The sequence below is a fragment of the Humulus lupulus genome, chromosome 5 (genome assembly GCF_963169125.1).
Source record: "Humulus lupulus chromosome 5, drHumLupu1.1, whole genome shotgun sequence".
Classification (NCBI taxonomy): domain Eukaryota; kingdom Viridiplantae; phylum Streptophyta; class Magnoliopsida; order Rosales; family Cannabaceae; genus Humulus; species Humulus lupulus.
In genome coordinates this window covers 18,610,714-18,682,802 of record NC_084797.1, presented here as the reverse complement: position 1 = coordinate 18,682,802, position 72,089 = coordinate 18,610,714, and positions in this window count along the sequence as shown.

Sequence of the window (72,089 nt, the reverse complement as noted above, 5' to 3'; positions counted from 1 at the left end):
GGAACTCACTTTAGGTGAATTACCTGTCTATGAATCTTGTCTAGAATGCAAAATGACCAAGCGTCCATTCTCTGCAAAAGGTGAGAGGGCCAAAGAACCACTTGGACTTGTGCATTCAGATGTTTGTGGACCTTTGAATGTACAAGCCAGGGGTGGTTTGAGTATTTCATCACTTTCATTGACAATTACTCTAGATGTTCATGTCTTTACCGAATGCATAGGAAATCAGAAATATTTTCAAAGTTTTAGGAATTCTTAGCAATGGCTCAAAACCAATTAGGTAAAACGTTAAAGATCTTCCAATCTGATAGGGGTGGAGAATATTTGGATATGCAGTTCCAAGATCATTTAGCTGAACTTGGGATTTTATCACAACTTAATGCCCCAAATACTACGCAACAAAATGGTGTAGCGGAACGCTGGAACAGAACTTTATTGTAAATGGTTAGATGCATGCATAGTGACTCAACTCTTTCATTCTAGGGACATGAAATTGAAACCGTGAATGACATTCTCAATGTCATGCCATCTAAATCAATCCCTAAAACACCTTTAGAATGCTGGAATAGACGTGGACCTAGTTTACACCATTATAGAATCTGGGGGTGTCCCGCCCATGTCATGAGGAAAAAGGAAGGAAAGCTAGAACCGCGAACTGAAGTTTGCATATTTGTTGCCTATCGTAAAGGTACTCGGGGTGTACTTTTCTATAGTCATCCAGAAAAGAAAGTGTTTACTTATACGAATGCTACTTTTCTGGAAAATGACTATGTCCAAAATTTCAAACCATGCTGCAAAGTAGTTTTAGAGGAGATGGTTAAACAATTGACTCCAACCAATGTTCCATCATCGTCAACGCAAGTTGATGATGAAATTCCCACTCTTCATGTCCAACTGACGCAAGTCGATTTAAATGAAGATAGTACCACTGTTCTTGAGCAAACATTCATGGAGCCTCGTCGTAGTGGGAGAGTTTCAAGGAACCCAATTTGCTATGGTTTGGATAGTGAAACCAATATGGTTCTTGGTGACACTAGTGATGATGATCTGTTGTCTTTCAAACAGGCAAAGGCTAGCCCTGAAAAGGAACTATGGCTCGAAGCCATGAAACAGGGAATGGAGTCCATGTACTCAAATTCCATCTGGGAACTTGTGAAAGCACCTAGTCACTTTAGGGCCATTGGGTGCAAGTGGATCTACAAGAAGAAATGAGGTGTTGTAATGCCCCGAATTTCCTAATAAGGGTTAGGACCTTGATTAGGAGGCCGGGAGGGCCATAATTGAGTTATGATGCTATTCAATGATCATATGCATGTTTATGTGAATTATGTTATTATATGGTGGTAAATGCGTGCATATGGGTGTATTTATATAAGGGTATTTTGGTAATGTGGCCGTTGTGGGCGTAATTGTTTATTTTGGGTGCATGGTTGTGATTAATTATTATAGCCACATCATAAGGTGGATTGGTTTGAGTTATTCGGCATGAGACGATCATGAAATGTAAGTGTTCGGTCTAGTCATAACGGGTTTAAGTTCGGGGCTCGGGGTGAGTCTCGGGGTCATTTTGATGATTAGAACATTACCGAGAATTAAAGGGTAATGGGATATGATTTATTGGAATTTGAGAATATTGAGAATAGCGGGAATTGGAGAGCGTTAATTATAATTAACGAGATAAGCGGGAAAGGACGATTTTACCCTTGGGAGTGTTTAGAAGCCTTTTTGACCTAGGGGAAAAATAGTCTTTTCACCCCTAAGATATATATCAGCCCTTTGAGTTTAGAAGGCTGTAGAATCGTTAAAAAATAGAGCATCATCATCCTCATCCTTCTCCCTCACCCGTGCACCATTTTCCTTCTTTCTCCCTTTGGAATTTTGAAGCCAACTTGAGGAAACAAGCTAGGAGATCAAAGGTGGGCGCTTAGGAACTTGATTCAGCTATTGAAGGGGATTCAAAATCAAATTTGAGGTAAGTTCCAGCCATTAGTTTTATGGTATACTCTGTTTTGGCTTTAAACTTTCAGCTTGTGATTTCTTGGGAAATAGTTGGAATTAATGGAAGTTTGGTTGATGTTTAACTTGGGTTTTGATGAGGGTGAGTTGTAGATGATGTTTAGTGGTTAAATTAGGTGTTAGGTTGAGGTTTGGGACTAGTTTGAAGGTTTGGTTTCGAGGAAAACGCAGGGGTGAAAAATCTGGTTCTTGCTGTTTTGCTTAATGTGCCGCGGCCTGGCTATGGTGAGCCGCGGCCTGCGTGGTTTTCTGAGGGAGATGAGCCAATGTCTGAGGGTGAGCCACGGCATGGCTGTGGTAAGCCGCGGCCCATAGAGGCAGTTTTGGCCAGGAATGGGTTTTTGACTTGGGGATGCTAGCCTTAGGCAATCTTACTACTTGGTTTAGTTTGGATTGTTGTCCTGGAGGCTAGATATTGGTTTGGAAACCTATGCTGATCATTTTTATTGATGGTATCCTGTATTTGGTTATGACTAGGTGACCGCTAAAGGACTAAAAGTTGATCGTTCTCAAGGGTCGTTCTTTTAATCATCCTAGCTCAAATCTGAGGTAAGAAAACTGCACCATGTGTATGTGTGACATGCATGGCTATTCTTGATGCATGTTGGTTGACTATTAAACGTGACATGCATGGCTATTATTGGTGCATGTTGGATTGTTAAATATAATGCATGTGATGCATGAGAAACATGTGATTAGGACATGCTTTGCATACTGAGTATGACATCGTTCAGAGCTTGAGCCTCTGTGTTTGTGCATGGTTCTAATTGTTCTAGTACCTGTTAAGTAAGCATGTTGAGTACATTGTTTATGGATATTGGACATGTGATATATGTTTGGTGGCATGGCTTACTTGTGCATGGCACTGACTTATTAGTCAGAATCGGCAATGGTGTCAGATCTGTCTGTGAGGCTGTGACTTATTAGTTAAATTCACAACGGATTGAGCACTGGTCGTGTTTCACTGACCTGAGGGTCAGAAATGGCATAAGCGTCGAGGACGCAGGGCCGAATGAAGATTAGATTTAATCGATATCAGCATTGAATGGCTCTATGGCATTAATGCTGGACCGACCCTAAAGTCGATGAACTTATAAGCGCTTGGTTAGTCTGAGACTAGTTACTGAGAGCCAGGGCATAGGGCCCCGATGACTGTTGTCACATGGCTGGGGAACGCTGTTCCATAGTTACGACTCTAGAGTCAGAAGGTTATGTTGGTGACCAATCACCATGCACCTATCCTGTTGAATCTAGTAAGATGCTCACTCACTTGCTAAGCCCTGGTGATCCTATCTTCACATGGCTAAAGGGTGATGTTCCCATATTAGTGACTTTTGATATTAGTTAAGCCCTGGTGATCCTATCATCACATGGCTAAAGGGTGCTGTCCCCATATTTGTGACTTTTGTGATATTCACCTATTTGTTTGGACTATTGGTCCTGAATAATTAATACAATCACTGTTGATATTATATCATGTTATGTTGTGTTTTCTTGCTGGGCTTCGGCTCACGGGTGCTATGTGGTGCAGGTAAAGGCAAAAGAAAGTTGGACCATCCTTGAGTTGGAGAGCTTAGGTGATGAGGTGTACATATGCAGCTACTCGTCCACCACGGTCGAGGTTGAGAAGGAACTAGGGTTAAACCCTGTTTTGCCGCATAGAACGGCCTGTTGTAAATATTTCTTTGTAGTAGACTCTGAAAATATAATTTTGGGATCCCAACATATATATTAAACGTTCTAATGAAACGTTATATCTTATCCAAAGTTTTTAATCCCTAAACCGCTAATCATACTTAGTTACACGATTTTGGCCAAATGACTCAATTAGCGAGTTTAGCACTGTTTACAAGGCACACCGTAACGGTCCTTGGAGTTGGGGCGTTACAGGTGTTGATGGAAATATCGAGACTTATAAAGCTCGATTAGTGGCAAAGGGTTATACCCAAAGAGAAGGCATGGACTATGAGGAAACTTTTAGTCTGGTAGCCATGCTCAAGTCCATACACATCCTCCTATCAATAGTAGTCGCTCTCCACTATGAGATCTGGAAAATGGACGTCAAAATAGCTTTTCTTAATGGGAATCTTGATGAATTCATTTATATGGATCACCAGAAGGTTTTAAAGTAGCTGGACAAGAAGGAAAAGTTTGCAAGTTGAATAGGTCCATTTATGGACTTAAGCAAACTTCTCGTTCCTGGAATCTTATGTTTGATGAAATAATCAAAACCTATGGCTTTGAACAAAATAACGATAAGACTTGTGTTTACCAACTAAAGGAAAATCAAATAGTGGTACTCCTAGTTCTTTATGTAGATGATATCTTACTAATTGGAAAACATGTTAAGAAATTATCAGATGTGAAGAATTGGTTGAGCACTCAATTCCAGATGAAGGATTTGGGTGAAGCAAGTTATGTTCTAGGTATCCAGATCATCAGGGATAGGAAGAATAGACTCTTAGCTCTATCTCATGTAGCTTACATAGATAAAGTGCTTGAACGTTTCTTAATGACAAATTCCAAGAAAGGACGTTTACAGTCCTGCCATGGAATTCATCTTTCAAAGAAGTAGTCTCCCCAGACTCTCGAAGAGGAAGATGCAATGAGAAAAGTTCCTTACGGATCTGCAGTTGGAAGTCTGATGTATGCCATGTTGTGTACTAGACCAAATATCTGCTATGCAGTGGGAGTAGTGAGCAGGTGTCAGTCAAACCCAGAATTAGAACATTGGATAGCAGTTAAGCATATCCTGAAGTATTTAAGGCAGACTATGGATAATATGTTAGTCTACAAGGGTGGTGTTCTAAACCCTGTAGGCTACACTGATTCAGATTTTCAGATTGATGTCGATGACAAGAAGTCTACTTCTAGAATGATGTTTACTCTTGGGGGTGGAGCTGTGATATGGAGAAGCGTAAATCAGTTTGCAATCTCAGATTCCACCATGGAGGTTGAGTACATAGCTGCATCAGAAGCAACTAAGGAAATAGTCTGGCTAAAGAAGTTCTATTCAAATCTTGGTGTTATTCCAAAAATGGGTAAACCACTTTTGTTGTTTTGTGACAATACAGGAACGATAGCTTACTCGAAATGAAGTATCACATTATTCGAGAATATGTGGCCAGGGGAGATGTGAAGGTTATGACGATGGCATCTGAAGACAATCTTGCAAATCCATTTACAAAGACACTACCAGAAGCTACATTTGATAAGCATATCAAGGAAATGAGATTAGTAGAATTAAGACATTAGTTTCAATTAGTGAAAGTGGGAGTTTGTTAGGGTTTTATGCCGTATCGAAACCCAATTTCTTTGTAATCTCATTTATTATCAATAAAATAATAGAAATAATTTTTTGACATGGTCAATCACTTTGCTCACATGTTTTATTTTCATGATTATTTGTTTAATATAAAATTCTATTAAATCCCGAGCATATAGATAATCGTATTTATAGTGACGTAATCACAGTGGAATATAAATATGATTATATGTTCAAAATAAGTTAGTCCTAAGATTAGTCAGTGCACAGGATTTACACTGACTTGCCAATCTACAATATGATCTACTTACACATTGTAGTGTTATGTTCTTTCCAGAACATTAGCAAAGTAGATAAGATCAGATGTATTTGTTACATTGGACAAGTCCGATATTGACAGTTGATAGGATAAGTAAACATACCGTTATTATCTATTCTAGTCATATCATATAGTTGACCATAGGTCAATTCAATCTCAATTATGAGTGGTTAGTATTCTTACTGATTGTATTATTTGAGTTCTTTGACTTGTTTGTTACCAGCTTACCCTACGGACTAGCCCATACTTACATCTTAGGAACTCAGTAGTATAATTGAGTAGGAGTGTTAATCATAGATATGAACATCTATAGCTTCTGATGAAGAAATGAAACGATGGTTTCCTTTTAGTTTGGTTCAAGGTGTTAAATGATAGAGATCTCATTTCATTAATTAATATTAGTTTACTGAAATATCATTTACAAGGAACTAAGTATTTTAAGGATAAAATACAATGAGGGGTAAAACGATATTTTAGTATCATCTCATTGTAGACCGTCTATAGAGGATTGAGTGACAATTATGGTTGTAACAATGGATAATTAATAGAATATCTATATTTGTTAAAGTGCATTGTATGAATTCAAGAGTGCAATTCCAAGTGTTTAGGGGATCGCGAGGTATTAATAAGTTAGTAAATTTATTTGTTAGATTTGTGATAACGTATTGGAGCTCTATTTCATAGGCCCATGATCCCCATTGTACCTTAGATTAAATCATCTAGATAGTCTCAATTAATTGATTTAATTATGAATTAGAATTATCAAAGTTGACCAGATCAATTTTGGATATTTTCACAGAGTTATGTAATTTAGAAAAGAAAAGAGAAATTAGGGTAGATTTATTAATTAAGATAAATTGGTATTTAAATTAATAAATAAGTTTAAATTATAAATAATTAATTTGATAAAGGATTTTAATTCTAATGGGCTTATAATCAAATGGGAAATTTCACGGGCCTAAAGCCCATGATAATTTCGACCTAGGGCTGTTAATTGGCTATTATTTTATTGATTTTTTAATTAAAAAATGACCTAAATTATAAAAGGAATTTTAAGTGAGTGTTGAAATTTGACGACAGAACTGGTTTTTTGATAAATTTTAGATTCTCTCTAAACACAAGTCCTTTTCTAAGCCTTATTGTTCTTTTATCTTCTTCTCTCTGTATTTATCTCATGTGCTGAAAATTGTCCACTCTAGTCTAGGTGATGCTAAGGATACTTTGGAAGGCTATGAAGAAAATTGAAGATTGGTTCAGTTTCTTTGTAATACTTTGTGACAGAAAGTATACAAGGGTTAGGGAAATTGAAGGAATGACTTATTCATTCTGTTGCGTATAATGTAAGTATTCTTATCATTATTTCTCTTTGAATTCAATTTAGAAACATGTTCAAGGTCATCTCATATTAATTTGTTTAATATTACATCTACATGAAAATAAATAAAGATCTTGTATAAATTTCCTAACAATACACTTCAAGAAATTGGACCTTCAGTGTTGACGAATGTCACCGCTCTAAATCGTAGCTATTGTTGCCCTTTACCAGTGGCACCAACCATCACCATTTAATGAAACTATAGCAGCGACGGTGCCAGTCCTAGTAGTTGGCACCATCATCTCAAATGAGGCAACATGTTCAAATATGTCTTTGCCAAAAGTGTAATTTGTCGCCACAAAAAGTTTCATGTGTCAAGACAATAAAAGGTCAATTGCTGCAAAAAAATTTAAATTGTCACTGCAAATATTGTTTTTTAATAGAAAATAAAATTGAAATGAAAATTATAGTATTTAATATATTAAATATCCAAATTATATCATTAGGATTAATTTGTTAAATATTCTACTTAGTTATTTATTATTTGATTCATTAATGTAGCAAACTTAGTTAACTAAACTAATTATAAATCCTAATCTACTAAGTGAGTAATGTCGTTCACATCATCGTCGACATCCTCATCTAAGAACTTAATCATAGAGGATCGAGGAACTTAATGATCAATTCCAAACATGTTGTCTTGGGGAGGTTAAGACAACCCAGCTCCAAACATTCCAAGAACGTTCTGGTAAGCAATGTTCATCCTCTCAAAGTTTGGTGGGGAATTGGCTTTAGGTGGAAGTCTTTCCGACATGTAGGCAAAATCAGTTTCATAACTCCTTAACAGACTAGCCACCCCTCGCATCATTTTGAAAGTACATTTGGAAATACATTCTGTGAGTTCAAGAGTTCAATTTCGAATCTATAGTGGAGTCATGGGAAATTAATACATTGCGAGATAATTTATTTAATTAATAAACTCATGGAAATTTATTGAAGCTTGTATTCATGGATCCATGGTCCCCATGTCGTCTATTATCAAATAAAGTTTAATAGTCTCAAATAATTGATTTAATTATCAATTTGAAATATCGAATTGGCCCGATTAATTTAGTGATATTTACATGTAATAAGAATTTGAGAATAAAAGAGAGTCTGTGGGCAAATTTATTAATATTGATAAATTTGTGTCAATATAAATAAATAATATTAAGTCAAGTTTCAAATTATAATTATATACTTTGAATAAGGATTTAATTGATTAATTAAAAAGATAAATAAATAAAAATGCTTTGAATTTAGGCCAAATTAGGATTTAAATTCAAGACATAGAGATTGGTCCCAAGTCAAAGTGTGGGAGCCCAAGGCTTTTGCTTTTGTTTATTATTTTCATTAATTTAATTAAAATAAAACCCATTAAGTTGCATATATAAGGAATGTAATGTCTAGAGTTTTCATAAGATAGTCTCATTTGATTCATTTGGGTAAGTGAAAACCTAGACAATCTAATCCCTTCTTGGTTGCTCATTCTCTTGTTCTTTCCTCTCTAATTCTATCTCATGTGTTGAGAACTTTCCCTCTCTTTATTAGGAATGTCGTTTTCGCATCCATTTGTTTAACATAAAAGGTTATATATTTGTTATAAGGAAAATAAAACTCTTGTTTTGGTTGTCCTAGCAACCGGTGAATAAGTGTCAAAATAATTAAATTCCTCTTTTTGTTTAAACTATTTAGATACGCATCTAGCTTTGAAGGTTTGTATGTGCCATCAGTGTGATATTTCCTTCGAAATACCTACTAGCACCCAATTGGTTTTAAACCTTGTGGAAGGTCTACCAATTCCCATGTGTGGTATTTCATAATTGAATCCATTTGTTGTTTATTTCCTCCTTCCAAAAAGTGGAGTCTCTCGAAGACTTTGCTTCTTTGAATGTTTTGGGATCATCCTCAACTTGAAGAACCATGGGAAATTTCCATGTGACTTCTTCAAGGTTGTCCTCTACTAGGTAGAGTATTTCTACTTGAGAATATTTCTCAATTAACCCCAACTCTTTGGCTTCTCCGAGGAAATATTGGTTGCTCATCAACATTTGGATCTTTCTTTTTACAAGATTCTCCAACACTTGTGGGTTCTTGAGAATTTCTATCGCAATATAGCATATTCTCAAAGAACTCCACTTCTCTTCATTCATTTATCACATTAAACTCAAAGTCTAATAGCCTATAGGCCTTGATATTTGAGGCATAGCCAACAAATGCACACTTTATGACCCTTGGACACAACTTGGTCATTTTAGGATCCATGCTCTTGCAATAAGCAAGTCACCCCTACACTTTAAGACAGCCTAGGTGTAACGTCCCAAATTCCCTAATATGGCTTAGTGCTTGGATTAGGGGGCTAGGGGGGAAATAATTGGTTTAAAGTATTATTATATGATTATATGCATGATTATGTGGGTTGTATTATTATATGGTTGTATTTGCATGTACATAGGTTGTTTTTTATAAGAAGGGAATTTTTGTAATTTTGGCCCGTTGATGGCATATTTGTATATTTATGTGCATGTATGTGATATATGGGCGAGACCACATTATTATGTGGATATATTTGAGCTATTCGGCATGAGACGATCCTAGGAAGCAAGTTAGCGGTTTAGTCATAACGGGGCCAATTACTGGGCTCGGGGTGAGCATATGGGTAATTTGGTACGTAGTACATTACCGGGAATGAGCGGGTAATGGGAAATGATTTGATATTTATTTGAGGATATTGGGAGTGACGAGAATTGTGAGACGTTAATTATGATTAACGGGGTAGGTGGCAAATGACCAAACTGCCCTTGGGTGGCTGTGAGAGGAAAGGTTGGCCATAGGGTCATTTTAGTCATTTAGGTATACATTAGATAAACTTGGCCAAGGGGGGAAAGTTGTAGAATGAACCAAAGGAAGCAGTAGGAAAAACATGGCTCTCTCTTTCTGTAGAGTCCCAGAAATTACTTAGCTAGTTAGATAGTAGTAGTAGTAGTAGTAGCAGTAGTAGTTATAGTATGTTCATTACTGTGGATTTTGGTTCAAGCCAGGACTTAGTTGGAAACTCATAGCAACAATTATGGATTTTATAAGTATAACCTATAGTTTAAGAATATAATTATAACATAAGGTTTTATTAATATAACCGATTATAAATATATTATTTATTATACTATAAGGTTTAGATAGAATTAATAAGATCATGACACTTGTCGTGTGCATGTTTATTTAAGGATTTAATTATAGTTTAAATAAAAGAAAGTTCAAAAAAGCTCTAGAATCTTCCAAGACCATTAGGAGCATGACATTTGTCACAATCTTATTTATTTATGGATTAGGTTGTTATCTAGATAATTAAATAGGTTTATCCGTAACTTTAGGGTACTGTAACTTCTGACCTATTTTTAACCCAGTTATATTATGAATTTCGAAAAATAGTATTTCTAGAAAGTTGTAGATAATTGAATTATATTTCTAACAGTATAAATATGGTCTAAATTGGAGTCCTACAGCTCCAATTATGTTGATTTTACTACAGGTGATTTTAGAGTTACGAGATATAGGAAGTTAGAAGTTAGGATTCTATTTTTTTTTATTTTTAATTTTTGAAACAAGCTTTGACTCCTTAGACCTAACTCTGAACAATTTGACCGAGTCCTAAGCCTTTGACTGAAGAATATTCAAATATTTTCAATTAAATTCATTATTTTTATTCAAAGCCAAAAAGAATATTTTTATTCCTAAAACTCTATAAATAGGACTTAGAACCCAGCCTTTCTCCTCACTTTTAAGCTGTGATCAGACTCCAAGGTGCTAGTACTACCATAGAGTGATAAACACTTGGGTTGGGAAAAATCTTTGCAATTCTTAATCTTTATCAAACACTTGGCAAGTGAGGATTAGAGTATTTCGGTATTGGAGTTAGACCAATCCATAAGGTTAACTACCCTTATTCTTAAGTTCAATTCTATTTGATTCCTTATTTTCTTTAGTTTTCATTCAGGTTCTAGCTTTTGTTATGGTTTTGTGGTTAGGTTTTTAAGTTCTTTAAACTTAAGGTGTCTTTTCGGTAAGTTTCCTCTTGGTGGTTTAGTTCTATTCCTTTCATCTCTTTTCTTTAGAAATACTCACCATTTTTATTGTTGGTTTTAGGAGTGTTCCAAGTCCCACATTTGTTCTCATATCCCAGTTTTGGTAAGGAAAATAGGATAGTTTCTATATGCTTATGTGTATGTTTATGTATAATATGTTTATGCTATAGTACACTATGTTATGTTTATCTGGGGCTCATAGTTGCTTAGTGCCCTAGTGTTTATCATTTTTATGTTCATAGTTATGATTTACCCTACCTCAGATATTAGACAGGGGACCTAGATTGGTTACCATATACTATCATGTGATCTACCATACCTCAGATATTAGACAGGGGACCTTGATGGATTATCATATACTATCATGTGATCTAACCTACCTCAGATATTAGACAAAGGACGTAGATGGTTTATCACATGTCTTAATGGCCATTAATAGTGTAGTCCTATATGGTATACGTCTTTATAGTCATATGTTCATATGTAAATGTTTATGATATATATTTTTATAGTCATATGTTTTTAGTGTATGCTTATGATTTATTATGTATGTTTTAGATAGTATTATGTTTTATAGTATATGATGTAGTTTTATGCTCATGTATGTGATGTATGTTTTTAGTAGGTTTTCCTTGCTGGGCATTAGGCTCATTACTTTATTTTTAGTGTGATGCAAGAAATTAAATATGGAGGGCGGAAGGATTCTCGGAAGCTTGGCATGTGTGTTGAGGATGAACGGACTTAGTGGACTACGTGTTGATCGAGGATGACGTTTATTTTAGTCTTTTAAATTATGTTTTGATGTAATTCCACAATTAGTATTTGAATTTTATGTTTTATGTTTTATCAAACAATGTTTTTATGTTTTAAATAATGGGTACCCATACCATATTTTACATTCTATTTTGTAATATTTACTTTGTAATTTTAATAAAGTTATTATTATTTCTTATGTATGTTTTCTTCAAAGTTGTACTAAGTCTAATAGTTTTAATGGTCCAAGGTCTTAGAAATAGTTGGGTCATTACAGTTGGTATGAGAGCAACTGTCCATTTACATGAAGCTCTCCTTGATACACACGCTCAAGCTCCGAATCTAACCGCCAATGTAAGTGTTTATGTTATAGTTGTTATGATTATGTGTATTAGCCCTTATGTTTTCATTAAGAATATTTATAAATTAGTTTTTTTTTTTCCATTATTTATTTTATTTATTATCTTTGCATTTATGATTGTATATAGTGAAAACATTTTTCCAAATAAATATCATTGTTATTTTTTAATAACATGTATGAGTTTGATTTTCTTTACAATCATAATAAATAATGACCAAGTTCGGTGAGGGTGGATACAAATCAATGAACCGAGTTCTATATTGAGAGTTAGGGGGCCATAGTAGTGGGAACGATATTACTGATCCCAACCCTCCCTCAGTATGGTGAACTTTGAAACAACGATGAGTTTTGAGCCTGAGAATTAAGTCATATAGGATAATTAGAAAGACACTTAGAAAATAATAAAGATGGCTTATTTTTTTAAAGTTTAGAAACACACCCTAATTATAAAGAAGGCTCACATATTTTTTTTCATAAGAAGTCATAATTAATAGGTCCGAGTTATGTTTGCTTAGATTAAGTTTTGCCTTAGAGCCTATTAGGGTAAGTTCTAACATGTTCTCGACTGTTAGAACTTTTGGTGAAGATGTCGCTTAGAAGATCTGCTCGCAACAACGCCAAGGCCTCAAGCGTCGCTCCTGAAACTTATGAAGCCCTTCCAGTTCACAGAAAAGAAGCATGCGCTACCACTACTGCTGCTAATGAAAGAGCGCAGCCGCCGGCGGATGACAACACTGCAAAAATTGCAAGACTACGACAGCAAGTGGGGGAATTACTACAGCAGCAGCGACAATAGACTCAGCCTCCACCTCAGCCGCAACCACAACCTTAGCAGATGGCTCAAGTACCCCATAAAGTAGGTCCTTATGGGGGATGGCCAATGGCAAAATATGGACCATACCTAGCTCAGCACATGGAGGCAATCTACGAGCGGTTTCGTAAGCAACACGCTCCAAACTTTGAAGGGACAACAGACCCCTTTGAAGCAGAAGAATGGCTCAGAATTGTATAGCCGATCCTAGCGCATATGAATCTCGGCAACGCGGACCGCATATCCTACATTTCGTCTCTCCTTAAGAAGGATGCTAGAATATGGTGGGACTTAGTTCAACAGACTAACGATGTCGCTACCATGACATGGACAAGATTTGTGGAGCTATTCCACAAGAAGTATTACAACTCGGTAGTCATCGCTACAAGGGTCGAGGAGTTTGCTAGTTTGAAACAGGGAAACTTAAACAGTAGTAGAATATGCTCAGCAGTTCAATAGACTAGCCAAGTTTGCACCAGAGTTGGTTCCAACTGACTTTATGAGGGTGACCAAGTTTGTTAGAGGACTTAGACCAAAGATTGAATTAGGGGTTAAGCTAGCAAACTCGGGAAATACTACCTATATCGATGTTCTAGAAACGACAATAGAAGTAGAAAGGCTTCAGGCGAATGTTAGTAAGGAGAAGGCTAGTAAGCCTGAGCCTAAACAGTAGGGTCAACCTCAGAATGGTCGAAACAACCACAACAACATCCATCAGCATAGCAATAGTAATAGTAATGGTCAGAAGAGAAGGCATCCAGATGATAAGCAGGCCAATGGTGATAAAAGGGCACGGACAAACAATGGAGGCAATAAGTCGGGTTGTGAAGAATACCTGTAATGCTATAAGTGCCAAAAGAAACATCTTGGGGAATGTCATGCAAACATCAAGGGATGCTTCAACTGTGGTTAGGAAGGTCACCGAAGGAGGCAGTGCCCCCAGCTCAAGCAAGAGGAGAAAATGGACAATACAATGGTTCCTGCCAGGGTATTTACTTTAACCCAAGGAGAAGCTGATGCTAGCAATAAATTGGTTACATGTTAGATTTCTATCCTCAATAATGTATGTTATGTATTATTTGATTCAAGAGCAATATACTCGTATATCTCGTTAGGAATGATAGAGAAATTAGACAAACCTTGTAGAACTAAGTTTGTGATATAGTTGCCTTGGGGTAAAATAGTCCTATCATTACAGATAGTACGAGGCGTACCAATCAAAATCAAGGATGTAGAACTAGAAGGAGACCTGATTGAGCTGGAAATCAAAGACTTCGACATGATATTAGGCATGGACGGGCTAGCAAGGCATGGTGCAACCATCGATAGCAGACATAAGCAAGTGATGTTCGAGACTCCTGACGGACAGAAATGATGCTATATGGGAAAAGTTTTAGGACTACATACACCGCTTATGTCATCTCTCAAAGCTCAGAGGCTGATAGAAAAAGGATGTCACACATTCTTAGCCAACGTTACAAATGTGGTAAAGGAAACACCACTAAAAGTTGGAGACTTCCACATTGTAAAGGAATTCCAAGAGGTATTTCCTGGCAACTAGTAGGATTGCCGCCGACATGAGAGACAGACTTCACAATCGAACTAGTACAAGTCACCGAGCCATTCGCTATGGGGAGCACCGGTTCTATTTGTGAAGAAGAAGGACGAAAGTATGCATATGTGTATAGATTATCACGAGCTAAATAAGGTGACAATTAACAATAAGCACCCGTTACCCCGACTTGACGACTTGTTTGGTCAACTCTGAGGGGCAACCGTGTTGTCAAAGATTGATCTACGGACCGGGTATCACAGCTCAAAGTACGGGAAGAGGATAATCCCAATACGACTTATAGAACTCGTTATGGACATTACGAGTTTCTGGTTATGTCTTTTGGTCTTACCAATCCTCCAGTCGCGTTTATGGATTAATGAATAGGGTCTTTTGGACAAATTCGCCGTAGTATTCGTCGACAATATCTTGGTGTACTTAAAGGACGAAGGTGATCACGAGGAACATTTAAGGATGACCTTGTTACTTTACGCCAAGTTTACAAAGTGCGAATTTTGGCTGTCGCAAGTAGCGTTCCTCGGGCAAATAGTATCCAAAGAAGGAGTTGCTGTAGACCCATCTAAGATAGAGGCTGTGAAGGATTGGCCAAGACCAAAGAACGCGTTAGAGGTAAGAAGTTTTCTGGGACTAGCAGGTTATTATTGGAGGTTCATAGAGGGATTTTCTAAGATAGCCACTCTGTTTACCAACCTGACCCAGAAACAGCAAAGGTTCAACTGACACGGATAAGTGTGAAGAGAGCTACCAGTTGCTTAAGGATAAGCTATGCTCAGCACCAGTACTTTATTTACCGACACCCAATGATAAGTTTGTAGTCTATTGCGATGTGTCGAAGCAAGGACTGGGTTGTGTGCTGATGCAGAATGATAAGGTGATAGCCTACACCTCAAGGCAAACGTAGTTGCTGATGCGCTAAGTAGGAAGAATTATGGAAGTCTAGCATCATTAGCTGGAATAGAAAAGCCGCTACAGCAAGAGCTGATCAATGCTGGAATAGAAGTAGTGATTGGTAACCTGACTAACTTGTCCTTCTAGTCAAGCCTATTAGAAGATATGTGGATTGGGCAAGAACATGATGACACATTAGTAGCACATACTGATGCAGTTAGAGAAAGGAAGGCCATAAATTTCCCAATATCTAGTTAGGGGTTATTAAGATACAAGGATCGGATATGCGTGCTAAATGATCAAGGGATTAAAATGAAGACTTTAGAAGAAGCGCACAATACCCCATACTTAGTTCACCCAAGGTCGACCAAGATGATTCACGACCTTAAAGTGTTATATTGGTGGCTAGGAATGAAGAAAGATATAGCGGAGTATGTGTCTAAATGCTTGGTATATGCCAGCAAGTGAAAGCAAAACATCAGTGGCCTGCAGGCTTATTGCAACCACTTAGCATTCCAAAATGGAAATGGGATGATATAGCCATAGATTTCTTGATAGGTTTGGCACGAACAAGTAAGCAGCATGATTCAACTTGGATAGTAATAGATAGATTAACCAAGTCAGTTCATTTCCTGTCTGTTAAGACTTTGTACACAGCAGATCAATACACAGACATTTAAGTCTAAGAAATAGTATGACTGCATAGAATCTATAAGACAATAGTATTCGATAAAGGATTGGTGTTTACATCGAGATCTTGGAGTAAGTATTTGCCGCTGATAGAATTCTCCTACAATAATAGCTACTAGTCAACAATCGGGATGGCACCCTACAAGCTACTTTATGGAAGAAGGGTCGATCGCCGTTGCATTAGGACGAGGTAGGAGAAAGGCAACTGCTTGGACTTGAAGCTGTTAGAGAAGCTCCGGATGTAGTAGTGCTGATTAGAAAGCGCATGCTCACTGCTCAAAGCCATTAGAAAAGTTATGTGGAATGCTAAGCGGCGTGATGTGAAATTCAAAGTAAGAGATCAAGTCTTCTTAAGGATATCTCCTATGAAAGGTGTGAAGCGGTTTGGGAAGAAAGGCAAGCTTAGTCCCAGGTTTATAGGTCCTTTTGAGATAGTGGACAAAGTGGGAGTAGTTGCATATACATTAGCCCTACCACCAGCTCTAGCAGATAGTCACAATGTGGTCCACATCTCGATGCTGCGTAGATATGTGTCGTACCCATCTCACGTCCTCAAATATGATATGATAGCACTCCAGAAAGACTTGAGTTACAAGGAACGACCGGCTAGCATCCTAGATAGAAGGATGAAAGAATTACGGTCTAAGAGTTTTCAAATAGTCAAGGACCTATGGAGTAATAGTTCTGAATGAGAGGCAACGTGGGAGTTGGAGGAAGACATGTTAACCCGATATCCGAAATTGTTTGATAAGTAAATTTCGGGGACGAAATTCTTTGTAGTAAGGGAGAATTTTAGAGTCCCATAATTTACTTAGCTAGTTAGATACTAGTAGTAGTAGTAGTAATAGCTAGTAGTAGTTATAGTATGCTCATTACTGTAGATTTTGGTTCAAGCCAGGACTTAGTTGGAAACTCATAGCAACAATTATGGATTTTATAAGTTTAACCTATAGTCTAAGAATATTAATTATAACATAAGGTTTGATTAATATAGCTGATTATAAATATATTATTTATTATACTATAAGGTTTAGATAGAATTAATAAGATCATGACACTTGTCGTGTGCATGTTTATTTAAAGATTTAATTATAGTTTAAATAAAAGAAAGTTCAAGAAAGCTCTAGAATCTTCCAAGACCATTAGGAGCTTGACATTTGTCACAATCTTTTTTATTTATGGATTAGGTTGTTATTTAGATAATTAAATAGATTTTTCCAAAACTTTAGGGTATTGTAACTTCCGACCTATTTTTGACCCAGTTATATTATGAATTTCGAACAATAGTATTTCCAGAAAGTTGTAGATAATTGAATTAGCTTTCTAATAGTATAAAGATGGTCTAAATCAGAGTTCTACAGCTCCATTTATGTTGATTTTACTACAGGTGATTTTAGAGTTACGAGATTTAGGAAGTTAGAAGTTAGGATTCTATTTTTTAATTTTTAATTTTTAAAACAAGCTTTGACTCCTTAGACCTACCTCAGGACGATTTGACCGAGTCCTAAGCCTTTGACTGACGAATATTCAAATATTTTCAATTAAATTCATTATTTTTATTCAAAGCCAAAAAGAAGATTTTTACTTCTAGAGTTCTATAAATAGGACTTAGAACCCAACCCTTCTTCTCACTTTTAAGCTGTGATCAGACTCCAAGGTGCTAGTACTACCATAGAGTGATAAACACTTGGGTTGGGAAAAAGATTTGCAATTCTTAATCTTTATCAAACACTTGGGAAGTGAGGACTAGAGTATTTCGGTATTGGAGTTAGACCAATCCATAAGGTTAACTATCCTTATTCTTAAGTTCAATTCTGTTTGATTCCTTAGTTTCTTTAGTTTTCATTAGGGCTCTAACTTTTGTTATGGTTTTGTGGTTAGGTTTTTAAGTTCTTTAAACTTAAGGTGTCATTTCGGTAAGTTTCCTCTTGGTAGTTTAGTTCTATTCCTTTCATCTCTTTCCTTTAGAAATACTCACCATTTTTATTGTTGGTTTTAGGAGTGTTCCAAGTCCCGCATTTGTTCTCATATCACAGTTTTGGTAAGGAAAATAGGATAGTTTCTATATGCTTATGTGTATGTTTATGTATAATATGTTTATGCTATAGTACACTATGTTATGTTTATCTGGGGCTCATAGTTGCTTAGTGCCCTAGTGTTTATCGTTTTTATGTTTATAGTTATGATTTACCCTACCTCAGATATTAGCAGGGGACCTAGATGGGTTATCATATACTATCTTGTGATCTACCTTACCTTAGATATTAGATAGGGGACCTAGATGGGTTATCATATATTATCATGTGATCTAACATAACTCAGATATTAGACAGGGGACGTAGATGGTTTATCACATGTCCTTAATGACCATTAATAGTGTAGTCCTATATGGTATACGTCTTTATAGTCATATGTTCATATGTTTATGTTTATGATATATGTTTTTATAGTCATCTTCTTTTAGTGTATGCTTATGATTTATTATGTATGTTTTAGATAGTATTATGTTTTATAGTATATGATGTAGATTTATGCTCATGTATGTGATGTATGTTTTTAGTAGGTTTTCCTTGCTGGGCATTAGGCTCATTCCTTTATTTTTAGTGTAATGCAAGAAATTAAATATGGAGGGCGGAAGGATATTCTTGGAAGCTTGGCATGTGTGTTGAGGATGAACGGACTGGGTGGACTACGCGTCGATCAAGGATGACATTTATTTTAATCTTTTAAATTATGTTTTGATGTAATTCCGCAATTAGTATTTAAAGTTTATGTTTTATGTTTTATCAAACAATGTTTTTATGTTTTAAATAATGGGTACCCATACCATATTTTACATTCTATTTTGTAATATTTACTTTGTAATTTTAATAAAGTTAATATTATTTCTTATGTATGTTTTCTTCAAAGTAGTACTAAGTCTAATAGTTTTAATGGTCCAAGGTCTTAGAAATAGTTGGGTCATTACACTTTCTCTTCTCTCTCGACCATTCTCTTTCTCTCTCGGTTTGATTTCGAAGCTAAGTTGAAGGGAATTGAAGCTAAGTTTGAGCTAGGTTCTTGATTGATTGAAACTTAGGAATAATTCAGTGATTGAGGTAATGGTTCTAAGCTTGAACTTTGAAGTTTTTCCTCTGCTTTTATGTTGTTTATAAGATTGAAAGTTTGATTATGGAATTGGGTTTTTAATAGTGTTTTAAGTGTTATAAAGCTTGGGTTTTATTGCATGTGTTTGTGATAATGCTGTGTTTAGTCTTGGTTTTAAATTTGGGATTGATTGGAAGTGTTGTTTTGGTGAGTTTTAAGCTGAGGAAAATAGAGGTGTTGGGTTCGCGGGGTCAAGTGGCGACTGTGTTCTTGGGCACAGTGACCTGAGCGAACCCCTGAGCCATGTTGGGGCTCTGTCTAGCTTGCGCACCGCGACCCTGAAGGCCAATCCGCAGCCCACCCCTAGCACCCAGACAGGGGGCTTTCTGTCTAGGAGGTGTGCCGCGACCCTTGGAGGCAAGTCGCGGCCCACCTGGTTCTTTTTGGCCAGGCTTGGTTTTAAGAGCGGGTTTTCAAACCTTAAGGTTCGGGATCGAATCTACTACTAGAATTGGTAGAATTCGAGGTCTCGAAGACTAGGACTTGGTCCTGAAAACTTTTAATTACTCATTCTTGATAGGATTTAATATTTGGTTATGAGTAGGTTACCGCTAAGGTCTCATGGTCAGGATCATGCTAAAGGGTCGTTCATAATTTATTTTACGCTCAAGGGTGAGGTAAGAAAACTGCACCCATTTTGTGACATACATTATTATTGATGAAGTATGTTGAGTACTCTATATTTGGATATTTGTTGCATTATAAATGCTTGGTTGCATTGTTTACTTGGGAATGGCACTGACTTATTAGTCAGAAACGACAATAGTGTTGAGAGCAGGTCGTAAAGCAATAACTTATCAGTCAGGAATGACAATAGTGTTGAGCGCTGGTTGTATGGCATTGACTTGAAAGTCAATAACGGCAATAGTGCATCGAGCGTTGGTCGATATGATTAGATCTAATCAACAGAGCGTTACACGCTCATCCGACCCTATGGTCGAAGAAAACTAAAGCGCTTGACTAGTTCTATGGGTAATTATTCAGAGCTAGGGCTAAAAGGCCCAGGGTGACCTGATGGTCACATGGCTAGGGCAAAGGACCCCAGGATGACTTCACGGTCATCTATTCAGGGCACAGGACCCCAGAATGACTCCATGGTTGTAGAGTCCAAAGAACTTTACTTAGCTAAGTTAGATAGTAGTATAATAGTAATAATAGCATTATCTTTATGACTGTGGATTTTTGGTTCAGACCGGGATTTATTTGGACACTCATAGTAGTACTTGTAGATTTTCTAAGTTTAACCTATAGTTTAGGAATATTAATTTTAACATAAGGTTTGATTAATATGACTGATATTGAGGGTAATATTTATTATATTATAAGGTTTAGATAAGAACCAATAAGATAATAGCACATGTCATGTATATGTTTATTAATGATTAAGTATTTTGAGGATTAAATTTATTAAGGTTAAAATTTGAATACCCTAAGGTTAGTCAACAGCTTTGAAAATGTTAGAGGGCTTAGTCAAGGCTGTGTACAAAATTCAAATTAATCTAAAAATGTGTAATTTCATGTTTAAATATTTAGCGTATGCCGATATATTGCAGCTATAGGGGGCGATATATCGCAGTACGAAGATACAGAAAACACAAAACGATGCACGATTGCCTCGGGCATAATGGCCCAGGCGATATATCGCCTATAGGGGGCGATATATCCCCTCCTTCAGTGTGTTTTTGAAAGTTTTCAAAAACGTTCTCATTCAAATCCCTAACCTCTTGATAAGTCCAGCACCTTTCTGAACGAGTCTTCATCCTCTGCTGAACGATAATTTAAATTATTTGTCACTTAAAAAGCCATTATTTTTATTCAAGTTAAATGAAGATCTTTTCATTCCTAAACTCTATAAATAGGACCTAGTACCCAGCCATTTATTCATCTATTACTCTAAGTTCAGAGGCTGCAAGTTGCTAAGTTAGAGTGAGAGTGTAAACACTTGGGTTGGGAATTATAAACTTGATCACTATAAGCTTACCAAACACTTGGGGAAGTAAGGTTTATTCACATTTCGGTTCAAGGTTTAGATTGGTCATATAAGTCTTCAAGGTATTTCCAAACTCTAGTCCATTTCTGTATTATGTTCTTTAAAATTCTCATAGTCTTCTACTCATTCTAACCTTATTCTTATTCTTGGTTAGGAAATCCAAGTTCTTAAGCACAAGGTTTTTGGTAAGTATATTTTGATAGCATAGTTCCTTCTTCACTTTCATCCCTTTTCTTCAATATACTCACCATATTATAAATGGTTTTTAGGAGTGTTCCAAGGTCCCAAATCAGTTCTCATATCCCGGTTATTTTGGTAAGGAAAATAGGATAGGATTTATGTGTTATATGATTTTATATGTTATCTTATGATTTTATGTTATTTAATATGCTATGTTAAGTATGTTTGTAGACTTGGGCATATGACCTATACAACTAACAAGCCCAAATAGATTATGGGCATATGACTTGCTTAGCTAGCAAGACCCCACTAATCTAATGGGCATATGACTTGTTTAGTTTATGGGACCCCAAGTAATAATGGCCATTATAGTATGTATGTGACATAAGTGTTATGGTATGTTTTTATGTTGCATTATGAATTTTTATGTATATGGCTATATGTTAGATTTTCCTTGCTGGGCATTAGGCTCATTCCTTTTATGTTTATATGTGCAGGAAAATAGCTATAGTGGCGGGAAAGGTTCGTGGATGCTTGGGGAATGTGTATTGAGGCGGAATGGATTTAAGGAGTCGAGAGTTTCGATTTCGAGGATGAAGTCTTTATTTATGGTTTATGTGTATTATTCCGCGCCTATTTATGTAATTTCTTTTCATTACAATTAAGTTATTTTTTTTTTTAAAACAATGGGATCCCATATCCTACTTTGAATTTTATGTAAGTTTAACAATTTGTTTTTACAAGTTTTAATAAAGTTATGATCTTTTCACTTGTAAGTTCTATTAAGGGTTAGGGTCTATGTGTAGTTTTCATTAATGGTCCAAAGTCTAGAGTAGTTGGGTCATTACAATGGTCATCTATTCAGGGCATAGGACCGTAGGATGACTCCATGGTCATCTGATTAGGGTTGCGGGCCCCAGAATGATACCATGATCATTTATTAATACTTGAATGCATGCATTAATAAGTTTTCTTGCTGAGCCTTGACTCACGGGTGCTGTGCGGTCCACGTAAAGGGATGGAAAATCTTACCTAGCCTTAGGTGGAGAGCTTAGGTGGGGACGTGTACATATGCAGCTTCTTTACCACCACGGTGAAGGTTTCTCAAGGGAACTAAGGTTTAACCCTATTTTTGCCGCTTAGGTCGACGGGATTGTAATGACCATTTTGGGTTGTAAACAATTTTGTAAATATAATTATGGGATTCCATGTACAGTTTAATGTTTTTAATAAAATATCGAATCCTTTTGACCAAAATTTCAACCTTGGCCCATTAATAACACTTAGATGCACGTTTATGGCCAAATGACTCGTTTAGCGAGTTAAGCACTATTTAAAGTACACAGTGTGACGGTCCTAGCTATCCAGGGTGTTACAACTTGGTATCAGAGCATACTAAGGTTAAGGGTTCCTGTAGACTGGCTGGGCAAGTACACTCGCCACTGAAGACAAGCTGGACTCATGGTTCCGTAACTATTCATGTGGTTATGTGTTTAACTACTTAAATATGATATAAATATTTTACCTGCATGCCTTATTAGGTAGTATGAGATACAGTGATAGGACCTAACCCTTGATTGCTGAATGATGGGCAAGAATATGCTTATTAGCACTAATATTGCTAGGAAATGCTTATTATTATCATTAATTGTTAATTGCTGTTTTAAATGTTAATTGTTATTATTATTAATCGACATGCTTATTAGTATGACTGTTGAATGTGGATGAGTATCTGCTTGATCTTGGACTGTGAGGCGGCAAGAGGTTTAGTTATCACTACACTAGACCAATAACACCTTTCAATAAGACTAAAAAAGTATTATTGAATACATACCATAACATTTTTCGATGTCTTAAGGAAAGTGGTATTATCGTAGATGATGGAACTTTTCATAATACTTTTTTTATACTTATTAAATTGTGTTATAGTATTGTATACAATAACATTGTTTTAACATTATTGTAATAGTTTTATAACCCTTACTTATTATTATGTTTATTAAATGGCATAACACATTTTCCTGCTTATACAAAAGTATTATAGCATATTATATTATAATACATTTTTTGACATTATTTGAATTTTTAGATAAGATTTACTTTGACATTATTTGAAGGTTTAGATAAGTTTTACTTTTTGTTGTATATATTATATGAGATAACTCTATTTTTTTACTTGCATACAACTATGGGAAAAAATGGTTCTTAAAGCCAGCCAAGTTTACATAAATAAATTTTTATTAATTACTCAAATAAAATTACAATAATTAGTCTACTATTGGCTTACAAAACTCATTTCAAATTCCATCATAACCAAATACGAAACAGGAAATTTATTCAAAGTTGGTAAAATACATTCTTTGATTCTAAGGACCTCAACCACAAACTCTATATAGCATTGCTCCAAACAAAGACATCTCAATATACTTACACATTGTAACAAAAGGAAAGAAAAAAGGTCCTTTAATAATTAGGAACATAAGCCTTGTTAAAAACTTCATGCTTGGAAGTATAATGCCTTAAGTGGCAACTAAAATAGGCAGAGACGTTCCACAAAACTGTTTTATGAGGGAGAGTAGACCAAGAAAATTCAAGAGTAACCTCATAATCATAATAGTCTCATATCTTCAAACCAATAAACGAAACCATAAAATATATGACCATCACCAAAATAAAAACTATTTAATGTGGAAGGACCAATCATATCTCATTCAGTTACTCCATTCATGTAACTTTAGCAAACCATTATATATCATTTTGAGAAAATTTTACACACCTATATAAAAAAAAAGACAGAAAAAATTCCAGTAAATTGGATCTAGTACTAGCATTCCAGAACGAAAAAGGAAAATAACAAATTAGTAAAAAAAAAAAAAACAGACAATGCTACAAAAAATGCTAACTAAAAGGTTATCTTAGTTTATACACATGCCATTAGTTTTACTTGATAAAAAGGATAAATGATTAGCAAAAGCAAAATAACCCAACAACCAAACACAATTCACTTACAATTAAGCTCTCAACATATTCAATTGTCTATACTAAGATTGTATCTCCTAGTAGATAAATACAAATTTTATATCCTCCTATTAAGATTGGTGCATCTTTCTCTTGCCACTAGTTAAATAGGACAACAATTTTATCAAATATTGACTCAAAGGATTAAAAGCAATTAACCAGTAAAGTCAATGTTTCTAAATAAAAAAGAAAGACTGCCACTTTAGAAAATTCACAAGTCAAAATACAACAAAAATCTGACTCATAAGAAAAATCTTGCATTGCCCCCCAAAAAGGTAGAGATTAGCTAAAACCTAAGCTACTAACTGATTCCAATCAAATATTAGAAAATCCAATTAGCTAAGCAAGCTACAAATCAATTCAAAAATAAAAAAATAAAGGCAGAAAATAATGTATGACATATATATTGATATCCATATTCAACATGACAGCGCTTCTATGCAAGACATAAACTAGTCATAAGTGTACTTACTTCTCATGGAATGTGAGAATTTCTTACAAGACTGCCATGATCCAAGATTCGTGGAAATTGAACCTACAAAAACCAAACACATCAAAGTTAAGTCAAGAGATAAAATAAACTCAATATCTCAAACCTCAAAGGTAATGTGAAATAATAGATAAAAGTGGAAGAGCCAAAACAACAAACATTATGAAGACAAAATATATACACAAATCTTACATTTACAGCTTTTCTATATTTGAAATAAAGGGGGATCCATAACAAGAGCAAAAAAATACATCTAAGTACAATATTTGTGAATGCAATGAACTAGCATGAGCTTTTTGTTGTACCTGTAATACATGACCAGAGTAAGAGAACAGTATAACCGGCCTAAAAAATTCAAAACTCCACAAATATACAATATATAAAGTAACTTTAAATAAATTCCATAATCTTTAATATTTTCTTAGTTTAGACAAAGTTCAAGCAAGTTTATTTATTCTCTAGAGCCACAAACAGAGAAAAACTAGGTGTTTTATATAGGAGCATTAATTTAAAGATCCAATCCTAATAATACATCAAATTATAACATAGACAGAGTATATCCTTAGAACACTTGAAACTATTTGCTATCTAACTTATGGTTTGGTTTTACAATTCTCAACCTAACTTGATTATTTCCACCATCATAATTAGGATGCAAGTTAATGATATAGCAACTAAAAAAACAATAACATTTTAAAGCAAAAGTTTGTGCAACCTGTTTGACTTTGCTATCAAGGTACTCAGCACATTCAGTACTTCAAACTACGGTTACATATTGAAAGATTAAAAATTTAAATATAAATGTAAACATAAATCTAAAAGGGATTAAATAGATCTTGTTAAACTAATATTCTAGAGGCAAACACAAGTGCAAAACAAAGAAACAAACCTAATCAAAAGAAAAGACACAATAATAATTATTAGACATGTTGACCCACGATTTGACCAACTGACATGGAGTCGAAACGTGATTGATATGAACGAGTGTATAGAAAAGAACGTAATGACAAAAGTAAAGAAAACACAACAATTTATAGTGGTTCGGCCCCAAGATCTGGTAATGACCTACGTCCACTTAGACTGATATTGATATAAGAATCAGAAGGGTGATCAAAGAACCTAGGTTCAATGAGTTTCACTAACCTCTGAAGAACAATACAAGTTTACTTGGAAAATTACTATAGTTTTGAATGATTAAAAAGCAAAAAAAGGCCCCTTCCTCTAAGCTATCTCTTGCTATTTATAGGCTCAAGGAGGGTTACAAGAGATTGTTACAGATATTCTTCCCTGAATAATCGGATATCCAGAAGATTGTATGAGATAAATTCGGGATTCATAAAGATCTTCCCATAAAAGTTGCCTTGTACACGGAACCATCGACCAGACTGGTCGCGGGTAAGAGGGCTTACCCTGCCTCTACTATGTCTTCTGGTCGATGCTCTAGCAGACGCTTCCAGGTGTCAGCCACGTGTCCAGAGATTATTTGCCACGTCACCAATGCTGATTTATTGGATAACATTTGCCCCCCAAAGTTTATTTACTACGAACAGCAAATAAACTTTGAACGAACGACTCTTCGGTAACCCCTCCTGACGTGTCAGAACCCTTCGTGTGTTCTTGAGAAAAGCAACCCACTTCTGTCTAATCATGTCTTTTCAGTTCCCCAGAAACGATTTCGACGGCCATCCCGTTTCCCCATACTTAGAAAAAGGAAAACTAATGATTACACTTTTTTAATATCAGAGAATACTTATATAAGACCGTCGAAGCCTCTTCTTTCTTTTTACGCACACCATTATCTTTGCAGAAAACCCTAAAAACCAGAGCTTTAACCTCCTCCGGAGACCGTTTTCCTGCACTTTCCAAGACTCAGACCGTGGGCTCTCTAAACTCCGAAGACCTTCCTTCCACCTTCACGATCACTTTTCTTGGTAAGTTTTCGAAACCCCATGCTTCTAATTTCTCGCGGTGCATGCTTCTGATGGTGTACTGTTTAGGTCTTTTTGTTTCTGGTTTAAGATGCTTGTAGACAGGACGTTTTGTAGGCAAAATAGATTTATGAGTTAGTTTAAAATCCAGGATCATGCTTTTTAGGACGTAAAACCGAAGTAACATTTTGATTTTTAAGCCAGTTGAAAAATAAAAGTTTCCCGCCCTAAGGGGAGTTGAAAAAGCTTTCTCAGAAAAACTTTTTACTTTCACCCTTTGATCCATTTTTCAAACTATTCATGTAGAAAGATTTAGCTTTTTGTTAGAATGTTGTTGTATAAAAGCCTAATTTTTATACTCGACCAGCGTTATTCTAAACAGACCTTTAAAGTTCTATATCCTCACCTCCCCATTCTTCTGTTTGCAGATTTTAATGCCAGATTTGTGGGGAGGTGAAAGACCCATCGACGACGACCTTCTCGCCCAGCTGCTCGAGGGAGAAGAACAACCAGCTGACCGTGTCCACGAGATTCCTTTCTCGCGATCCTCTTCCAGACCTCATCCTTCCTCTCCAATGGCCCGCTCCAAGTCTACTGGAAAGAAAAGACCTGGATCCGAAAGCAACTCAAACTCTCCTGCCCAGCTTGATTCGCAGGCTAGGGTTCCCTCGACCAGTGGTCGAGAAAATCTCGTTCCTGACCCTAACATCCAAACTAGGGCCCGCCCTCGACATTGGAATCCGCCTGATATCGAGTGGTATACTTCTCCAGCCAGTTCAGTGACCCTTCGAATGGTCGCTAACTACTTCAGGAAATTCCCCCTCACGGGGGTAACCATTATACGTCCTACCGCGGACCAGAGGGCTAACTGTCCAGGAGGGGTGAACAGCGCCTGGTCCTGGTATCACATTGAGGTGGGAGCTTATCTCCCTCTTCATCCCTTTTTTGTGGGGGTGGCCAATTATTTCGGTGTCGCCCCCTTCCAAATAACTCCAAACGGATATAGGATGCTGGCCGCACTCTATATCCTGTATAAACTTAAAAAATTGCCAGAACCTTCGCCCCACGAGGTCAACTATCTTTTTGACCTTAAGTCTAACCCACAGCACAATGGGACGGGCTTTTTCCACTTCTGCCACCAGGAGACCGGCCGGACGTTCTTGAGTGGCACTACCCATATATCAAACGTGGGGCACTACAATAATGAGTATTTCCTTACTCCAGACATAACCAGCAACAACTTGGCCTTTTCCCGAGGAGGTAGGAGCTTGTCCTTGATTGGTCGATACTTTTAACCTAAAGTGTTTCCTTTCATTTTTCTCAGACTTAATCTGTTTTTTCAGGCCCTTGGTTACGTCCGACCCCAACACCAGACATGGTGTTGAGGTCTAACACCCTAGCCAGGATGTCTGATGCAGCAAAATGTGTCAAGACCCTGATAACTGAAAAGAACTTGAGGTCGTCTGGCCTCCTGGCTCATCGCCATGAAAATAGAGGGTCCATGGTGGACGAAGCCACTACCGAGGGGGTTCCCGAGCAGCAACCTCCTGTGCCTCCTCCTAGGAGGAGGCCAACAAGAGTTACGATCAGGGAACCCACGGGTAGCCCTTCCACAGAAAGGCCTTCTACTCCCTAAGGCAAGGGGAAAGAAAAGGCCAAAGAGCCTATTGTTGACTTGGGAGAATCTTCCGATGACAATGGTAAAGTTATTTCGCTTGTAAATGGTTTGCCAATTCCCTGTCATATGTTTGACGGGGATGGTAACTTTACATATGTTCCAAATCTAGGGCCAGACTTCTTCATGCCAGATAATGAGTATATGACTAATAGAGTCAATAGTGTAGCGACCAGTAGTTATAGCTCGGGTATTTACTTTATTACCTTCTTTTTGTTGTATGGCCTACTTTCACCTGCCTCTTTTTTCCTTAACTTCTTGTGTTTACTTGCATGCAGATATGTCGACTCCCAACATCTTCGACATGTATCAGGCTAAGGACGAAGAGGAAGTTTCTCAACTCCAACGGAAGCCTAAGAAGAGAACTAGTGAATCCAGTCGAGGCCCTCCAGCCAAGAAGGGTCGATCAGAAGACCCTCCTCAGGGCACGCCAACTGGGCAAAGTCCCGCGCCTACCGGGCGAACTCCTACCCCTCCTCCAGTTCCTTCCGAGCAGCAAAATGCTCCTGCCTCGTCGAACCCTCCAACCGCACCTACCAGAGAGCATATTTCTCGTGAAGAGGCTCATGGGGCCAGAATCATGAGCCGCGCCATTCGATCTGCCAGGGATCGCCTCGATCGCATTGGCAAAGACGACCGTGTTAGGGCGGAAATGGTCCAAGCTGAAGAGCTGCCAGTCGACCAGATCCTGAATAGGGCTCTGAACGAAATCTCCAGCGTAAGTACTTCTTTATTCTTCAAGCTTTAGTTTTTTAGTCCTTATGATAAGTTCTAACTCCTTTTTCTTTGTACACAGGCCTTACTTTCTGCCACTACTGCTCGTACCCGAGCCCAGGCTTACCTCGAGCAGGCCGAGGAAAAATCCATCGAGAGGTATCAGGTGAAGGCGGCCGAGGAGCTATCGGCTGCTGAGGCTAGGCATCCCAAGGAGTTGGAGGCAGTGGTCCGAGAGAGGGATGCGGCGGTGACTAAGCTGTCAGAGGCTGAAGTTGCGAAGGAAGCAGCGGTCAAGTTGAGGCAGGAGTACCGAGATTTCAACAAAGCTCATCTCCACAAAATCAAGCATTTGGGGGAGGTACTCAAGACCAAGGACGAGGCCATTCTCACTCTCGGGGGCAAGGTGAAGCAGTTGGAGCTTGAAAACTCCAAAAATCTGGAAAAGTACAAGAGGACGACACTCCGATGTTTCTACAATTTCTGGAAACACAATCAGGGTGCTGACTTTAGTTACCTTTCAGAGGAAGTCAGAAATACGGAAGTTGGCTCGATGTGCTGCCCAACTGGCCGAAGAGGAGGCAAGAGCTGCAACCCCTGCCACTCCAAGCGTCGCTGCTGTAGAAGAAGAAGTTGTCGAGGATGCGACTAACCAGGATGCTGCCCAGGACCCTCCGGCCCCGAATGCCTCTTGAATTCTTCTCATTTATTTTTTCTTTCTCTTTGGGTATACGACCTACGGGTCGTGATGGAAAGACAATAGTTTCTTTTTAAACTTTGCTGCACGGGCAGTAAATCCTTTTACCTGAACAGTTACATTCAAGCCGTGATGCTTGCGGTGTAAAAGCTTAAATCTTGATGCTATAATATTTTTACTTATTATAACATTTGTCCGTATGACCGAACTTAGCATAGTACTTTGCCATGATTTAACAAAATATAAATTTTGAAAAATACTCTAAGTACTATAGCATGCTTTCACTTATTTTGTTCATGTGTTTACATACCTTGAGAGTATGCTTTGCTATCGATGTGCCTTATATGCCCCCCAAGTGATCGAGGAGCTTTAGGTCCTTGGTCACTTGCCCTAACCATGGCCTGTTCGAACATTTCTATTCATATGAAAATTGATACTTGTAATACAGCAAAACAACACACGTAATGAACAAATACTTGTAAATATAAATTCACAAAGGTTGGCAAGATTGACTGGCTGGGCACAGTCCCTTATAATCTCGTATTAAAAATGGACTAAACATGTCTTTATGAGTGATTCTTTAATAGAACCTTACATATACGAGCAGTTAGCCATACAGCGTGGCTAACCCTCTTTGCAAAACTTGTAAAAAAATTGAAAATCTTTACACAAGCCAGTCCTTTAAAAAGGACTGTTTATTGATAATACTTGCCCAGGTGTTCTCCATTCCAGTAACATGGAACGAGACCTCCGTTTAAGCATGCAAGTTTGTAGGTGCCTGGGTGAAGGACTTCTTCAATCTGATAAGGTCCTTCCCAGTTAGGTCCGAGCACTCCAGCAGTGGGGTCGCGGGTATTTAAGAAAACTCGTCGTAGCACCAAGTCACTGACGTTGAATTTTCTTTCTTTAACTTTGGAGTTAAAGTACCGGGCGACTTTTTGCTGGTAAGCAGCAACTCGAAGTTGAGATTTTTCTCACATTTCGTCGATCGAGTCTAGGGACTCCATCATTTGCTGGGTGTTCTGGTCCTGGTCGTAAGTCAAACGCCGATGTGAGGGGGGATCTAACTCGACAGGTAACATGGCCTCATATCCATAGGCCAAGGAAAATGGGGTATGGCCTGTTGCTGTTCGGTGAGATGTTCTATACGACCATAGGACTTCAGGCAGCTGCTCTGGCCACGCTCCTTTAGCTTCTTCAAGTCTTTTCTTCAGGGTGTCTTTGAGGGTTTTGTTCACGGCTTCAACTTGCCCATTCGCTTGGGGGTGTGCGACTGAAGAAAAACTTTTAATAACGCCATGCCTTTCGCAGAAATCGGTGAATAAGTCGCTGTCAAACTGGGTCCCGTTGTCTGAAACTATCTTCCTGGGCAGACCATACCGGCATACAATGTTCTTGATGACGAAGTCAAGGACTTTCTTGGTCGTGATGGTTGCGAGTGGTTCAGCTTCGGCCAATTTGGTGAAGTAATCAACTGCCACAACTGCGTACTTTACTCCACCTTTCCCTGTGGGAAGGGATCCAATCAAATCTATCCCCCATACCGCGAAAGGCCATGGGCTCTGCATCTGTTTTAGTTCATTTGGAGCTGCTCATGGAATCTTGGAGAACCTTTGACATTTGTCGCATCTTCGTACATACTCCATCGAATCCTCGTTCATTGTTGGCCAGAAGTAGCCTTGCCTTAGAATCTTTTTTGCCAAACTCTGCCCCCCAGCGTGATCCCCGCAGAAGCCTTCATGCACCTCCCTCATGAGTTCCTTAGCTTTTTCTGATGTAACGCACCTGAGTAGTGGCATTGAATATCCTCTTCGGTATATAATTCCATCGACCAGTATGTACCTAGCGGCCCGCCTTTGCAGAGTTCTGGCTTTGTTTCTATCTGTTGGCAGTGTGCCATTCGTCAGATACTCCAAGTATGGCGCCATCCACGTATCTTCTATACGAATCTCCATATTGGCTTCGGCCGCTTCAATGCTTGGCTTACTCAGCCTTTCTACTGGAACTATGTTCAAGGTATCAGCATCCTTTGCGCTCGCGAGTTTAGCCAAGGCGTCTGCATTCGAATTCTGGTCTCGCGAAATTTGCTGGAGGGTGTACTTTGTAAACTGGGCTAGTAAATCCATCGTTTTATTCAGGTAGGCCATCATCTTTAAGCCCCGCGCTTGTCCTTATGCTCATATCTTTGGCCATTCTCAGTCCAGCGAGGAGTGCTTTGTATTCCGCTTCATTGTTTGATGCTGCGAAGTCGAACCTGATTGCGCAGTGAAATCGATGCCCTTCCGGCGTTATCAATATCACTCCCGCTCCAGCGTGGGATTCGTTGGATGAACCATCCGTGAATAGCTTCCATGAAGGAGTTATGTCTTGAGGTACGGGCGCTTCAGGCTGATCGCACTACTCCCTGCCTGGGAGTTCGGTGAACCCCGCAACAAGATCGGCCAAGACTTGTCCCTTTATTGCTGCTCGCGGTGAATAAGTTACATCGAACTGCCCTAGTTCGACTGCCCATTTTAACAATCTTCCAGCCGCCTCAGGTTTTTGGAGGACTTGCCGAAGGGGATGGTCGGTTAAAACTGTGATAGGATGGGCTTGGAAGTAAGGACGCAACTTCCTAGAGGCTAGAATTAAGCAATATGCTAACCTTTCGATTGGCGGATACCTTAATTCTGCACCAATCAGCCGTTTGCTGATATAGTATACTGCTTTCTGTATGCCTTCTTCTTCCCGTACTAGTACCGCACTAGCAACAACTTCAATAATCGCCAGGTAAATATACAAAGTTTCTCCTTCGATTGGCTTTGACAAGATGGGAGGTTGCGCCAAATGAGATTTTAAGGCCTGGAATGCCTGCTCGCAGTCTTCTGTCCATTCAAACTTCTTATTGCCCCTGAGTAGATTGAAGAAAGGGACACATTTGTCAGTTGATTTGGAGATGAATCTACTCAGGGCAGCGATCCTTCCGGTCAAAATTTGTACATCTTTGATTTTCTCCGGCGACTTCATGTCGATCAGGGCTTTTATCTTGTCAGGGTTGGCTTCGATTCCTCTTGAGTTTACTATAAACCCTAAAAACTTCCCTGATCCGACTCCAAAGGAACATTTGAGGGGATTCAACTTCATCTGGTACTTATTTAACACATTAAAGCACTCTTGTAGATCGCTCACGTGCCCTTCTGCCTTCTTAGACTTTACCAGCATGTCATCCACATATACCTCCATGTTTACACCGATCAACTCTTTAAACATGTGGTTGACTAGCCGTTGGTAAGTCGCACCTGCTTTTTTCAGTCCGAAGGGCATGACTTTGTAACAGTATAAGCCCGTATCGGTCCGAAAGCTGGTGTGATCCTCGTCAGGGGGATGCATGCTAATCTGGTTGTAGCCTGAATATGCATCCATGAATGAGAGGATCTCGTGTCCTACAGTTGCATCGACCAGCTGGTCGATCCTCGGGAGTGGGAAACAGTCTTTTGGGCAGGCTTTATTGAGGTCCGTAAAATCCACACAGGTACGCCACTTGCCGTTAGGCTTGGGGACCAGTGCGGATTCGAGACCCACGAGGGATAAAACGCTACCCTGATGAATCCATTCTCCTTAAGTCTTTTGACTTCTTCCTTCAAGGCTCTTGATCTATCTCTATCGAGCAGCCTTCTCTTTTGTTGCACGGGTGGGAAAGTTTTGTCTATGTTCAAGACATGGCTGATTACCGTAGGATCTATCCCCACCATGTCTTTATGTGACCAGGCGAAAACTTCCTGGTTCCTACGCAAGAATTCCACCAGCGCATGCTTCGTGGTAGACTCTAAATTTTTCCCAACCTTCACGACTCTGATCGGGTCTTTATTGTCGAGTTGGACCTCCTCCAGGTCCTCGACGGGTCCAACATTTTCTTCAAAATCCCCAAAGCGAGGATCCAAATCTCTATCCTCGCTTTGGGCAACACCCTATTTGTTGGCTTCACCACCTGATTGGGCTTGCGTATCTACTGCCATCTGCAACTGGTCTGAGGTAGTGCTCCTTGGCGTTCCACTTTTCGCCTTTGTGATTGAGGCGTTGTAGCACTCCCTGGCTTCCCTTTGGTTTCCTAAGACACGTCCTACCCCCGCTTCTGTTGGGAATTTCATGGCTAGGTGCCACATAGAGATGACGGCTCGTAGACCGACCAGTATGGGTCTTCAGATAACGGCGTTGTACGCCGAAGGACAATCGACCACTACAAAGGTGGCGAGTAATGTCCTTGTTGCGGGCGTTGTACCCATCGTTACTGGAAGTTTGATCATCTTGGCCGGGGTGAGTCCTTCTCCAGAGAAGCCATATATTGTTTCATTGCAGGGCTCCAAGTCTTTTACGGACAGCTTCATGCGTTCCAGTGTTGACTTATACAGGATGTTACTTGAACTTCCTGTATCGACCAGTACTCTCTTTACCATCATATTGGCCATCTGGATGTCCACGACCAGCGGATCAGAATGTGGGAACCAGACGTGTCGGGCATCGCCTTTAGAGAAGGTAATCTCATCCTCCTCTGATCGAGCCTTTTTTGGTGCACGGTCCTCCACAGTCATCATCTCGATGTCCTGGTCGTGGCGCAGAGTCTGAGCATATCGTTCTCTGGCCTTTCCGCTATTTCCCGCGAGGTGCGGGCCTCCACAAATGGTTAAGAGTGTTCCGGCCACAGGGGCAGGCTGGAATGGCGGCGAGCGTTGGCGTGTGGACGCCTGCTCGTTGCCACCTGGAGCTTCTCGTTGGGAACTTCCCGAGGCCCGTAAGTACCTTCTCAAGTGTCCTTGTCTAATAAGGAACTCGATTTCGTCTTTTAACTAGTTGCATTCGTTAGTGTCATGCCCGTAGTCGTTATGGTAACGACAGAACTTGGTAGTGTCTCTTTTCGAAATGTCCTTTCGAATGGGTCCAGGTTTCTTGTAAGGCACACTAGAGCTTGTGGCCTGGTAAACCTCTCCCCGAGACTCAACAAGGGCAGTGTAGTTAGTGAACCAAGGTTCATAACGATTACCCTTGGCTCGTTTGTTGTCGAAGGTGGAAGGCTCGTTATACGACCGTTTCCCACCATTCTTGCCATTACTGTTGCCATTTCCGTTACCTTTACCGTTGCCATTAGGTTTAGAACTATTGGCGGCTTTGGCGGGTTCGGCGGCTTTCTTACCCTTGTTCGAGGGTTTTCCATCATCAGCAATGGCCTCTTCGAGCTTGATGTAACGATCAGCTCGGTCCAAGAATTCCTGGGTTGTTTTAACTCCTTCCTTTCGGAGACTTTTCCAGAGGGGAAAGCAACGTTTTACCCCTGCGGTAATGGCCATCATCTTGCCTTCGTCTCCTACTGTTTTCGCTCCAGCTGCCGCTCGCATAAAACGTTGGACGTAATCCTTCACTGACTCTCCGTCCTGCTGACAAATCTCGACTAGCTGGTTTGCTTCGGTTGGGTGCACACGACCCGCATAAAACTGTCCGTAGAACTCCCTTACGAACATTTCCCAGGAAACTATGCTTGCAGGCAGAAACTTAAAGAACCATTCCTGGGCCGCTTCAGAAAGTGTTGTAGGGAAGATCCTGCACCGAGCGTCTTCGGACACTTTCTGAATGTCCATCTGAATCTCAAACTTATTCACATGTGAGACTGGGTCCCCATTCCCCATATCCATCAAAGTTTGGGAGCGTAGGCATCTTGAACTTGCTGGGAGTTTCAGCATTAGCTATTCTTTGGACGAAAGGAGTGCCTTTCCTCCTATCGTGGTCAATGTAAGAAGTCCTACCTCCGACCAGCTGCTGCACAGCCTGATTGAGTGCGCCTATCTGGGCTTGCACTGCGGTAGGAATTGCGGTGGCCTCTGTTGCTGGGGGGATCTTCTCGTCGTGCTTCTCGCGACAATCATTGAGCACATCTCTCAGGTCCTCCTCTCTTCTACGCTGCTCGCTACCACCGAGCCGGTTGAAGACATTATTTTGTCTGGGCTGCCCCCCAGCATCCCGTCTATTTGGATGGTTGTCTTAAGGTACTTGGCTCCTGCTTTTACCTCTTTCTCCATTCCTCCCGCCGGCATTTCCCTTGCCTGAGTCAGCTTTATTGTATCCGTGGCCATCTCTGAATCTTGACTGACTATGGTGAGATCGGCTGTTCCCTCGAGGCCCGTTCCTGGCTGAACCATCCCGAGCGTTAGAGGGTGGTCTGCGCTGGTCGTGGTGTCCTCATGCATCAGCGTGCCGTGGGGGGCCCCAGACCGCAGAGCCTAACTCTGAGTCTCTCCTGTTGCCAGGAGGGTACTGACCTCTGTTCGGTAGGTTCGGCCCATCATCCCCTTGGCGTCTAGGGCTGCGAGGCTGATGCTCGGCCCTATTCTGCCTCTGTTGCTGGGGATTACCCCGAGCAGCTCAGGATGGTGGCTGCGCCTCAGGGTCCTGTGGGACATCATCATGAGGCATCTGAGGCTGCTCGGGCCTTTGCGGACTTGAAGGCTGAATCGGTGGGCTCGGATTAGGACCCCTCTGGGGTGGCCCATTCACCGGTTGGTCAGGCTGTGAAGCAGGTGCAGCTTGATTTCTTGCCAACAGCAAGGCTGCCTCCAGGGCTGCCATAGCTTCGCTCTGGCGGCGATCCACCTCCGCCTGTCTTTCGCTCAATTCCGCGCACTGCCTTTCTATCTCCTGCTGCTGCCGCGCCATAACTTCAGCGGCGGTCTCTTGATTGGCCCTCAGATTAGCCAGTTCTTCTTGCAACGCGCTCAGAGTACTCTTCAGCATTGCATCGTCCATCTCCTCCTCTTCAAAGTCTAGTTGAGGCTCATCCTCTGCCATGCTTGCAGGGGGAGGAGGAGGTGGCGGGTTAGATGGTGCAGCGGCGGCCGCTTGCCCAGTTTTCTTTCCTGCTTTCTCCATTGGTTTTCTTAACAGCAATAAGTCAATCTCTCAATGAAAGCACCAGAATGTTGACCCACGATTTGGCCAACTGACACGGAGTCGAAACATGATTGATATGAACGAGTGTATAGAAAAGAATGTAATGACAAAAGTAAAGAAAACACAGCAATTTATAGTGGTTCGGCCCCAAGATCTGGTAATGACCTACGTCCACTTAGACTGATATTGATATAAGAATCAGAAGGGTGATCAAAGAACCTGGGTTCAATGAGTTTCACTAACCTCTGAAGAACAATACAAGTTTACTTGGAAAATTACTATAGTTTTGAATGATTAAAAAGCGAAAAAAGGCCCCTTCCTTTGAGCTATCTCTTGCTATTTATAGGCTCAAGGAGGGTTACAAGAGATTGTTACAGATATTCTTCCCTGAATAATCGGATATCCAGAAGATTGTATGAGATAAATTCGGGATTCATAAAGATCTTCCCATAAAAGTTTCCTTGTACACGGAACCATCGACCAGACTGGTCGCGGGTAAGAGGGCTTACCCTGCCTCTACTGTGTCTTCTGGTCGATGCTCTAGCAAACGCTTCCAGGTGTCAGCCACGTGTCCAGAGATTATTTTCCACGTCACCAATGCTGATTTATTGGATAACAAGACATTAATTTATAATCCAGCTATTCGATAGTCAATTACAAACTAAAATGATATTTTGTTAATAAAATAATCAAGAAGAACTATGTTCAATATTAAAGTAAAAAAATACATATGTAACTTGAAAACAGAAACATCAACACAGTTAAAAGGTAAAATATTAATTGTTTCCCTCACCAATAAAATCTCAGGAGCCATGTAGGTGGTGGGAATGAGGTACACGCAACACACACAAGAGACTAGGAATCACTAGTAAAAAAATATATTATACTTTTTTGAACAAAAGCAAAGCCTATATATGATGAAAAAATATACTATACTCAAACTAAGATATGGGCAAATGAATATTGATGTTCAAATTTGTTTACGAGACTATACGATGCAAAAATAGAAATACCAAAGTGATAAATACACAAGGTGAGGAAACTTAAACAACTAAAATAATGTTCATTCTAAACATGCTAGCTTCTTCCATTCTTTTAAGGATGTAAAATTTGAGAGACCTAAAAAGCAAGGTTAATGCATGCGTTAATTTAGAGTTTTTCAACTTATTCTTAAATATAAAATTAACTAGTAGATGAGGTAACTAACTAAGCGTGGAAGTTATAAAACTTAGTTGAATCTATTCGTAGCTTTTGATGGGCACTCCCATAATATTTTTTTTTTCCATTTAATAATTTGTTGTTTAATGAAAACAAACCAAACTTGCATATATTTTTTTAAACATCTTTGTCCTCTAAAACACTACTTTTCCTAGGATATGTTATAACTACTACCACAATTACAGCAGAAACAAAACATATAGTACAACATAATATACGATCTACGAGCCACCCTATAAGTTTTATCATATTTAGCAAGAAATCACAAAAGAGAAGTCAAAGCAATAAGAAAATGGATTCTCACTATGTCGCATGTAGTATTAACCAACAAGAAAAGATGTATTACTAATGACAATTCAAGCATAACTAATTGCTTAGATAAAACTAATGACAATGACAATTCCACTGTAAAAAATATGTCTGGAAAAAACTTGAACTCATACAGTAAAACACTCTAATAGAGTCCAATAAATACTTTAAAACATACATCAAATAATTTACTCCAAAAAAATGTGAATATATATAAATAATGTTAAGTTGTTTATGACAACTTCAATACACGAGGCTTACTAATTACAAAAAATATATATATGGTTGACATTAATCCTCCTCATATATATAATTAAAAGCCTTCACTTAAAAATAAAAAGATAAATCTCAATAAGAAAATAATTTGTTTGGCTCTAGCAAAGAAAGATTGAACTAACAATAGCAAAGTATATCTCAATGAACATATTCAAATGCAAAACAAAATAACATTGGAGGTTAACAAAAGATGCATATAAGAAACTCAAAGATTTTTCTCAGAATTGAATCATTTTCTATGGTACAAAAATATGGAGATAAGATAAAGATAAAGAAAAACCGGATTGTAGTGAAAGAAGACTGAGATTTGTATAGATTCGTTAGAGCTGAAGCACTTCTTTAGCTCGGAAGGAAGATCTCCATTGTTGTTTTCTCATTCTTTTTTCCTAATGAAGAGTTTTGTGAGAACTTGGAAAACACATTTAACTTGTTTTCTGAATTTTCTATTTTTTACAACTCAGTCTTTAAAATTTGTTTTGAGAGAACAAAGCCAAACACTCCATTTTGTTCTCTAAGAACTTCTTTTTGTATTTAAAAAAAAAAAGTTATAAAGACAAACAAGCTATTAGTTAATTTCATGAAATTGAAAAGGTTATAAAGACAAACCCCAGAAAAAAAAAAATTAAAGAGAAAAAGAAAATGGTTGAAGCAGACAAACAAAATTGAAGCTCAACAGGATTGGAAGAAGTCCCTCTCATGTTTATGGATTAAGTAGAAGAAGATGAAGGATCATCTCACCTAGTTGTTAAAATTTACAAATAAATTGCTTTTTATGTTAGTTCTCTTCTAGGAAACGCAGAGAATAATTCTCAAAACATATGATATTCAAATATATATATATAAACAATGAAAATAGAATTAAAAAAATAGATAAAGGCCTAAACATATTGTTCCCAAAATAGAGAGTACTTATGATTTCTAATATAAAATATTTGGTTACCTCACTGGACCGAGAAGCAAATGGACTGAGAAAATGGCTATGCTCTGTCCCATAACTTCACGCCCCCGAAGATGCTAAGAAGGGCTTCGTGAAGGTGGTGACCGAAGAATATGCCCATTCGTCAAAAAATTGATTGTATTTTGGTAGAAAAGTTGAAAGTATAAATTTAAATGGAATTGGCTTGCAAAAAAAAAATGGAGTTGACTTGCCAAAAAACAAGATATTTAAAGTGGTTTTCCTCAGAAGTGAGCTTTGTATCTTCGATTAGAAAAAAAAAATGTAATCAGTGAGAGATGAGAAGCCAACGAACAGCGGTGAAAGAGAATGACAGAGATTGGAGAGGTGAGAGAGATGGAAATGGTTGAGCTCTATTGTAAAGTTAAAAATAAAAAATAAATTCATTTCTTATGGTGTCTTTCCCAGAAAATTAGCGGGCTTTTATTTTGTTTGCTGCTCATATTTTTAAGTTAATTATAATACTTTTTCATTAGTGTTGTATTCATGTATTATAAAAAGGGGTTATTTGTGTAGTGCTACCTAACTGGCCTCATTGATTATTGCGGCAAGGTATAAGTTGAAAGTATGCATCCAAGGCAGGTAGATTCATTAGCTGGCCAGGAAGATCAGGGCCAGAATGATAGATAGGGTCAGGATAATGACCAGTGTCAGACCCCTCATCAAGCTACTGAAAACTGGCAGCAGTTGCTTGCTGATTTGCAAGCTAGAGTAATGAGGCAGGAAGAAGAAATATGCCTCCTGAGACAACAACAGGTTCCTACAGGGAATAACTTGTTAGAGGCACCATCATGATGGTGCCAACAGTTGAGCAGCCGCTAGAGGCTGGGAATAAATTGGAACCTCTTTATGAAAGGTTTAGGAAATAGCACCCTCTAATTTTTTAGGGTAATGCAGATCCGACCAAGGCCGAACAATGGATGAGCATGGTTACTGCCATCCTAAACTTTATAAGGGTGTCTGGTAATGAGAGGGCGGCATGTGCCACATATATGTTTCAGGAGGATGCTCGAATTTGGTGGGAAGTGATATCCCAGACCATAAATGTTAATGCTCTAAGTAAGGAAGAGTTTCAGACTCTGTTTAATGAAAAGTACTACAATGATGCCATCAGGGCTGCAAAAGCTGAAGAGTTCAGCAAACTGATTCCGGGGAGTTTGTCAGTGACTGAATATGCTTTAAAGTTAAATAGACTGGAATTTTTTTTCGGAGAACTGATGCCCATTGATGGGACCGGAAGGGAGCGGTTTCTCCAGGGGCTACAGCCTAGGATACCCCGTATTACCACAATTCCAAGAGTGACTACTTAAGCACAGGTGGTTGAGAAGGGGCTTACAGCTGAGAGTGCAGAGAACAAGATCTAGCGTGATCACACAGCTAGGAGAGACTTTAGGAGGGTAGGGCCTTCATTTATGAGTTCAGGTTGGGGCGGAGGTCCCAATGATCAGAAAAGGAAGGCCTCTGATGGCTTTCTAGCTCCATGCCCTGATAGGAGACCACGTGGTATTACAGTGGGCCACTAGGGCGGTAGTGAGGGCTGGAGGAATTTTCCTTAGTGTGCTAGAGGCAAGAGGAAACATTTGAGGGACTGTCGAGCTAAAGCTTGATTTTTATGCGGGGTAGTGGGACACTTGAGGAAAGATTGCTCGAGGGCAAGAAAGGAAGAGCCAAGAAAGGCGGACAGCTCGACCCCAGCTCGAGTGTTCACATTGACTCAGGCAGAAGCTGAGGCTTATCCCTTAGTAGTTACATGTCATATTTTTAGTGCTGGAACCCCTTATAATGTTTTGATTGATTTTGGTGCTACACATTCTTTTGTTGCTAGTAGAATTATTGATAGATAGTGTAGACCATGTGATTATTATGCTGTGGGGTTCGGGACCTTATTACCCTCTCGGGAGTTGGTAGTATCGAGAAGATGGGTTAGATCATTGTCAGTGACAGTGGAAGGCATAGAGTTATCAGTTGATTTGATAGAGTTGGTTATGACTGACTTTGACATGATTATGGGTATGGATTGGTTGGTGAAGTATGGGGCAACCATAGATTGCATAAGGAAAATGGTAACCTTTGAGCCTGCAGGTGAGGATCCATTTGTGTTTGTTGGCACTGTGCATGGACCCCGTATACCCATGATATTTGTTTTGAGGGCTAGAGATTTGTTGCAAGGTGGTTGCATAAGATTCTTAGCCAGTGTGGTAGATACCACTCAGGTCATGCCAATGGGACCAGATGAGACCAGACTAGTCTGTGAGTTTCTGGATGTGTTTCCAGAAGATTTACCAGGGTTGCCACCACACACAGAGATTGAATTTATGATTGAACTGGCGCTAGGGATGGAGCCAATGTCTAAGGAACCTTACAGAATGGCCCCAGCAGAGTTAAATAATTAAAGGTACAACTGCAAGAGCTATTAGACTTGGGTTTTATTAGACCTTGTTTTTCACCGTGGGGTACACCAGTCCTATTTGTGAAGAAGAAGGATGGTTCTCTGAGGATGTGTATTGATTACAGAGAACTGAATAAGTTAACAATTAAGAACAAGTATCCTCTGCCAAGGATGGATGATCTACTTGACCAGTTGCAAGGTAATATGGTATTCTCAAAGATAGGCCTTCGATTTGGTTATCATCAGTTGAGGGTCAAGGAGGGAGATATACCAAAGACTGCCTTTCGCCCTAGATATGGGCATTATGAGTTTTTAGGTATGTCCTTTGGGTTGACTAATGCCCTAGCTGCTTTTATGGATCTAATGAACAGGGTGTTCAAGGATTATTTGGACCAGTTTGTGATCGTCTTCATTGATGATATTCTGGTTTATTCTCAGTCACAGTCAGAGTATGAGCAACATCTGAGATTGATTCTGCAGAGACTGAGGGAACATAGATTGTTTGAAAAATTCAAGAAGTGTGAATTCTAGTTATCTCAGGTAACTTTCCTTGGTCACATTGTCTGTAAGGAGGGGATCAAGGTGGACCCAGGCATGATTGAGGCGGTTAGAGATTGGCCAAGGCCAAGGAATGCCTCAGAGGTTAGGAGCTTCCTTGGGTTGGTAGGTAATTATAGGCATTTCGTGGAAGGATTCTCAAAGATTGCTACTTCATTGACTGAGTTGACGCGCAAGAATCAGAAGTTTGTGTGGTCAGTTAAGTGTGAGAACAACTTTTAGGAATTGAAGTAGAGGTTGATTACAGCTCCAGTTTTGAGTCTCCGGACAGATCAGGAGAAGTTTGTGATATACTTTGATGCCTCACATATGGATTTGGGTTGTGTTCTTATGCAGTCAGGGAAGGTGATTGCTTATGCCTCACACTAGTTAAAAGAATATGAAAAGAGATACCCCACCCATGATTTATAGTTGGCAGCAGTGGTCTTTGCATTAAGAGTATGGAGGCATTATCTTTATGGGGAAAAATATGAGATTTACATTGACCACAAGAGCTTGAAATAATTTTTCACAGAGAAAGACCTAAACATGAGATAAAGGCATTAGCTGGAGTTAGTGAAGGATTATGATTGTGAAATCCTGTATCACCCAGGAAAGGTCAATGTGGTAGCTGATGCCTTAAGCTAGAAGGGTCTGGGATAGATTTTCAGTGCGAGACTGATATCCAGAAAGTTAGCAGAGGATATGACTAGAGCTAGTATAGAGTGCTGGTACGCCAGTTGGCCAACATTACGCTACAGTCTACGCTGTTAGAAATAATAAAGGAAGGTCAATTGGGTGATCCACAGCTGACCAAGATCAGAGAGGACGTCCTAACCGGAGTTTCTAGGGACTACACAGTGTCAGATACGGGCTTGTTGAGATACAAAGGTTGGATGTGTGTTCCGATGGACACTGTTATGAGACTGGAGATTCTTGATGAATCTCATACTACTCCTTACTCCTTGCATCCAGGCACCACGAAGATGTATCAGGATGTGAGATCGTTGTATTAATTGCCTAGGATGAAGATGGATGTGACAGAATATATGGCTAAGTGCTTGACATATCAACAGGTCAAGGCTGAGCATCAGAGACCACCAGGGCTATTACATCCTCTGGACATCCTAGAGTGGAAATGGGAGGACATCACAATGGATTCTGTGGTGGGGTTACCCAGGACTATGGGTCAACATGATTTGATGTGGGTTATCGTGGATCGACACACCAAGTCAACTCACTTCTTACCAATGAGGACAACTTATACAGTTGACCAGTACGCAGATCTCTATGTGACAGAGATTGTGCACCTTCGTGGGGCACTGAGGTCGATCGTGCCAGATCGGGACCCCACATTCACTTCCAAGTTTTGGGGATGTTTGTAGAGGGCCATGGGTACATAGTTGAAGTTCAATCATCCTCAGACAAATGGACAATCTGAGAGGACGATCCAGATATTAGAAGACATGCTATGAGCATGTGTGCGGGACATTGGTGGGTCCTGGAGTATGTATCTGCCTTTGATAGAGTTTTCCTACAACAATAGCTATCAATGGACCATTGGGGTGGCTCCTTATGAGATGTTGTATGGTAGGAAATGCATGTCTCCCATTCATTGGGATGAGATAGGAGAAGGGAGATACTTGGGTCCGGAAGCAGTTCAAATGACCAATGAGGCCATTGAGAAGATCAGAGCTCGGATGCTCGCTTCTCAAAGCAGACAGAAAAGTTATGATGATCCCAAACATAGGAATGTGGAGTTCCATGTGGGAGACTCTGTCTTCCTTAGAGTCTCTCCATGGAAAGGGGTGAGAAGATTTTGGAAGAAGGGCAAATTGAGCCCTAGATTCGTAGGTCCATTTGAAATCCTGTAGAGGATTGGTCGGGTGGCCTATAGGTTGGACTTACCACCAGAATTTTTGGTCGTGCATAATGTATTTCATATTTAAGCTCTTCAGAGGTATGTGTCAGATGTGACTCATGTGTTGAGTTACGAGGATCTGGAGCTTGAGGCGAATCTCTCATATGAGGAGGAGCCAGCCCAAATACTAGACAGGAAGCACAAGGTCCTAAGAAATAAAAATATACCTTCGGTTAAGGTATTATGGAGAAACAGTAAGGTCGAGGAAGCAACCTAGGAGCTAGAATCAGATATGCAGAATCAGTATCCCGAGCTAATCAGGTAAAATTTTGAGGACAAAATTCTTGTAAGGAGGGGAAAGTTGTAACATCCCAAATTCCTTGATATGGCTTAGTGTCTGGATTAGGGAGCCAGAAGGAAAATAATTGGTTTAATGTATTATTATATGATTATATGCATGATTATGTGGGTTGTATTATTATATGGTTGTATTTGCATGTATATGGGTCGTTTCTTAAAAGAAGGGAATTTTTGTAATTTTGGCCAGTTGAGGACATATTTGTATTTTTATGTGCATGTAAGTGATATATGGGTGAGACCACATTATTATGTGGATATATTTGAGTTATTCGGCATAAGAAGAACCTAAGAAGCAAGTTAGCGTTTTAGTCATAACAGGGCCAATTACTAGGCTCGGGGTGAGCCTAAGGGTAATTTGGTACTTAGTACATTACCAAAAATGAGCGGGCAATGGGAAATGATTAGATAATTATTTGATGATATTGGGAATGACGAGAATTGTGAGACATTAATTATGATTAATGGGGTAGGTGGCAAATGATCAAGCTACCCTTGGGTGGCTGTGAGATGAAAGGTTGGCCCTGGGGGCATTTTAGTCATTTGGTTTAAATTAGATAGACTTGGAAAAAGGGGGAAAGTTGTAGAATAAACAAAAGGAAGCAGCAGGAAAAACAGGGTTCTCTCTCTCTCGATCATTCTCTTTCTCTGTCGATTTGATTTCGAAGCTAAGTTGAAGTGATTTAGGTAATGATTCTAAGCTTCAACTTTGAATTTTTTCCTCTGCTTTTATGTTGTTTATAAGCTTGAAATTTTGACTATGGAATTGGATTTTTGGTAGTGTTTTAAATGTTATAAAGCTTGGGTTTTATTGGTGGTTTGGTGATAATGTTGTGTAGAGTCTTGGTTTTGATTTTTGGATTTATTGGAAGTGTTGTTTTGATGGGTTTTGAGCTGAGGAAAACAAGGGTGTTGGGTTCGCGGGGTCAAGTCGCGGTTGTGTTCTTGGGCGCCGCGACCTAAGCGAACCCCAGAGCCATGTTGACGCTCTGTCTAGCTAGCACACCGCAACCCTCAAGGCCAAGTTACGGCCCGCCCCTGGCACCCAGACATGGGACTTTCTGTCTAGGAGGCGCGTCGCGGCCCTTGGCGACAGGTCGTGGCCCTCCTGGTTCTTTTTGGCCAGGCATGGGTTTAAGAGTGGGTTTTCAAACCTTAAGGCTCAGGATCGAATCTACTACCCATTTTGGTAGAATTCAAGGTCCTAGAGACTAGGACATTGTCTGAGAACCTTTTAATTACTCATTCTTGATGGGATTTCATATTTGGTTATGACTAAAATACTGCTAAGGGCTCAAGGTCAAGATCGTGCTCAAGGGTCATTCTTAATTTCTTTTACCCTCAAGTCTGAGGTAAGAAAAATGTACCCATTATGTGATATACATGATTATTGATGAAGTATGGTGAGAACTCTATTTATGGATATTTGTTTCATTATGAATGATTGGTGCATTGTTTACTTCACAATGGCACTGAATTATCAGTCAGAAACGACAATAGTGTTGAGAGCTGGTCGTAAAGTACTAACTTATCAGTCAGGAATGACAATAGTGTTAAGCGCTGGTCATATGGCATTGACTTATAAGTCAATAACGACAATAGCGCATCGAGCGTTGGTCGATATGATTAGATCTAATCAACAGAGCATTACACGCTCGTCTAACCCTATGGTCGAAGAAAACTAAAGCGCTTGACTAGTTCTATGGCTAGTTTTTTAGAGCTAGGGCTAAAAGTCCCAGAGTGACTTGATGTTCACATGGCTAGGACAAAGGACCCCAGGATGACTCCACGGTCATCTATTCAGGGCACAGGACCCCAGGATGACTCCATGGTCATCTATTTAGGGCACAAGACCCCAGGATGACTCCATGGTCATCTGATTAGGGTTGCGGGCCCCAGAATGATTCTATGATCATTTATTAATACTTGAATGCATGCAGTAATAAGTTTTCTTGCTGAGCCTTGGCTCACAGGTGCTATGTGGTGTAGGTAAAGGGAAGGAAAAGGTTACCCAGCCTTAAGTGGAGACCTTAGGTGGCGACGTGTAGATATAAGGCCGCTTTACCACCACGGCAAGGTTTATCAAGGGAACTATGGTTTAACCCTATTTTTGCCACTTAGGTCGGAGGAATTGTAACTTTTTTATTGTAATGACCATTTTGGGCTGTAAACAACTTTGTAAACATAATTATGGGATCCCATGTATAATTTAATGTTTTTAATAAAATATCCATTCCTTTTGACTTAAATTTCAACGCTGGCCCATTAATAACACTTATATACACGTTTATGGCTTAATGACTTGTTTAGCGAGTTAAGCACTATTTAAAGTACACAGTGTGATGGTCCTGGCTGGGTTAGGCTTCTTTCCACTCCATAACTCATATGGAGACACGTTGTTCTTTTTCATAAGGAATTCGATTCAATATATGACACGCAGCAAGAAAAGCTCCACCCTACTAATTATAAAACAATTTAGGATGTAAAAATAAAGTGTTACTCTACGTGCCCACACATGTCTTGTGGTGTAGAGATACATCTTGGGAGATCTTGGTCTGAGTAATTACAAGACTTCTTTGGATTGGATGTAAATATAATATTATTCTAATAATAATAATAAATAATAAATATACGCTAAAATTCATTTCAATTATTTATTTCATAAAACATTGTTCAATACATATTTTTTTAAAGAGCACTAATGCCAACAGTTTGTTGGAGTTACTAAAAGATAGCAATGATTCTTGATTGTTCTATGATTGGCAAATCTTTATCTTTTTCTTTCTCTTTGATTAATGTTTTGCATATTAATGAATCTGTTATTTAAAGATTGATTAAATAATTTTTTTAAATCTCCGGGCCCACCTTGTGCTTTCCGTTGTGCACATGGTAAAACAGTTACCAACAATATATGTATATATGTTTGTGAAGGTATGTTTATATATATATATGTATGTGTGTGTTTATATATATCATTTTGTACATGTTTATATATATATTGATTTTTTTGTCTTCATAAATTTCAATGAATGGGGAAACTTAGGTCTGTGTTTACCGATTGTTGTGTCTCTATTGGCTTGTTAATTGAAAGAGGTATGTCTTTTATTTGTTCGTTTAATATTATTATACAATACAATTGTTAGAGGAGTTTGAATATCCTAAATATTCATCCATGGTGATGTAGGTTCTGAAATACATATTGTGTGTGTTTTGCTGATAACAGTAGGTTATGAACTTGTGTGCATTAGTGAAGTATGTTCTAGGAATTTTTTGTGTGCTGTGGAGATATAAGGATAAAATTTATGGTGAGAAATTTGAATTATTTTTTTAATAGTTCACAAATGCCTAGGTCATTAGTATAGGGGAGATGTTGCCTGATTTGTTTTTTTTGTTGATTTATGTATTCATTTACAATATTTAAATAGTGAAGGGGCAGGGTAGGGATAAATTCCGGGGTCGGAAACGGGTGGGGATAGGGTCGGGGGTCGAAATAGGGTCAGGGATAGGGTCAGGGGTCGGAATAGAATTGGGATAGTGTCAAGGGTCGAAATAGGGCCAGGGATAGAGTCAGTGGTCCGCATAGGGTTGGCATAGGTATGGGGGTTTGAATAGGGTCGAGGTTCGGAATAGGGTTGTGGATTGGGCCGGAAAAGCGTCGGGGTCGAGGATCGGGATAGGGTCGGAGGTCGGAATAGCATCGAGGATAGTTTTAGGTTATCTAAATTAAGGACTCCGAATTATCTAGAATATTTGTCTTCATGGATAGTTTGAGCTTTTTGTATAGCTATAGTTTTGATCTTTACTCATTTTATTGTTTCAATAGTAAATATTTCAGTATGTGTCACCCTATTTAATCTCGTAGGTGGGCAGAGTTAGTTTTAGTTTGCGCACTTATGAGAACCATGGGGAGGCACTGTTGAAATATTTACAAATTTGAAACAATGAAATGAGTCTAGATCATACTATATGTATACAACAAACCTGAATGGGATAAGTCATTTACCCTTATAGAAATGGAGTAAAAAAGTAGAATTTGACACACATATAATTAATATTTTTTAATTGTATGTTATTATATTTGTTATAGATTGCAATCGATAAGAGTAAGACGAAATTGAGAGGGCTAGTGATGTTTATTGGAATGGTCTCCAAAAATTCAGGCATCGGAAGGGGACGATACATACGACGCTAAGGATTTGAGAGATTAGATGTTTATATTAAACAATTTATTTTAATTAATATATTATTGTATGCATGGATATTATTACTTTTATGCATATTTAATTAGGATATTATTATTTTTTTGAATAATAAAATATTATTTCATTTTTTATATTTTCTTTTAATAAATATTTTATATTTTTTTATTTATAAAAATCTATTAGTCACCCCTAATAATATCACAATAGGGGCGACTTTCTATTATTGGGGAAAAATTTATTCTAGGAGCACCTTTTTTTGGGGCAATTGTCAAAGTATTAGGGGCAGCATTGTCCCCCTTAATGTTTGATTATTAGATGCAACTTATTTTTGCTCCTAATAATGAATATTAGCATTGACTCATTAGGGGCGACTTTTGGCGTTATCAAGGGCGACATCCGTTGTTCCTAAAAGTACTTTTTGTTGTATTGGTGCCTAGTGATGCGTGTTGCTCAGCATAGGCCGCAAAAATTGTTTATGATGTGAAATGATTTTGGTTATTGCTTGTAAAGCATGCTAGTTGTTGCTTATAAATATATTTTATGATATTTATTATGCCTTGTTAAGTTTTCTTGCTAGACTTTGACTCACGGGTGCTCTATGGTGCAGTAAGGGCAAGGGGAAAGTCGACCAGCTGTGAGCTGGAGAGCTTTAGAGTGGCACTTACATGTTCGACCTGCTTGGCCACCACGATCAAGTTAATTTGAGGGACTTAGAGTATAAGTCCAATTTTGTCGCTTAGGTCAACTATTTTGTAAAATTTTGTTATAATTATGTTTTAATTAATTATTTTTGGGATCTCTTGTAAATATTTAGAAGATTAATGAAAAGTTTATATCATTTGAACAAAAATTTTAATGACTTAACCTTTACTAATTTTAATCACACTTTGCGTCCAAATGGCTCACTTAATGAGTTAAGCACTATTTTAAACACATAGTGTAACAGTCATGGATTAGTAGGATGTTACAATATGTGTGGTGTTTTAGTGTTTGAATTAATATAAATTAAACTATTTTTAGGTGAATAGGTAGTTGTTGACCATTGATTTGGTCAACGACACGGAGCCAAATAAAAGACAAAGAACAAAAAGGAAATCAAGGAGAGAATCAAATGGAAAGAAAGTGACACAAGCAATTTATAGTGGTTCAGCCCCAACTAAGTGGTAATGACCTATGTCCACTTAGTGTTCTTATTGATATTGAATCCCAATACTGTGATCAAAGAACTAGGGTTCTTGAGTTTCACTAGTCTTAGGAGAATTACAATTTCGGTGGATAATCACACTATGCTTTTCTCTCTGAATCTAAAGATTAAAAATTCAAAAGTCGAAATTCCTTTCCTTGAGCCTTCTCATTCTTATTTATAGGCTCAAGGAGGTTACATGGGCCTATGGGCCTTAATTACCACTAAAATTAGTGTATCAAGGTAATAAAAAGAAATATAATGAATGTAATTATTACAAGATTGTGTATCTCAAAGGAAGTAAATGGAAGTATGCGTCCAGACTGGTCGCACTTAACAACAAGGCTTGATGAATCAACAATTATCTGGTCGATGATCGAACAGGATCCCTTCATTTAGAGCTGCCACGTGCCAACCACGTGTAAGAAATTCTTGCCACGTCATCAGGAGCCATTTTTGGGTAAACATTTGCCCCCCCCCCCCCCCAAGTTTATTTTACTGCAACCAGCATAAAGTAAACTTAGGAGACCGACCCTTCGCATGCCCCATCCAATCTGTCAGAGCCGCCCATGCCTTCTCGAAAAAGGCAACTAATCATGTATTTTCGGTTTCCCAAAAGCTGTATCACGGCTATTGTGCTTCCCCATGCCTTGAAAATTCACTCCCATCATTAACTTTTTTACAGTGCCACGATCAATATAAATAACCCATTCTTTTTACTTTTCAATTTTTACCAATCTTCTTTTCCTCAAGAGCTCTGAAGAACAGAGCAAAACAGACTCTGAAAAACTTGATGATCCAAGGTGTGTCTGCCCAGCCGTTTGAATCAACACTCATGTCTTCACTTCAATCTATCATTCAAGTAAGTTTCTTGATCGATTCATCTCTGCTATGCCATGCTATGCAATATCTGTCTTCCCTATATTTTAGATTATGAGTTCTTGAAAAAATTGCTTAGGTGTAAATGGGTATACTGATCTGCGTTTAATATGGTAGGAAAATGACACTTTGCTGGGGTTAGGAATCAGTTAGGAAGTCAGGATAATTAATTTAGGGCGTAAAATTGAAGTTAAAATTCATTTTTTAAGTCAGTAGAAAAACTCGGTTTTTCCAGCCCCTTCAGAGTCGAAAAAGTTCCTCCTGAAAAAACTTTTTACTTCTGCTTTTTTATCCATTTTCCAAACTGTTCGCATAAGATTTAGTGTTTTTGTCAAAATGTTGCTGGTCGTATAAAAGCTTAACTTTTATACACGAGCAACATTATTCCAACTCTTTACAGCTCTTGGTTTTTTGGGCTGTAGATTCTCATCTCCCCTTCTCTGTTCACAGATTTTCATGCAAGATCTGTGGGGAGGTGAGAGGCCAATCGACGACGACCTGCTCGTAGACAAAGAACAACCGTCGTTTCTCATTCCAAAGATTCCTTTTTCCCGTACCCCATACAACAGACCTTCGACCAATACATCAAACATGGGTAGAGTAAAATCCACCACCCAGAAAAAGAAACCAACCAAGCCTTCTGTAAATCAGCCTGCTCATCGGGCTGAAATTCCTTCGACCAGTGGTCGAGCCGAAAACACTCATCCCGAAATCCAAACACAGGCCCAACCCTGGGATGTCCTTCGACCAGACGTCAAATGGTACGTACTCCTCCTAGCCAAATCACTGCTAGGATGTTAAACAATTACCTCAGGAAGTACGAACTTTCTAGGGTAACTTTATTCAAGCCCACCAACGACCAGCGGGCAAACCTGCGTGGCAGCGCCTTTAGTGCCTGGTCGAGATACCATATTGAGGCAGGAGAAATCTTGGCTCTTCATCCTTTTTTCCAGGGAGTGGCCAATTATTTTGGGGTCTCTCCTTTCCAAATAACTCCAAACGGGTATAGAATGCTTTCTGCTCTCTATATCCTTTATAGCCATAAAAAGTGGCATGTCCCTACGCCTCATGGGATCAACTACCTATTCGATCTTAAATCCAACCCCAACATAGACAACACGGGGTTTTTTCATCTCTGTCACCAGGAATCGACTCGCATCTTCCTGAGTGAGACTACCTACAAGTCCAATGTAGGAAAGTACTTCCAGGAGTACTTTTTAACTACTGATCTGGTTGCCAACAACCTAGCCTTCACCCAAGGAGGTCACTTCTTTATTCTCTGGTTGTTTATTTCTTTTTATTTTATCTGCATCCTCCTTAGAAAATTAACACTTTTCAGGTCCATGGCAGCGACCAGCTCCTACTCCAGAAATGGAGATTCAAGCAACATCTCTGGCCAGCATGACCGACGTAGAGAAAAGCATCAAAGAGCTAGTTACTGAAGCCAACCTAAGGCTGGTCAGTCTTCTGGTCGAAGGACACTTTTAGACAGTTTGCCCATTCCCTATCATTTATTTGACGGGGACGACAACTTTAAGTACACTCCCCATTTAAATTTAGATTTCTTCCAGGGAGTGAGTGAGTGTAGCAGTAGTTCAGTAAGTAATGGAGCGACCAATAGTTATAGCTCGGGTACTTTACTTATAATTTCCTTGTTCTCATTATTAACTCCATCTATACATATCGTCTAACTACTCGCAATGTTTTCTTGTAGATATGTCATCTCAAGATATGTTTGACCACTACACCACACCCGCTGCTCCTTCGAGCAAGAAGAAGGCGAGCAAGCGACACTGTGGAGAGAGCAGCAAGGCTCCTTCAACCAAAAAGGCCCGGACTGAGGATCCTCCAGCAGCCGCTCCCTCAAGAGAAACAACGCCTCCTCCGTCTCCACTCGACCAGATGTCTCCCTCTGCACCAGCCGACCAGACACCTCATGGTCAACCTGGAGATGTCTTGACAAGCACTGTGGTCACCTCAGCTAAAGAGAGAATATACAAACTATCAAAGCACAAACATAGCCGAGAGGCCATCATCGACACAAACTCCATGGAGATTTATCAAATAATAAACTGAGGACTGAACGAGATAGCCAGTGTAAGTTGCTTTCTATTGCTGAGTTTTATTTATTTTACTTTGTCATTTTCTGCCATCATCTTATCTCTTTATCTGATCGTAGGGAATGCTGACTATAACTACCGGCTGGCGCCGCATGGGGGATTTGATCACCTAGACCAAAGAATTTGACTCCAAGCATACTGAGGAGGTCAAGGTGCTCGAGGGGAAAAACACTGAACTGCTCGAGCAAAACTCCAAGCTGGCGGAAGAGCTTCAACAGTTTCAGATTGCCTTGACCAAAGCCAATGAAGACAAAGAGAGGTTTAGGGAGTGTGCTAAACTTAACTTTCAAGAGGCCAAACAACTTGAGGCTGAGCTGATCGCAAGCAAAAAGGAGACTGAGGAACCGGAGGGGCGTATCAAGGAGCTCGAGGAAACTAATGCCAGCAACTTGGAAAGGTATAGGGGAGCCACCCACCATCGTGGGGCCAACTTCAATTATCTTTCTGAGCGCCTGAGGCGAACTGAAATAGCCCGGTGCACTGCTCTCCTGAAGGAAGAAGAGAGAGCCAACATTCCTGCCACCCCAGAAATCTCCCTAGCCATGGGAATTGACAGCGCAGAAAATGAAGTTGGAACCACCGTCGACCAAGACAATCCTCAAGACCCTCTTGCCTCGTAGTATTTTTTGTTTTTCTTTTAATTTTATCTTGTAGTCAAGACAATTTATATTTTTATTGCTGCATGGGCAGCTTTTCTTTTAATAGACAATTTCATCCCGGCAGTAACTGCTCGCGGTGTAAAGGGATTCATTTTTTATATTATAATACTAGCATTTTATTATAACATATGTTCGGTTGACCGAACTTAGCATAGTACTTTGGTTTGGTTTAACAAAATAACAACATTTTGAGAAACACTCTAAGTACCCTAGCATGCTTTAACTTATTTTGCTCATGTGTTTATATACCTTTTGATATGCTTTGCTTACTAGATACCTTATATGCCCCCCAAGTGATTGAGGAGCTTTAGGTCCTCGGTCACTTGCCTAGACTAGGACCTGTTCGAACATTTATGCTCGTAGTAGAAATTTTAAAACGATAATATAGCAAAACAACACACGTAATGAGCAAATACTTGTAATAAGTACAATAGTTTGGCAAGATTGACTAGCTGCGCATAGTCCCTTTTATTTCTCGTAATATATGGACAATCGTGTCTGTACGAGTGATCAATAAAATGATCTTACACTTATAAGCGATCAGTCACAAAAAATGACTAACCCTTTTTCATAAACTTGTAAAAAGTAGAATTAATACAAGCCAATTCTTTAAAAAGAATTGTTTATTGATAGTACTTGCGCATGTGTTCTCCATTCCAATAGCGGGAATGAGATCTCCATTTAAGCGAGCAAGTTTGTAAGCGCCTGGATGGAGGACTTCTTCGATTTGGTACGGTATTTCCCAGTTAGGTCCAAGTACTCCAGCGGCCTGATCGCGGGTGTTGAGGAAAACTCTTCTAAGTATTAGATCTCCAACATTAAATTTCCTTTCACATACTTTAGAATTGAAATAACGGGTGACCTTTTGCTGGTAGGCTGCTACTCGGAGCTGGGCTTGCTCGCGTCGTTCATCGACCAAATCGAAAGATTCCATTAATAACTGGCTATTAGAGCCTTGATCGTACGTCATCCTCCGATGTGATGGTAGATCTAACTCATTAGGCACATAGCTTCATATCCATAAGCCAAGGAGAATGGAGTATGGCATGTTGCTGTTCGATGGGATGTTATATACGACCAGAGGACTTCGGGCAATTGCTCTGGCCATGCCCCCTTTGCTTCTTCAAGTCTTTTCTCCAGAGTATCTTTTAGTGTCTTATTGACTGCCTCGACTTGTCTGTTTGCCTGAGGGTGTGTAACTGAAGAAAAGCTTTTGATAATTCCACGCCGCTCGCAAAAATCCATGAACAGATCACTATCGAACTGTGTGCTGTTGTTTGAGATGATTTTTCTTGGAAATTGATAGGATAGATTTTTAATACTTTTTAGTCTTAGTTTTATTATTATTATTTTATATTTTTGTTCTTTTTATGTGTGGTTGTTGTATTTTTCATGTTGTCATTTGTTAAATGGATATTTGAGAAATATTTCAAAATTTATTTGAAATATTATCCAATCAAGAGAAAAACAATAGAAAGATATTTATTTGAATTGATTGGAGAAGTAAAGGAGAATTCAAAGTTAAATTGTTGGAAAAATCTGAGATATTTTGAATATGAGATATTTTGGTATTTTTACCATATCTCTCGACTCACTTATCTGATTTATGTGTTCTTGGTGGCGTTGGAAAGTTTATTCAAAGACCTACGAAAGCTTGTTTCATAAAAAAACTCAAGGATGTTTACGTGGTGATATTTGACTTGCAAGATTACGCAAGCTAGACTTACGGGATTTGAAATTCAAATAAAGATATTTTGGAGCATTATCAGTAACAAATGGTAACATCTAGAAAACTCTTTTCACAATCTTATCACTATAAAAAGAATGCTTTAGACTATTTTAGATTGGGATATATCTCACTCTTTCTTCTTGACCTCTATATATTTCCTCTCTTTCTTCTCTTACTTCTTTTTCTATTCTTTTCCATGAACTAATTTTGTTATCTAGGGTTTAATGTAGTCACTTGGATTTCTATTTAATGTTATTATGATGTTCTATTGATTCTTTTTATTTATTCTAATCTCTATAACGTTTGCTTAATGCTAGTAAATAACTAATCAATATTTGCTTGATTTATGATTTAGATTCAAAATTCGAAATATGAGAATTGAATATGCTATCGTTATATAGACATAGGTTACATATTGGATGAAAGTACCTATATGGCTTGTGTAGTAATTAGGTTTCTATGCTTAATGTCTACTATATGTTTAAGTTTATCACAGAGATGTAGAAAACCTGCATATAGGATGAGATCTTATATCTTGCAAAAGAATAAGAGTCAATTTATGTTAACCTGCTATTAGAATAAGAAGAAAGAAATTTAGAACTGATTAATAAAATTAGTAGAATGAAAAGTTGATGAAATTAATACCCTAGGTCTTTTTAATATTGATTTCCATCTTTAGTTAATTTTGAACATAGTTATTTATAATTTAAAAATTAAAGTTCATTCATCTAAACTTTGTTTGCCAAATAGAAATTAAAAGAACAATTGTTGGTAATTGGAAAATATTCTTCGTGGGAACGATACTATATTTATCATGTATATTACTTGAATCGATTGCGTGCACTTGCGTATATACATATTTTTACGATCAGCAATCCATAGCAACATACTATTTTTTTGACCATAAAGTCCAGTACTTTCTTGGTCGTTATGGTTTCAAGTGGTTCAGCTTCGGCCCACTTTGTGAAGTAATAAACGACCACTACGGCGTACTTGACACCGCCTTTCCCTATGGGAAAAGGCCCAATTAGGTCTATACCCCATACTGCGAATGGCCACAGACTTTGCATCTGTTTTAGCTCATTAGGGGCTGCTCACTAAATCTTGGAGAATCTCTGGCACTTGTCGCATCTTCGCACAAATTCCATCGAATCCCTTGATTTGGTCAACGACACGGATTCAAATAAATGACAAATAACAAAAAGGAAATCAAGAAGAGAATCAAATGGAAAAAATGTGACACAAGAGATTTATAGTGGTTCGGCCCCAACTAAGTGGTAATGTCCTACGTCCACTTAGTGTTCTTATTGATATTGAATCCCAATACTGTGATCAAAGAACTAGGGTTCTTGAGTTTCACTAGTCTTAGGAGAATTACAATTTCGGTGGATAATCACACTATGATTTTCTCTCTGAATCTAATGATTAAAAATTCAAAAGTCAAAAGTCCTTTCCTTGAGCCTTCTCATTCTTATTTATAGGCTCAAGGAGGTTACATGGGCCGATGGCCCTTAATTACCATTAAAATCAACGTATCAAGGTAATAAAAAGAAATATAATGAATGTAATTATTACAAGATTGTGTATCTCAAAGTAAATGGAAGTATGCGACCAGACTAGTCGCAATTAACTGTGAGGCTTGACGAATCAACAATTATCTAGTCGATGATCGAACAGTTCACTCAAAACTACCACGTGCCAACCACATGTAAGAAATTCATGCCACGTCATCAGGAGCCATTTTTTGGGTAAACAGTAGTAAAAAAACCAATTGAAAGTGGTAAATAATGTGGGTATAATTTATGTGATTTTTGTTGTTAATGTTAGAAAAATGGTAAATTAATCGAATTTGGTAAATTTAGTATTATTTGAAAAAAAAAATCATTAATGTTAAAATATTTAGTATTATCACTAAAAAAAAACAAGGGCTATTCTGAGAACAAACGTCATCGGTAGAAGCATGTATGTCCTCAGTAGAAACTGTGTCGAGAACATGTACTCAGTAGAATGTTCTCGGTACATCCTCGTCGGTAGAGGAAAACTTCTACTGAGAACATTAAATATGTTCTCGTTATAGCTGGTACCGAGGACTAACATTCTTGGTAGAGATTTGACAATATCGTTAGTGGAACCTGTCCAATTTTGTCACGTAATGGGGCTATACCGAGGACACTGTCCTCATTATAGACTAAACCAAGATTTTTTCAGCAATATTTATTTATTTATTAATTTAATTTAAATTAAATATAAAATAATAGGTTTATGAAAATACTTATGCTAACACATATAAATAAAAACATAAGAGTACGTTTGCTAAATCAAAATAAAGAGTTGTCCTAAACATGAAAATGTATTAGTCCATAATAATAAAACTCATACATAAGTCCTACTAACTCAGTGCTCCAACATCGGGATCTTGATGTAGTGGTGGGGCACAGTGAGATCATGGGGTAATACAATGAGTCTGGATGTGCTTATCTAATAGTCAAACACGCTCTCTCATCTCAGCAATTTCTTCATCTCTAGTTTGTGGAGGATCAATAGTAAATGGAGTTTGGTCCCTTATGTTAAGGATACGCCCATATCCTTCATGGTGGCCACATCATCTTCTGAAGACAGTTTGTCCAAAGACAAGTCGTCATCTTTAAGCGCGCTCGAAACTGGTGTTGGAACTCTCAGTATCAATTGACTGTGTTTGTTGTGTGTTGCGATATGTACACAATTGATCCTATGATACAATATATACTGTAATTATGTATTGTAAATAAACAATTAAAATTTTGAAAAATGTAAAAAAAAAACTTAACATACACAGGTTTGTTTGGCTGTTGTTATCACCCACCCTATGCCTGATTTATGGTGAGTATCCATCCAGCTATCCGGGATCGGCTCAAGTTGCCCAGTCTATAAATTGCGTTGTCACGTACATATTTTTTTTTAAAAAATAATTAAACATAAATAAGAAAAACAAACTTAAAAATAATTGATTAACTAACCTTTTTTGTAGCGCAGCACTGTGATTGACTAAGAACCTCCGTAGTTGAGCTCTATTAGTTTCTTCCTATTTTCCTTGTTGATCCCAGAACGTTTCTACAAAATGTTTATGTTAGTAATATATTTAATTAAGAGAGTTAAGTTTAGCAATGTTGACTGTAAATTTAGCCAACGACGTAAGAACGTCAACTACGACAAACCTTCAAGAGAATTATAAACGACAACAGACAGTTTTTATCAATGAAAGTAAATAACACGAGATTTTATAGTGGTTCAACCCCGATGATCGGTAATAGCCTAATCCACTTAGAGATTTTATTATGTATTCACACTCAAGATCAGATGAACCGTGTCAACTGAGTTTCTTCAGTGTGAAATATTCCAGAATACAAAAAGGGGTTCTCTCAGGGAAAACACTTTCTCTCTCTAGAGCACAAGTTCACTCTTGATTTTTCCAAAAGTCCCTTTACGATCCTCCCAACTCTTATTTATAGACCTGGGATTCTCAACTGATATCCCCTTTAGATAGGGATATTTCATTATTTTCCTAATATTTATATTACAAAATAAATATTCAAAATACAACTGATCCCTAAATTCAAATGAGGATTGAGAGATTCCTGGATGCTTGGACCAATTCTCACTGAAGTAGTTTCGGGCAGTTTGACGTAGTCTCTCATGCGTGTTGTCTACTCTTCAAGCTTTACGTAGGTCAAAGGTGGTATGTGCATGGCTCTCCTCGGGCCAAGGTCGTCCGAGGATACTAACTTTGCTTCTTACTTCGGGAAAATTCGAGGCATCCCTCCCATTGTGCCCGATCGGACACAATGGTTCTCTCCTTGGCTTAAGGTGGTTCAAACCACCCTCTTTGGCTCCTTCAGCCAAGGTCCGATCGGACCTTGCACTCTCCTCCTTGGACCAAGGTGGCCCGAGCCATCTCTTCTCAGCATCTCCTCGGACCAAAATGGTCCAAAGCACTCCCTCAGGCATCTTGTTCGATCGGGGACAATGCCCCTCTCCTCGGACCTAAATGGTCCGAGCCTTCTTCGTTCGATCAAGGTCCGATCAGACCTTGGACCTTTCTCCTCTGACCAAGGTGGTACGAGCCACCATTTACATCTCCTTGGACCTAAATGGTCCAAGGTACCCCATAAGCTTCATGTCTGATCGGACACTACTTCCTTCTCCTCGGACCAACATGGTCCGAGCCTTACTTTGTTCAACCAAGGTCCGATCGGACCTTGGACTCTTTTACATACCAACACCTTGGACCCAAATGACCCAAGGTAGCTCTCCTATGGGTACCTCCGATCGGGCATAATGCTCCTTTCCTTGGACCAAATTGGTCCGAGCCTCCTTTGTTCAACCAAGGTCCGATCGGACCTTGGACTTTTCTCCTCGGACCGAAGTGGTCCGAGGTATACCTTTCCTCACCTCATTCAAGCCCAAGTGTACCTCTTCCATATCATACCCGATCGGCCATTATGTGGCTTTCCCCTTGAGTAAGTCTTGAGTCTTGGTCATTCTCTTTGAACTCATTCAAGCCAAACTTAACAAGAGGTCCCCTAAGCTTAGGTCCGATCGGACCTATTGCTTTTATATCTTGAACCAAAATTCATACCTCCGCTTCAATTTCTTGGACTTGGCTCCAATTTTGTTATAAGGATCTTCAAACTGAGGTCTGAGCCAAGCAACCCCCAGTCCAAATATTCTCTTCGATCGGCGTATTTGGCTTGACTATCTGTCCAATTCCTTAACTGACGTATTGGGCCATTATTAAGCCAGATCACCCCACTGACTCATGCCATGTGTCAATTTTATTGCCACGCCATTCTTTTCAAATTTTAGGGATAACATTTGCCCCCCAAGTTTATTATATGATTCATTCACGTAATAAACTTTTTCTCCAGCTGACGTCATTATAAAAAATAATAACTGTTCATCTTCATGCAGCAGACCCACGATCACTGCAAAAATCCACCCATGATCGTGGAGAGAAAAATAATCCCAGAATACCAAAGGTCCAAAAGTAAATGAAAAACCCACTTTTTTTTTCTTTAAATATCCCCACTCTACACTCTCTTCTTCACATACACAAAAATCACTCTCAAAACCCTTCAACTTCTCTCTTGGCCGAAACTCCCAAGGATCCCATCATCTTGCCGATTTCACAAGCTTCAAGGGGAGCTCTTCATCCTCAAGCATCCTCCAAGCAAACTCAAAGTTCTCCAACCTTGGGTAAGTCTTCTTCTCCATGCCTCTTAGATTGCTATATTTTTTTTTAGAAATTCTCAAAACAAACCCATGGCCGAAAATGCATGTGTGCCTTGAATGTTCTTGAAGTTCTTGAAAATGTTTTGTACAATATGTTTGTTTGCTGCTTTGATGAGGTTTGTGGCATGGGTAACCCGAATTTTCCCTTAATTTCATAGGAATTTCAAGATATTTTGGCTATTTTGACATAAATGTGAATATGGGTTTTGAGGGTTTTGATAGTGTAATGGGTTTTTAAGATCATGAAGGAAAACCTTTCATTTTTATACTTTGATCTTGTTTTTTGTTTGTGTGAATGATGGAATGTGTTTGAGACTAGGGATTTTTAGGGCTTTGTCTATTTGGTTCGGATTCGGGGTAGGCAAAGTATGCCATTTAGGGACCATTTTTTACATAGTTTTGCCCAGAAATTCTGGGCATATGCGTGTGGTCCGATCGGACCACACTTTGTCCTCATGGTGAACCCATGTTCGATCGGGGATGATGAACCATGGCTCAAGCTTGTGCGTGTATCTCTTCTGAACGAGGTGAGACAACTACTTCCGATCGGGCCTTGAAAAGTTTCAGACAAGTGTGTGGTCCGATCGGACCACACGCTCCTTCCTTTGTTTTTAAGTGCCCAAGTCTTTAACAGCCAATTCCGAACCTCCCTAGACACCTATGCCCGATCGAACTTGACTTGTTGCTGCTGGTGGCTAGGAGTTTTGGAGGCACGAGGCACACCAGGCGGATTCTCGGACCCTGGGTGCGCATCTTCTCCTCGGGCACGCTACGCCCGATCGGACGTCCTGGGGACTTCGCGTGAGGCTCGTGCGGTGGCGAGGTAGGACGTCTCCTGACCAGACTGTGTCCGATCGGACCAGTTTTATTTTGTTCTGGGTTTGCGTGGATACACGGTTCCTCCCATCAGCTCTGAACACCCCGTTGGTAATGAGTATCCAACACATTTTGGCAATCGATCGACGGCAATATGCTAAGTTATCCCCTAGAGTAAGCACACGGTCCGATCGGTCCGTTTTCAATTTTCCTTGGTTTATACAACTTTGTGGTCATGCCCACTTAGTGCCTCTAGGCATCCGATTGGAGGTATAAACCACTTAGTGCCTCTAGCTCCTCCTGTTTGTCATGCTCGTTGTGTCCCAATTGCAAAAGGAATAGGATCTGAGCTTTCTGAAGTAGTCAATTGTTCTGCTAGAACAGGATTGGATATGTTAACTAAACACTATGCTGAAGCAATTGGATTTGAAATTGTGTTCTTCTTGCTGATAGTGAGGAAAATTTTGCTTCCTACACTGAATTTCTTCGTTATTTAGGTGCCAAAAATAGGGCTGGTGTTGCCAAGTTTGATGATGGGACCACCTTATTTTTAGTACCCCCTTCAGAATTTTTAACGGTATAAAACCATCCCTTTGAGCCTAAAATGTGGTCCGATCGGACCACACCTAATTCCTTAGACCTTGGCTTCCTTACCTTCCAAATGTATAACCATCCTCTGTATGTTAACTACACACATAAGGAACTTAGCCTTATAGGAAAACCCCAAAAATGCCTCCTTCTATAAGCTTTAATAAATTAAATACTTTAAGTACTTTTAGGCACTTTTGAGCATTAAAATTATTTTTTCCATGTGCGTTATATTTTTATAACTTAGACAAAGTTTTCCAAGTATAAAAATAATTCTTATTTTTGATGAATTTTTTCTGTATGGTTACTCACCTCCCCATTTTTTATTCATTTTTGTAGATGAATCACTCTGACTATAGGGGAGGTGACAATCATACGGAATCTGAATCATCCACCCCGCAAACAATCGAGACTTTCTTGAATAGCGATTCCTCACCAGGCTCGTCTAATGGTTACACTCCAGAGGATCGTCTTCGCCGCTTCAAGCAGATCCTCCCTCGCTCAGCCTTATATCTTCTCCACGAGGAACAGTTCCTTCGACAGGCTTCTCAGTCGACGATGAGGGTGAAGCAATCAAACAGGCTCCCTCAGGAACACGATCTGCAGGTTGCCCGCAGAGCAGTACAGAAGGTGGTAAAGCGCAATCAAACCAGCACTACCACAGCTTCAAAAAAGCCTTCTCTGAAATTTGCTACCGCGATCCAGGATTTGGCTGTCCAGAAGCCGTGTGATGAGGGAGAAGAAGAAGACTCCTGGTTCGTTGCCGAAGCTTCAAAACTTAATCCTGCGCTATTCCAGAAACACATTGAAGCTTTAGGCTTGAGCGAGGCAAACGTGACGTGTCCGGGCTCGCATCAAAGAGCCAATAGGCCCGGGGGAAGGTACTGCGCCTGGTCCAGGCACCATGTGCATGCTGGAGCAACACTCCCGCTGCACATCTATTTCCGGTTTGTAGCAGACTACTTCAACGTCTCCCCATTTCAGATCACACCGAATGGGATCCAGGCACTCTCTGCGCTGTACATCCTTTACTTCCTGAATGGTTGGGACGAGCCCACCCCTCATGAGGTGCATTACCTGTTTGATCTTCGGACCAATCCTTCCCACAACAACTCAGGCTTCTTCCACTTCTATCACAGGCATAGGGGGATTACATATCTCAACGGCATCTCCCACAAATCAAACGCCGGGAAGTATCATAAGGAATACTTCCTCACATTGGATATTGAGGCCAACAACTTGGCCTTTACGCGCTCAAGTCCATTTGAGCGACCATTGCCTACTGAAGAGATGTTTAGGCAGGCCAAGAAGTTGGCTAACATGAGTCTTAAAGAGAAGGATGTGAAAAAGTTGGTCACCTTGGATTTCCTTCAAATGGTGGGCCTGGTGCCGTGCGAGCAAGATTTGGTGGTGGAAAGTACCACTGGGGAGAACGACACGCCTGGTCAATCTAATGAGGGCACGGAGCAAATGACTGATCGGCTCTCTCCCAGGCCTTCTCCGCTTTCTCGCAGACCTGGCGACCTGATCATTAGAGAACCTGATCCTCAGCGCAGATCTACTATTCCCGCTCAGCCTGGGAAAGGAAAAGCTATCCAGGTTCATGGGGAACTTAGCTCATCCTCGGACGACGAGGATGAGTTCCTTGATTAGATCCTCAACGCAGGTAACACATGTCTAGTGAAAATAGGAATATTTTGGTAATCGGTAATTAGAGAGTGAAAAAATTGTAGTATACACTTGTACACGTTTCATTATGTTTATTTCTCTAACAACTTTGTTTCTTCACCCTTTGCAGATTCAGACATGTTCAGAGAGTGCGTTGCTTCAAAGAGGAAAACTGGTGATGGAAGTGGCTCTATGCCTCCACAGAAGATTCAGAAGGTAACACCGCCCAGTCAAGGGAGGCAAATTGAGGGACCGACTACACTTCCGCCATTGACCCCCTCTTCCCTTCCTTCTTCTGCGAGCCTGACCCCTACTCACCAGGGTAGTTCGAGTGAGCTTTTTCGTGCTGTTAGCGACCTGGGCAAGGGACTTCTTGAGGATATTGGCCATGATGCATCGACGCTTCAGAGCCTAGACTCCTACCCTCGACTTAGTGTCGAAGTTGTCTTGAAGAGAGGACTCGCTCAATTGATGAAGGTAAGCATTTTTTCTTGAGACAATTTGTTGTTAGTATTTTTACTTGTACTAACCTTTTGTCTTCCATGCAGTCACTTGTCACCATTGGTCATGCTCAGCTCTGGGCTGTAGACTACAAAGAGTTGTTCAAGGTGCAGAACGATCAACTGGTGGAGGCCAAATCCAAGCTGGAGCAAGCAGAGAGAACTGTAGCTGAACGGGACGAGTCTCTCAAAAAGCTTTCTGACGAGAGCCAGAAGCAGGCTCAAAACAACGCCTCCTTGACAACTCAGTTGGAGAAGCAATCCCTCGAGATTAAAGAGTTAGTTCGAGACAATGAGAGGTTAATCGGTGAGAACGAAGAGCTGAAGCAAGAAAAGGAGCTTGACTAGATTCGCTTTGAGGAGGCCAGTTTCGACTGCTTTTACAAGGTCTGGAAGCTGAACAAGCCTCTTAATCTTGATTGTTTCTCCAAGGAGGCTCAGGCAGAGGAGCTTGCCAGATGCGAAGCAAGGGCCGCTGAAGAAGCTGCCAATCCTCCTGCACTCACCCCCGCCTGCTCTGCTTTATCATTCCGAGCGAAAGGAGCAGCTGATGCCGAGGAGGGAGTCGATCAACCCACTAGAGGAGCTCGCCTATGACTCCCTCTCGTAGTTCATCATAGTTTACTTTACTTTGTATTTTGTTGCTCGAACTAGTGAGCTATTTTGACATTTAACACTTTACTTTTTTCCTTGTCGACAATTTTAAACTTTCAAGTTTTTATTGTGCATAGCAAAGTTTTTAGATGCCTTTAGTTTCACATGAGAATTTAGTTTTTTAACTTAGAATTTTTTTACCATTCCATAAGTTCATACTAAATATGCTTCCTCATGCTCTTATTGCTCTAACTTTTTATGAGCATAAATTTCTTATTACACGAATATCTGTTTCTAACTTAAAATTTGAAAAATTCTAAGTTACTTAAGCTTTGTAAAACAAGTTAGCTTAATGGCTATTTTAGACTTCCAAACTTACAAGTCAGCCCAAAAACAAATATATTTGCTCGTGCTCTTATTGCCTGTGTTGAAATACATACCAGTATAACCTATGTGCCCCCCAAGTGATTGAGGGTTGATAAATTCTTGATCACTTGCTACTTGATCGAATTTGTTCGAGTAGTTACTACTCGTGAAACACACAAAATATACGAAAATATCTCAATAGTTGACCACTACAAAAAATATTATTTAAACGTTGGTCCCTCATATCATGATACCGACCAGTTGAACACTGTCTGGTATATACTTACACTTAGTTTTTAGAAGACCTGTTTTGTTTAAATTATTATGACAGTTGAACACTGCCAAGCAAAAATAATCAACACATATGCAAAATAGTAGCAAGATGCAACCACGCTGCGCGTGGTCCCTTTTATTACTCATAATAAAAAACGACAAAACGTGTCTAACAACGAGTTCCAAAAAAAATAACATTGTTCAAAATAATGTGACTGGGTAGCAAATAACCAGTTCACAAACAAAAACTTAAATAACAAGTTATGCACTTGATACAAAGTTACTACTCTGAAAGCAGTATTTATTGATAATATTTTCTCAAGTGCTCGCCATTCCAGTAGTTTCTGATCAGCTCCCCATTCAACCGAGCAAGCTTGTAGGTGCCGGGCGGTAAGACTTGTTCAATTTGATACGGTCCTTCCCAATTCGGTCCTAGCACACCAGCTGCTGGGTCTCTAACAAACACCTTCCATAGGACTAAATCTCCGACCTGGAACTTTCGATCTCGCACTCTGGAATTGAAGTAGCGTGCCACTTTTTGTTGATGAGCTGCTACTCTGAGGCTTGCCTCCTCTCTTCTCTCTTCAAGGAAGTCCAATGATTCTGCCAACAATTGATGGTTCTCCTCTTGGTTATAAACGGTCCTTCTATGAGAGGGTGGATCTATCTCCACAGGTAACATGGCTTCATACCCATATGCTAAAGAGAATGGGGTATGGCCAGTTGCCGTCCGAGCGGTAGTCCTATATGACCAAAGGACCTCTGGTAACTCATCTGCCCAAGCACCCTTAGCTTGCTCCAGGCGTTTCTTTAAAGTGTCCTTCAATGTTTTGTTCACCGCTTCGACCTGCCCATTGGCTTGAGGATGGGCAACCGAGGAGAAACTTTTGGTGATGCCATGTCGAGTGCAAAAATCGGTAAATATGTCGCTGTCAAACTGGGTGCCATTGTCAGACACTTTCTTCTTAGGCAGACCATAGCGACATATTATGTTTTTAACCACAAAATCCAACACTTTCTTCGATGTGATCGTGGCTAATGGCTCGGCCTCAGTCCATTTAGTAAAATAACCTACCGCGACCACTGCGAACTGCACTCCTCCTTTTCCTTTAGGTAACTTTTCGATCAGATCAATGCCCCACACTGCAAAAGGCCACGGACTTTGCATTTGCTTCAAAAGATTTGGGGGTGCTCTGGGTACTTTAGAAAATCTTTGGCATTTTTCACACCTTTTCACATATTCCATAGAGTCCTCGTTCATAGTAGGCCAGAAAAATCCTTGCCTCAAGATCTTTTTAGATAGACTCTGCCCCCCAGCATGATCTCCACAAAACCCCTCATGCACCTCAGCTAATAAGTTCTTTGACTGGTCGGGAGTTATGCACCTGAGTAGAGGTAAGGAGTATCCTCTCCTATATAACACTCCATCCACCATGGTGTATCTAGCAGCTTGCCTCATAACTTTCCTTGCTTCATTACGACCATCTGGGAGTGTCCCTTGCTCAAGGTAAGCAATGATGGGAGTCATCCAGGTGTCGACTATCGTAATCGGCATGGCCTCTTGTCTATCAATGCTTGGCTCCGCCAAGTACTCTACTGGAACTATATTCAGTGTTTCGGCATCTTTCGCACTTGCAAGCTTTGCTAGAGCATCTGCATTGGAATTCTGCTCCCTTGATACTAATTTGATGGTATACTCCTCGAAATGTGCTAGCAAATCTTTGGTTTTGTTTAAGTATGCCACCATGCGTAGGCCCCTTGCCTGGTACTCCCCTAATACTTGATAAACCACCAACTGGGAATCACTGTTTATCTCCACCGACCGGGCACGTACATCTCTAGCCAATCACAAGCCTGCTAAGAGGGCCTCATACACCGCTTCGTTATTAGAAGCATTAAATCTGAACCTCAGTGCACAATGAATTCGGTGCTTCTCTGGTGTGACTAGTATAATCCCAGCTCCTGAATGGTGCTCGTTCGACGATCCATCAACGAAAAGTTGCCAAGCAGGAAGTTCTTCTTTTAGCCCAGTAACACTCTCCTGCTGGTCAAGGACCTCAACGATTCCGGTACACTCAGCGATGAAATCTGCCAAGGCTTGACCTTTAATAGCAGTCCTTGGTTGGTACTTGATTTCAAACTGGCCTAGCTCGACCGCCCATTTAAGTAACCGACCAGATGACTCTGGCTTTTGTAATACTTGGCGAAGAGGCTGGTCAGTGAGGACCTTGATGGGGTGTGCTTGGAAGTATGGCCTCAACTTTCGTGATGCAAGTACCAAGCAGTAAGCCAACTTTTCAATCATGGGGTATCGGGACTCCGCTCCTACCAAACGCTTGCTAACATAATACACAGGGTGCTGCACCTTAACCTCCTCACGTACTAAGGCAGCACTAACAGCGTGTTCCGTGACTGCTAGATACATAAATAGGTCCTCTCCATCAACTGGCTTAGAAAGAACAGGAGGTTGAGCCAAATGCTCCTTTATTGCCTGGAAAGCTTGTTCACACTCTGCGGTCCATTCGAACTTCTTTCCTCCTTTAAGCAGGTTAAAAAACGGGACACACTTGTCCGTTGATTTTGAGACGAACCTGCTTAGAGCCGCAATCCGCCCAGTCAAGCTTTGCACATCCTTTATTCTTGTGGGAGACTTCATCTCCATGAGAGCCTTGATCTTCTCAGGGTTTGCTTCTATTCCTCGGGAGTTAACAATAAACCCAAGGAATTTCCCGGAACCTACTCCAAACGAACACTTAAGGGGGTTTAACTTCATGCTATACCTCCTTAAGATTGCAAAGCACTCCTCTAAGTCTCCCACGTGCCCCCCAGCTTCCTTCGACTTCACCAGCATATCATCTACGTATACCTCCATGTTCTTGCCGATTAATTCACGAAACATACCATTCACCAAGCGCTGGTAGGTAGCTCCTGCATTCTTTAATCCGAAGGGCATCACTCTATAGCAATACAACCCTATATCCGTTCGGAAGCTGGTATGCTCTTCATCAGGAGGATGCATGCTGATTTGGTTGTATCCCGAATATGCGTCCATGAAGGACAAGGTCTCGTGACCAGAGGTTGCATCCACCAACTGGTCTATTCTCAGTAAAGGAAAACAATCCTTCGGGCATGCTTTGTTTAGATCAGTAAAATCTACACAAGTCCTCCACTTTCCATTGGGTTTAGGCACCAAGACTGGGTTTGAAACCCAAGCTGGGTAGTATGCCTCTCTAATAAACCCGTTCTCCTTCAACCGCTCTACCTCCTCCTTAAGAGCCTTTGCTCGATCCTTGTCCAGCAACCTCCTCTTCTGCTGTACCGCTGGATACCTTTCATCCACGTTGAGCACGTGGCTGATCACAGTTGGTGAGATACCCACCATATCCTTGTGAGACCAGGTGAAGACATCTTGATTCCTTCGCAAGAACTCTATCAGCTGTACTCTCACCTCAGCTTTCAACTTCTTCCCAATCTTGACCCCTCTCGTCGGGTCATTCTCATCTATAGGGACTTCCTCTAACTCCTCGGACGGTCCCACATCACTCCCATAATCCCCAAAGCGAGGATCAATATCTCTTCCCTCGCTTTGGGCAACGCCCTATTTGGTGACTTCATCACTTGATGGGGTCTTCTGCTCTTTTAAACTAGGAGTGCTCTCCTGGCCACACTCCTCCAATACTTCTTCATCGTTCATTGCTACAAGATTATGGTCTACATCCACCTCCTCTCTTTCAACGCATACAATCATGTTGTTCTCCTTGGCACCTTTCTTTGCCATAGCTATGGAGGCATTATAACACTCCCTAGCTTCCCTTTGGTCTCCTTGGACGCAGCCTATGCCAGCGCTGGTCGGGAACTTCATAGAGAGGTGCCAAATTGAAACCACCGCATGCAAGTTGGTGAGTAGGGGTCGACCAATAACCACATTGTAGGCAGACGGGCAGTCAACAATCAAAAACTCAATCATCACGGTTTCATGCTTAGGGGCTTCCCCCGTGGTGACTGGTAACTTTATTGTCCCAGCTGGTGACAGTCCCTCTCCAGTAAACCCATAAATGATGTGAGAACATGGCTTCAAGTCATTGATGGATAGCTTCATTTTTTCGAAGGAGGAGTTATAAATGATGTTTACGGAGCTTCCCGTATCAACCAGACATCTTTTCACCTTCATATTAGCTATTTGAACTGTCACGACAAGAGGGTCATTGTGAGGATACCTCACGTGTTCAGCATCTTCTTCTGTGAAAGTGAGGGACTCACTTTCATACCTTGGGTTCTTTGATGGTCTCTCCTCCACCGTCATAACCTCGGAAGTGGATGCCGCTCCCAACTCATGACGAAGGGTGCGAGCATACCTCTCCCTCGCCTTGTTGCTATCCCCAGCAAGATGTGGTCCTCCACATATTGTATCTAGTGTGAAGTCCACAGGTTCAGGTTGCAAAGGTGGGGACCGTTGCCGCTTGAACCCAGGATTATTGTTGCTTCCCTCTCCCTGGGTCTTCTCTGCCTTATACTTTTTAGTTTCCCCGACCGGAGGAGAAACTCTATCTCATCCTTAAGGTGATTACACTCATTCGTGTCGTGACCATAGTCTCCATGGAAACGACAGAACTTGTTCTTATCCCTCTTACTCATTTCCTTTTTGAATGGAGGGGGTCTCCGGTAAGGGACCTCCTGATGGCTGGCTAGATAGATCTCTGCTCGGGTTGCCGAAAGAGTGGTGTAGTTGGTGAATCGAGGTTCATACTTCGTAGGTTTGTCATTCGACCCAGACTTAGCTTTTTTCTCACTGCGGCGGTCAGACCCGTTATTCCCACGTTTCTTACTACTGCCTTGATCATTTCCGCTATCCTTTGGAGTATCCTCCGATCCGCTTGGGTTGTTCAACCCATTCTCTCCTTTCTCAATGGCATCATCCAACTTCATGTACTTATCTGCCTGGTCCAAAAACTGTTGTAAAGTTGAAATCGGATGGCGGTGAATGCTGTCCCACAAAGGACTTCGATAAATAATACCCGAGGAGATTGCAACCATTTTCCCTTCATCTCCAACAGCGGTAGCCCGATTGGCTTCTCTCATAAACCTTTGAATGTAGTTCTTGAGAGACTCATCCTTACCCTGCCTAATATCCACCAAGTGGTTGGCATAAACAGGAGGGGTTCGGGCAGTACTGAACTGCCTACAGAACTCCTTCCTAAAGCTCTCCCAAGAGGTGATGGAGTCGGGTTTGAACTTCCAGTACCACTACTGGGCAGTGTCTGACAAGGTGGTGGGGAAGACTCTGCAGCGGTAGTCATCACTCACCCCAAGCAGCTCCATCTGATCTTCGAACTTTCCAACGTGTCTCACCGGGTCTTCCTTTTCTGTATAAACTGGCAATACCGGTGCTTTGTATTTCCTTGGTGGTTGGGCTGCTCTTATTCTAGCACAAAAAGAGCTACCACTTCTGTGGTCTACCGGATCAATAACTGGTTGTTTTGACAAACTTTGTACTGCCGCCGTCAAAGCATCAAGCTGGGCTTGGATGGCTGGGGCCACTGCTGGGGATGCACCTTCGGGACCGCTTGGTCGGGCACTCCTATCCGGCGTGTCCACGTCGAGTATTTCTACTCGACTGGTAGGACGGATTGACTCCTGCCCTTCGACCGGAGCGGTCCTCCTTCTGTCATCAATGACGTCCCTTAGGTCCTTCTGAGCAGTGTTCTTTCCCAACCGGTCAAACACCGTACTCCGAGTCTTTTCGGAGGGCCTACTAGGTGGAGCGTGCTCCTTGCCATTACGCTGGTTGGGATGCCGTGGTGGCTTCCCCGCTTGAGCAGGTTGATCATCTCCTCCTCGTCGGTTATTATTCTTCTCCTTCGACTGGTTGGTGTGGTAACTATCACCTTCATCACGCCCATGTCCATCTTTGAAGTGTGAAGTTTCCTTGCCACGAGGAGCTTTGTTGTGCCCCTGCTCAGAAGGTGTTTTCTTACTGCCAGACTTATGACTTCCTAACCTGGAAGTCTCTGATCTGTGGCTCCTTGAGGGGGTCTTAGAATTCCCCCTTTGGGTAGAGGCAGTGCGCGATCGTACTCCCTCCTCCTCATGACCAGGTGGGTTACCACTACCCCTGCCTAGTCTATCAGCTTTCTTATGACTAGCCTCTGTGATCCTTGCTTCTGGGGTGGGTATTACCCCAGGCGCAGCTTGAGCATTGGCTCAGGTCAATTGCGTAGCTGCCTCCAGAGCAAGCGCAGCTTCGCGATGTCGCCTGTCGGCCTCCTCCTGCTGTCGACGGATCTCCTCGCTCCTAGCGTCCATCTCTCGCCTCTGCTTGGCCATTTCTTCAGCAAAGGCCTCCTGCCTAGCATTGAACTGAGCTAGCTCCTCCTGGAATGCGCTCATAGTCTCCTGGAGCTCCTCTACTTCTGGAACTGCATCCTCGAGCACAACTCTAGGCTCATTCTCACGATCTTGAACGCTGGGATTCTCCG